The 72,089-nt window shown below is 43.5% G+C and overlaps 1 protein-coding gene across 2 annotated transcripts; it reads left to right on the forward strand.

Moving 5' to 3' along the window:
* Window positions 1-5,816: 5,816 nt before the first annotated feature.
* On the forward strand, window positions 5,817-48,546 carry ABHD5 (abhydrolase domain containing 5, lysophosphatidic acid acyltransferase). 2 transcript variants are annotated; one of them, XM_083188681.1, is made up of 7 exons: window positions 5,817-6,041; window positions 24,197-24,282; window positions 27,757-28,129; window positions 36,415-36,566; window positions 41,100-41,211; window positions 43,369-43,555; window positions 45,510-48,546. In XM_083188681.1, the coding sequence occupies exons 1-7, from the start codon at window positions 5,926-5,928 to the stop codon at window positions 45,597-45,599; spliced, it is 1,116 nt and encodes a 371-aa protein (XP_083044807.1). In that variant the 5' UTR covers window positions 5,817-5,925; the 3' UTR covers window positions 45,600-48,546. The 2 variants fall into 2 exon arrangements, with proteins under 2 accessions (XP_083044807.1, XP_083044808.1); XM_083188682.1 differs by having other exon boundaries at window positions 5,817-6,008.
* Window positions 48,547-72,089: the final 23,543 nt, after the last annotated feature.

The raw sequence follows: 72,089 nt of genomic DNA on the forward strand, positions 1-72,089 counted from the left end.
TTATACTGGACGGCAGTTTTTCTGGAGATGTTGAGCTGGCAATCACAAAACTTGATGCTGGTCAGCTCTTCCGCCCAGCAATAGAGGAACCGGCTCAGGGTCACGAAGCTGAGGTGAGACCCCCGGAACCACTGCGTGGACCTCACACTCACCTTCTTGCGGCAGCTGCAAATGTGGCAGTGCCACATGCACTCTTTGATGCTCAGCCTCATGGGGTGGCCATTGGGGCAGGTCTGGGTCTGCGGCAGGAACTGGCAGGCCTGCAGGAAAGCAACCGCCTCCTCTTCCGTCTGCGGCAGACTAAACAGTGTCAGACGCTCCATCGCCATAGTCAGGTTCGCCACTGCCATTATACACCTCTGTCTCTCACACAGTGCTACTACTATCTGACTACGCTGTCCGCATGGGGCTAAGCAGCAGACTGTGCGCGCGAAGTGCCGGGAGTGTGAATTCAGACGCTAAAAGCGTCTAAAAGCGCCTAAAATGTTAGCGTCTACATTGGGGACACCCCCTTTGGTAGCGGTGTGCCGGGGTGTGTAGTTTAGAAGCCCCGTTTGTGTCCTGTTTACACGCTACATTTCATTACATTACAGCTAGAGTGGCACGCGAGCCTCTGGCAGGCTGCCAAGTTTCAGAGACAGAGTGCACGCGCGGCGGCGCCGTGAAACTACACAAGTACCTCATTTTCATATGTACGTTGAAGCACAGTAGGTGGTTTACAACTGGATGAGGAACAACCAAACTCTGCTATGAAGCTGAGGTTGTGGAAGACAGTTTCATGCTACAGGTGTAGGAGGTTTAAAACTGGATGAGGAACAGTCAAACTTTGCTACAAAGCTGAAGTTGTGGAACATAGTTTCATATTTCAGGTCATACACCATGGCAGGACTAAGCTTAGCAAGGCACGAGGTACAGTAGTTATACTGCATCAGCAAGGTCTTTCCCAGGCAAAGATTTAAAGCAAACTGGGGTTTCAAAATGTGCGATTCAAGCTCTTTTGAAAAAACACACACAAAAAAAGCAATATTGAGGTCCATAGATTCAATGGTCAGCCACGGAAACTAAGTGCATCAGATGAAGACACATGCTTTTTACCCTTTGAAATCGTAAGATGTCCAAAAGTTTTATCTGCTCAGAACTAGCAGAAACCAGTGAGACTCAGGTAAACCCATCTACCATTCGGATAAGTCTGGCCAGAAGCAGTCTTCATAGAAGAACTGCAGCCAAAAAAGCCATACCTTCTACATGGAAATAGGGCCAAATGACTCAACTATGCATGAAAATATAGGAACTGGGGTGCAGGAAAATTGCAGCAGTTGCTCTACTCTAGACTGATGAGTCAACATTTGAATTATTTGGCTGATACAAAAGGCAGCTATTTGCTGAGTGGCTTGAGATCAAAACAATAATGGGTCCTTGCAAGTTAGTTTCTGTATTTCAGCAAATGGAATGGAGGATTTGGTTAGGAATAATGGTATCCTCAATTTAGAGAAATACAGGCTAGTACTTGTCCATTACACCATCAATGAGGTGTCTGACATAATATATATCCATCTGATCGCTCTTTCAGTGTTCACTTCTCTGACTCTACCTCTTCTTCTCTACCACTGTCAGTCATAGTTCCACAAGGCTCAATCTTAGGTCCTCTGCTTTTCTCAATCTATACTTCCTCTCTTGGCAAACTAATCAGCTCTTTCAGATTTCACTATCAATTATATGCGGATGATACTCAAATTTATCTATCAACCCCAGAGTTGTCACCAGTGGGTTTGGGCCTAGTCTTTGAATGTCTCTCTGCCATCTCATCTTGTATGTCTTCTCGCCAAGTCAAACTCAAAATTTCCAAGAACAGTTACCATCCTGATATCTCCATAACTGTTGACAACTCGACAATCTACCCTACCCCACAAGCCCGTTGCCTAGGGGTCATCCTCGACTCTGAACTGCCCTTTCTTCCTCACATTCAATCTGTCTCCAAATCATGTTACGTGCATCTAAAAAACATCCAAAATACGACCCTATCTCACACAAGACACTACTAAATCTCTTATCCATGCACTCATTATATCCCGCTTTGATTATTGCAATAGTCTCCTAACTGGTCTTACCAAGAACAGACTCTCCCCACTGCAATCCATTTAAAATGCTGCTGCTAGGCTGATCTTCCTTGTAAGATGCTCATCGTCTGCTGTTCCGCTCTGCCAGTCCCTCCATTGGTTGCCTGTATCTTACCGTATTTAATATAAAACCTTCTTGCTAGCATATAAAGCTATTAACCATACTGCACCAGCATATATCTCTTTACTTTTCACAAAATATCTCCCATCTCGCTTGCTCCGCTCATTACAAGATCTCCGTCTCTCTTCTGCACGGATCACTAGCTCCCATTCACTATTACAGGACTTTCATCGGGCTGCTCCCATCCTATGGAATGCCCTTCCACGCACAATAAGACTCTCCACTAGCCTTCAAACTTTCAAGCGTTCCCTGAAAACTCACCTCTTCAGGCAAGCCTATCATGTTTAAGTACCACAAGCATAACCCTCTGAGGCACTTATGTATTTTATAGCTTCCCTTCTGGACTTGTAACTTGGTGGGACTGCTATGCTATTATTGGTGCCTGTCCTTGTGTTTCCCTCCTATATCCCTATAGATTGTAAGCTTGCAGCAGGGCCCTCCTACCTCCAAGTCTGTCTGTTGTTACCCAGTTTGTTTTATCACTGTCTACTATTGTAAAGCGCAACGGAATCTGCTGCGCTATATAAGAAACTGTAAATAAATAAATATATATCAGAGTACAAGGATATATAACAGTGCACTGAACAACAGAACCTGTGATAAAAGCAGTTCTCAATAAAAAGTATGTCCAATTCTTTAGAGAACAATGCAGGCCATTTGACCCAGCGGCTCTGTCTCCTAAAACCGTAGTTTTATCCTGTATCCAACAGGTGGGAGATTTTCTAGAAGAATGGAAACGGGCGCTGATAGTGCATGAATCATTTTTAAATCAGATTTCATTTCTGAAACGAGTGGACAGGTAGAGGTATAAATGAACGTACCAACGTTGGCGGTTCTCAATCACCGCAGTCAGACATCATGAATGACGGTGCAATGCACCTGACCGTGGAGCCGGTTACACTCCATCCTCCAAAGCACAGCTGTAGTGGGATTGATCTTGATGCTAGGTCACGCCCCTACGCGTTTCGTATCAACGTCGTCAGAGGGCCCGATGAATATGTACGAAGTGGCAGCATCGCAAGGATCAGTCAGATCTGTGCAATGCTGCCATAAAAAAATATAGAATAAATAATAATTGAAAAACAGCGTGCGGTTCTGTTTGTAGAAATACAGGGGGCAAACAAGTTGGGGTCCCTCCATATTTCTATAACCAGTACCAGCCTCATGGGCCAGTCCTAGTTCCCAAAATACAAGGGACAACATGAGTAGGTGTACCCATACTTGCCTACATTTGAAAACTAGTTTCAGGGAGATTATAGTTGGTAGTAAAATTGGTACTTGTTTCCTAGCACGGCACCACCGATATTAATTGTATGCAATGGCGTTGCAAAAATCGGGTCAATCGCTTGCGATGCAATTGACCCGACCGACCCGATTTTTTACATTGGAACCAATGTTAAATGGTCCCTGAGACCCGATTTTACATTGGCCCCAATGTTAAATGCCCCCCAGACCCCATTTTTCATTGTATGCCCCCCCATTGTTAACGCCATGATCAACGTGAACACGAAGCGTGGCGAGCGCAGCGACCCCGCGAGGGGCGGCGGTACGCATCCTCCGACCTTTTCATACCTCCACTATCCACGTCGGCGCGGAGTTGATCACATAAAGTGTGGCGAGCGTAGCGAGCCACCGAGCCCAAAGCGTGGCGAGCGAGGGGGCACGCATTACTTCAGACGTATTATGCGTCCCCTCGCCACGCTTGCTGCGCTCGCCACACTATAGAAAAACAACTCTACACCGACGTGGATAGTGGGGGTATGAAAAGGTCGGAGGACGCGTACCGCTGCACTCGCCACGCTTCGGGTTGGCGTTCATCGTGGGGTGGCGTTAACAATGGGGGGGGGGGGACATTTGACATAGAAATTACCCATCAGGGTGGGTATACAATCAAAAATTGGGTATGGGGGGCCATTTAACATTGGTTCCTATGTAAAATCGGGTCCATCGCATTGGTCGCATTGTATGCCATTATAATGGCATACAATGGACCAGATTTTACATAGGAATTTAACATTACATACAATGCTTACAATGTAAAATCGGGTCGGTCGCATCGCATACCATTATAATGGCATGCGATGGACCCGATTTTACATTTATCGGGAAACCTCAAAAAAAGTCCAAAAATCGGGTCCGTCGGGTCCCATCGCATACCTTAAGTTAAGGTTTGCGATGGGACCCGATGGGCGCCGTGCTAGGAAACAAGTACCGTAAAATTTTGCTCAGTGCTGCATTTTGGGTGTGTGTCATGCTCCGCCCAAAAGGGCGTGTCTATTTCCATATATGAAGAAATTGTGAACGTGGTACCTAGAAGTGTGGGTTTGTACTGCTACTTCTGAGAGGAATCTTTTAAAATCATTTATATCGAAATGTAGATGAGCCTCAAAGCAGTTAGTAAGAACTACTATACTTGGTAAAGTGCTGGGAAATGGTGCTGCTGATTCAATGTAAATGTATCTATCTCTCATTCCTTTTTTCACCAAAAATGTAACAGTGTAATGTGGGCTAGGTGAAATGAGGGAGATGGCTAACTAATGAGGGAGAGAGGGAGATTGCTATTATTTAAGGGAGTCTCCTTTAGAATGCAGGAGGGTAGGCAACTATTAACCAGGGTTGCCGACCCTCCCGGAATTTCCGGGAGTCTCCCGAAAATCGGGTACCCCCTCCCGGCCCCCGGAAGGGTGGGCAACCCTCCCGGATTCAGGGGAGACCCCCGCTGACCCCCGGATTGCGGCATTAAAATGCCGCAATCCTCGGGTCTCAGAGGAGGGGGCAGAGCTAAAACGGCACAATCGCGTCATTTTAGCCCCGCCCCCTCCACGGAGATCACTGAATTCGCGGCTTTAACAACATGGGGGCGGGGCTTAGTGATGTCACTCGTAACCCCCTGAGCGGCTGCTGAAACTCTCCTCTCCGGGCTTCTCCCGGAGAGGAGAATCTTAAAGTCGGCAACCCTGCTATTAACCCCATATTTTTACAACCAGCACCGGGCCCAAACAACCAGCAGGCTAATGCCACAGCTTGGGGACACTTTTTATACAAGGTCCCCTGGCCAAAGCATCAACCTGTGGCTGTTCATCCCGGGCTGGGACCCTGGGGGAGGAGGGACCTCCAGGCTAGCTACCTCCTGCCCATGCTGAAGCCTGGGGCTTTTGTCTCTCTCCACTTGACTATCTTCCAAGGCTTAGTACATCTTCACCTGGATGTGGAGCTGTGAAGAGATTAGCAGCAGAGCAGAGCCTGGGCTTCTCCATATTACCCATACCCAAACCCAGGGGTTACTAATCATGGCCGAGCCCCAATTGCCAGCAGCTCTCTGCTTGCAATAAATGTTATAATCTTAAATGATTAAAGGTAACATCACGTTATAGTGAAAACAATATACAGATTATAAATCATAATTCGAAATACTGGGGAACTCGCCTATTGTCATCGTATCTCAGCGACAGACATTTCATGTAAACAATCCTGCCCCCAACAAACATGGCGCAGTATGATCCCATGCCGCTTCACGTGACCTGTCGTTGCCGCCCTATGTCGTGTGTCTGTGAAGGGTGACGTAGAAAGGGGCGATTCCCTCACGTTCTCACAACAAATCGCAGCTGAGCCCGAACGGCAGCGGCGTGAAGGCGACAGAGGGGCGACCTGGGCGAGCGGACAGCGGAGCCTGCTGTAGGAAGGAATATGGCGGACGGCGCGGAGCTGTCGGTGTCCGCCTCTGACAAAGGGCTGTTCGGCAGCCTGAGAGCGGCCGCCTGGTCTCTTGTGTACGTACCAGCAGCAAGGCAGCTAGACATAGAGTGAGTGCGCGGCCGGACTCACCGGGTAACGTTACTCAGCCGGCGGGCTGTGCTGTGCAAATAACATGCTTACATAATGACCGCCATTCTGTCACCTGACACAACACATACAGAAGCTGGAAGCTAACTCTGCTAGCACTACAAGTCCCAGCATAGCATTCTGTGACCTATAAGTAACAGAGCGAGAGTTGGTGTCTTCCCATCCCTGTCTGATCTATCTAGCTATCATTCAGATTTCCTGATATGTTATAGAAATATTTTTAATTTCATAAAATGTTGTGTTTTTTTTGGTTGTTTTCTCCCAGATATGTATGTATGTATGTATGTATGTATGTATGTATGTATGTATGACTGATACTAACTTTATACTTTACACATTTGTGTTTGAGTTTTGCACGTTTGATGCTTTGTTCTATGTTTATTAGAGATTAGCAATGCCTGTGACCCACAAGGGGTCTCCTTCCCTGGACATACACCAAAGCCTCAGCTGAAAGCTATTAGTTTGAAGTATTCATTTCTTCTGGGCTGTCACTTGTTCCCAGTCAAGGTGAACAAGTGTCACCAATGGTGTGGTGAGGGCACTTCTAGTCTTGTGCTGTCTTGTAAAGGTCCCTCTTATTTACAGGCATTTCCTATAGATGTCACATGTTTGTAAGGACAAGGGGCTATAAATGCTTGATAGATGTGACGCATATACTCAGACTGTCATATGAGATAGTTGTTATTTGTGTGTGTGTACCGGAGTTGGACTAGTAATTGTATTCAGGAGTGTGATAAACAAGTCCATGTTTATTTTATTCCATAATGGATTTCAGAACTCATTTTATATTTTTATTGTTATTTACTGTAGTTGGATTTTAGATCTTCAGTATAATAACTGCTATAGGTGGAGTAGTAAATATGTTGACAGGAGATATACATGGCATCCTGTCAGTCATAATACCCATCCCAGCATATCCCAGTGGTAAATATGCTGACAGGGGCTCATAAGGCAGCCTGCCCCTAACCCCTACACTGTGCCACCTAACCCTCCTCCATGAGCTCCTGCTAGCTACAGCCCTCAGGATCTTGATGTATTCAGAGTTCTGGTACCAGTCTTTTGAGGGCAATTGAGATGCCAGCGTCGTTGTAGTGAATGCCGGGATGTTAACCTCATCCATTGACGGGACATTTAGATGTATTTGTAATGATGTTTACAGTATTTTAAGCTTGTCTTCTTTAAAAGTTTAAACATTATGCTCAAAATTAAGTTACAATACATTGCATAACTTATTGTTTATTTTTGTTGCATACATAACCAACAGCTGTCTGTAAATGCTGGGGTAAGAAACATAAGGAAGGCAAAAAATTAAAGCAGTGTATATTCTAAAAATGTCTGGAGAATATGCACAAACCTTAAGTCATCTGTAAGATTCTTGTAATTATTTTCCGGTGTGGTATGGGGCTTGACAGGGGGGCCACCGCAGAGATGCCCCTTGTGGGTTCGCTGCAGGCCCGGTGGCTCGCTACGCTCGCCACAGGTTCTATTCTCCCTCTATGGGGGTCGTGGACCCCAAGAAGGGAGAATAGCCCCTATGAGTCGGGATCCCCCCTGTGTGAGCACTGGCAGTCGGGATCCTGATGTCTGGATACTGACTGTCGGGATCCCCACTGTCGGAGGTCATCCGGCACACTCATTGGCATATATTCAATGCCGTGGGCAAGCGGTGACTGCGAGCAGGACTTTTTGCTCGCAGTCACCGCTCACCCTGTCAGTATTCAACTGACCCCCCTCCTTCGCAAATTCCCCCTCGCTCCGTTTTTTGAGCGAGGGGGAATTTGCGAATGTGCCTCCAAAAGCTGCGAAAGCCGAGGCTAATTACAGCGAGTTTGCTGCACTAGCCGCGGCTCTCGCAGTTTAGGGGAATCCTCGCCGTTCTGTGACTGCGAGGATTCCCCCGGAACGTTACATAGTGCGAGTGGCCGGCATTGAATACCTGACATTTTCTTGAAGGTCTGTTTATACTGATTGATAACATGAAACCTATTTTGTTTGTAATTTAGGTATTTAAAATAGCTTTGTTCTATCCTGTACCTATTGTTAAACATCTGAGGGATAATGAATGTTCTTCCGTTGCTATATTTTAGACATAGCTGGCTAAATTGCTTATTCTCGTCGAGGTCTGTCATAATTCTTCTACCTGTTATGTGCTGAGTAAGCGGTGTACATACGTTCCTCTGGTCAGCTTGTGACAGATAAAAAGCATTCCTGGAATACTTGGGCGATTTAACAAAGTGCCCATTGTGTGCAGTCACTGAGTTGTATAATTTTCAGCGTGTTTGAAGCCGGCGGTGTATATTGTACAGGGTGAAGTGATCACATTAGGAACACTCGGGTGAGTAAATGGAGCAGGCATGAACACAAGTGCAGACGAATGCAGGGTGTTTGGAACCATTAAGTTTCAGCCACATACATGTTTCCATGCATTTGCCAGTGGTGTAAAGGGTGAATGTTTGAAGCCAGTGGGGTCACTCCACTGTAGTACTGTTTTACAAAAAATATATGAAAAACTCATGTTGACCTTGTGCCTGTCAACCTCTAGGTTGACATGCATTTTTTAATGTCAATTTGTACTTGACCCCATTTTAGCATACCGCGTTGTTCACTCTGCTACAGCTGCTATCGGTACACTTTACCATTCCCAATCAGAGTATATGTATGACAAAGTCGTCGCCCCCCCCATCCCCTTTCTGCATCCCTCCACCGCTTACGTGAGCAGTTGTCTGTACCTCCCCATATTTGTCCCCTTGGTATTTCGTATGATCCATGCCCTCATGCCCTATTTAAATTATCACTTTTATATTTTATTTTTAATTTCAAAGGTACTTTATTCTCAGAACTCTGGACAGTTATTATGACCCTGTGTATATGAAATTATGTAAAGGAAAAGTCTCAATTGGAATATCTAATCAAAGGACATTTAAAAAATGTATAGATTTGTTTTTATTTTTAGAACCGCTTCACAGTCCATAAAACATGTGGCCTATATACATTTATTTACATGTTCAAGCCTTGAAAATGCAGAGTGAAGGCTACAAAAACATTTAAGCGTAATGTTAACAATGTGCCAAAATATGTATGTAGGTCACAAGCTGTGTCTATGGTTCTTTATCACTTTTAAGATGTTTAGGTGAAGTTCATTGCCACACTAGTAATATTGCAACATATACTTTCATCACCTGAGCTCCTTTATGCGTTTCCTTTTTTTTTTTTTAGTTTCGACTGAAGTTTTTAACCTGCTCATTCCAGGAGGCCCGTATTTGGGGAACACTGTTTATTTTGCAGCAAATTTTGCAGAGTAACCTTCTCTGGGGTCCTCCCATGCAATGCCTGAAACAGCTATGATTTATGGCATGTTGAGTACAGACGTACCTTTGCCACTGTAATACATGTGTAAGCTTTTTATTGCTAATCCGTTTTGCAAAGCTGTTCTGGCTAGAAAGCGAGTTATCAGTACGACTAAAATTAGCAGATCTTGCTTAAGTAAACTACAGTATGATGGGGCCTACACATGGGGCGATGCTAGAACCAGGGCCGTTTCTAGACAATTTAGCTCCCAGGGCAAAGGAATAAAATTGCGCCCCCCCCCCCCAAAAAAAAATTAACATGACATAGAATAAATTGCACGCGCCAGAGGCGCGTGCGCCGAAATAGGGGCATGGTTTATTTTTAGAAGGGGTGTGGCTTAATACAAGGGCGTGGTCTAGCAGGAAAACAATTACCTTACATCTCACCTTTGCAACCTGCATGTCCAGACATTGGTTACCGCAGGAATTGTCATTGTCCTCCCGCACTTTAGTTGGCCGGCTGAAGGCCACACAGTGACATAAAAATATAAAGGCCACACAGTGACCTAGTACGCCTCACAGATCAAGGCCAAACAATGACAGGCTACTTAAATCATTATACACTATTTATCCGTGATGCCAATTACACATGATGCCGCACACAGTGATGACAATTACACATTGTCGCACACCGTGATTATAATTACACATTATGTCGCACACCGTGATGACAATTACACATTATGTCGCACACCGTGATGACAATTACACAATACTCTACACACCGTAATGCCTATTACACATTATGCCCCACACGCCGCTGCCGCACAACTCATGCCGTTTACTAATATGCCCCCACAGTGCCACACATATGCCCCCACAGTGCCACACATATATGCCCCCACAGTGACAGCTATGCCCCCACAGTGCCACATATATATGCCCCCACAGTGCCACATATATATGCCCCCACAGTGCCACATATATATATGCCCCCATAGTGCCACCACAGTGCCACACATATGCCCCCACAGTGACAGCTATGCCCCCACAGTGCCACAGATATGTCCCCAGTGCCAGATATGCCCCCACAGTGACACACATATGCCCCCAGTGACACACATATGCCCCCATAGTGACACACATATGCCCATACAGTGCCAGATATGCCCCCACAATGCCACATATATATGCCCCCACAGTGCCAAATATGCCCCTAGTGCCATAGATATGTCCCCAGTGCCACAGATATGCCCCCACAGTGCCAAATATGCCCCCACAGTGCCACACATTCCCCCAAAGTGCCAGCAGCACAACTCACTATCCAGGGGCGTAACTAGCAACTTCTGGGCCCCATAGCAAAATCTTAACTGCCCCCCCCCCCCCCCCCCTTCCCAATCGTCACTACAATACCCCTCAGACAGGAGAAAGAGAGTGATTAGACGCAGGGGAAGGGGATGGAAGTGTGTGTGGAGGGGAAGAGCAGGAGAGAAAGAGGGATGGAGATAGAAAAAGGTGAGGTGAGAGGCAGGTGGGAAGGGAGCAGGAGAGAGACAGTCAGAGAGAAGATACATGGTGAGGTGGGGGAGAAAAAGAGAGAAGGTGGAGGGAGGAGTGAGAAAGGGTCTGGGGAGGAAGGAAAGGAGACAGAGAGCAGGGCAGATATAATTATGTACAGTACCTCCAGCATATGGGGAGGTCCACCTCATCAGTGCCGGGTCTCCAACTGCTCCTCTCATGTTGTGCCGCTGGCCATTAATGCTGTCACTATGTGGGAGACCGAGCTGTGTGCAAAAGACCATCTCTGGTTGACAGGCTCCTCTCCGACTGTTCCTCTGAGTGAGTCACAGCAGCGGCAGCCTGGCTCCCGGAGATGGTCTTTTGCATGCAGCTCAGACTCCCAAACACCAGCAGCACAGGGATAGCGACTTTCGCGCCGGGGCTGGTCACTAGCTGGAATGTGACGTCTAGCCCTGGCAGCATCAGATAGATGAGAGGCAGTGTAGTGATGATCATCAGGAACTGGCTTCCTGATTGGTGAACCTTGCCGCTGATGAGGGGTGGGTGCGCGCCGCACGGGACAGCGTCACTGATACAGACTGTTCTTCCCCAACACAGTCGGGCGCCCCGGCTGTGTAACAGGTGGACAAGCCGTGCGGCGCCCCGGGCTGCTGCACGGCTTGTCCGCCTGTAGAAACGGCCCTGGCTAGAACACTCAGATTGCTCAGCGATGTGTGCTAAACGATCTGTCAGGGCCTGTGTTCTCCGGTAAGAACACTGGCACTGACTGGCGATCTGAATACATTTATCCTTCATGCAGGGAATTGCAAGGGTCATTTTCTAAGCAATCTTGTCAGATCCCTTACAAAATGGGCTGAAATGGCATGTGTAGGCCCCATGAGAACTGGAATTCAAATAGGAATGGCAATTTTTGTTGTTTTTGCATCACAAATAATTCAAATGCTTTTAGAAAAATTTAATATTTGTTTGAAAATTACTGGTTCTAGGATGGGTTGCAGTAAGTTTTCAGGTCTGCAATAAGCAGAAAGTGTTATGCTTACAAAGTAAACATTACATTTATGCAAAGTATTCTATAGACGAGTATATGCAACTTTGCAGCAAACCACTTGGAGAAGCAGCTGGACCAGTCCGAATAAGGTCTGTCTTCTACACGCTGAAGATCTGAAATGCAGCTTTTGAGTTACTAAATAAAAAATCTTGTGCTTAATTTGTGGGAACACAGATAAGCTGCAGGGGGCCAGGTCTGGCACTGACCAAGCTCCTGGATGTGTTCACGGGCCAGAAAACTTAAGTGTCCTGGACTTGTGGGCAAGGTGCAGTGTTGCAATGCAGAAGAGCACCACAGGTGCAAGTTCTTGGAAGGTGCCTAAAAATTATTGTCGGCATTGTGAGGGTACGAGGTTCCTCAATCACTCAGACACCGAGCAGATGAAACCAGAAGAATGGTTTATTTTCCACAGCACGCACAAATAGACAATAAACAGTGGCAAAGGTAAATTGCAGAGTAGAAAGATATTCAGGTAGCAGGCCCAAACAGACAGTCCTTGTATAGTCACAGTCCCAGATCAGTTCCACAGGGCAAACTATCACTTAATCCCCACAGCAGTGATAGCATATAAGTCCACACAATACCTAGACAGAGCATAACCTCTTAGTCCAGGACAGTCCATCAATTTCTCCCCCTGGCTTGTGTGCCAGTCATTTTAAAAACTTCCTATTTCCCACGCTTCTCCATACCATCAGTGGGCTTGCACTCAATCCCTATTGGTGGATTCAAGTCAGGTTTATCCCCCCTCCCAGGTACTGCTGCTGCCCATCTGCTTCTGCCCCCTGCTGGGGTCGGTTCCAGAAAGTCTGGAAGTGGCCAAGATATGCATAGCAGAGTCAACACAATATACAAAACACAGTCTGATTACATTATGTGGTGGTCACCCCCTGTGGACAACCTTCCTGTTGATAGTAGGGGAATTTGATCACCCCCTGTGGTGATTGTCCTTCAGCTATCCCCCTCATGTAAACAGCAGGAACAATAATCGGCTGATTACATTATGGGCTGATCACCCCCTGTGGTGGCCGGTTCCACAAAGTCTGCTAGAGCCCAGAGGTTTACAAAGAATTGTAAACCCCCCTGTGGAGATTGCCAATGGTACAATGCTTACATGAATAAAGTCCTGGGAAATACAGACATTACATTTGAGGTGGGATTATACAGCCTAATAATATATGATCTGGAACTACACACACATATAGGGGGTATATAGACATATATGGAGAACAAGAGGGTACCGACGGACTAAAATAGTACATTAATTACTACACCTAATAAAATATAGTAATTACAGATTTACAGTGAATCTGATAACCTCACATTCCTTCCCCTACTATTGTAGTCCCGGTACCCAGCTGTTCAGGAACCAATAACAACCTGGAATAGCGGGATGCAGAGCCGAGAATCTGGGGTTTGGATATACCACCTGAGTCCCACAGGGTGACATCATACCAAACCCATCTTGTAAAAGGCGGCTGGTTTGCAGAACCAGCAAGGGCATGATTACAGTCTAAGTCATACATTGGAACTAACAAGGGATGTAGCGATTCCTCTTCTTCGGATTCTGGGTACCCCCCCTCTGCAACATTGTAACCTACTAATACTTTTGCCTCGGGCACAATGGGGCAGGGACCACTTTCCACCTCCCCCTCTTGCCCAAGGACCAGGGGCCAAACAGCAGGCCAATATAGGGGCTCTGGCCCTGGCACTTCCACCACCCCGTCATGTCCTTCCTCCCCCACACCCAAACTAGGGGCATGGCAAATTTCAGTCCAGCATTTGGTCTCAATGTCCAGGGCTGAGGAGGGACCCTCCATCACAAACAATTCCGCTGGTGGCTGCAGGACAGGCTGTGTCAGCTCTGTCCCCTTAAAAGCCAGATGCTCACCTGCAGCTACTTCTGCGCACAGCTCCTTCTCCGCGATAGCCTCCTTCCCCAGCTGAGTATGCTGGGCAGCCCGAAACACGACGTCATCTGGGACTGGTGGGCTGGTGGCCTGGATGTTGTCGGATACTCCTCTAACCACGGTGATCTCCTCCTGGACGCAGTCCTCATAGATCCCCTGGCAGCCGGTTAATAATTCTGCATCTCCCACCTCAGCAAAAGGGAAGCTGTAGCGCAGCTCCTCCTGAATAACCTCCTTCACTTTGGGGATAACCTCCCCCTGCAGAGAACACTGAGCAGCTTCCTCCCTAGGATGGGGGAGAAGCAATTGCAAACGGTGCCTTTCATCACGCCCCCTGCGACACTGATCTTGCCATGCTGGGGTATCCAGGAGCCCCCGATCAATCGCCTCTTCCTCTGCCACCACGAAGCACTCCTCCAGACACTGCAATTGTTCCCACACACTCAACTGTGCACCGAAATGGAGGATCCATGCTCGATAATCAGCAAAGGCATTTGTAGGATCTCCCTGATCGTGAAGGATCTGCTGAAGGAGTTCCCCGCGAGTGCAGGATCGGATGGGTATACCTCGCAGCTGACCTTCTGCTATCAGCTCCTCCATACTCATTTCTTCAAGGGCAGTTAGGGGCCCCCCTGACAACGACCCTTCTCTTGCAGTAACAATTAATTCTGTGGCAGACCCCTCGGTTGTCTGCCCAGATTGCAGTAGCCCCCTTCTAGACCTTTCCTCTGGTTCTATCTGGGGCATCAATGTATTCTGGACTTGTCCTTCAGCCTCAGAATATTGTCCTCTTTGTAGCATCTGGGTAACTGTAGCAATCACTTCCTCTGTAAATTCTACAAACTCTGGCTCTCCCAACAGATTCCAAGAGGTGGCCTCACCTTTACAGTGCAGGAATGCATCCCCCAGGTAACACAACTTGTCCTGTATGCTGGATACTCTCCACCCGCTGACCATCTGCTGAGCGTCTTCCCAGTACTTCCAGATATAATGCATTTTCCTGACAATAAATAACAGATCCGGCTTCCCAGCCTGCCGATACACTGAAGAACCTCCATCCCTGAGCTCCTCTGCTACAGGGGTCTTGAGGCATCGATTTTCTTTCCTTGGAAACATTTTCCCTTTCCACAGGAATGACACCTGCTCACTTGCAGAATTTCACCTTATTGCATTTTCCGTTTCCTTACATATGGTCTGATCCTCTGTTCTCTGCGCTTTCTGTGCTCGATGGTTGGTGTCTGAATGATCCCACTGTCGCTGCCGCCAAATGTGAGGGTACGAGGTTCCTCAATCACTCAGACACCGAGCAGATGAAACCAGAAGAATGGTTTATTTTCCACAGCACGCACAAATAGACAATAAACAGTGGCAAAGGTAAATTGCAGAGTAGAAAGATATTCAGGTAGCAGGCCCAAACAGACAGTCCTTGTATAGTCACAGTCCCAGATCAGTTCCACAGGGCAAACTATCACTTAATCCCCACAGCAGTGATAGCATATAAGTCCACACAATACCTAGACAGAGCATAACCTCTTAGTCCAGGACAGTCCATCAATTTCTCCCCCTGGCTTGTGTGCCAGTCATTTTAAAAACTTCCTATTTCCCACGCTTCTCCATACCATCAGTGGGCTTGCACTCAATCCCTATTGGTGGATTCAAGTCAGGTTTATCCCCCCTCCCAGGTACTGCTGCTGCCCATCTGCTTCTGCCCCCTGCTGGGGTCGGTTCCAGAAAGTCTGGAAGTGGCCAAGATATGCATAGCAGAGTCAACACAATATACAAAACACAGTCTGATTACATTATGTGGTGGTCACCCCCTGTGGACAACCTTCCTGTTGATAGTAGGGGAATTTGATCACCCCCTGTGGTGATTGTCCTTCAGCTATCCCCCTCATGTAAACAGCAGGAACAATAATCGGCTGATTACATTATGGGCTGATCACCCCCTGTGGTGGCCGGTTCCACAAAGTCTGCTAGAGCCCAGAGGTTTACAAAGAATTGTAAACCCCCCTGTGGAGATTGCCAATGGTACAATGCTTACATGAATAAAGTCCTGGGAAATACAGACATTACATTTGAGGTGGGATTATACAGCCTAATAATATATGATCTGGAACTACACACACATATAGGGGGTATATAGACATATATGGAGAACAAGAGGGTACCGACGGACTAAAATAGTACATTAATTACTACACCTAATAAAATATAGTAATTACAGATTTACAGTGAATCTGATAACCTCACAGGCATCTTGTAGAAGGCATTGGTTGGCATACAAGGTACCAGTGTTAGTTTACTGCTGCACAAGTGGTACGTTAACTACATGACCAGTCTTGGCCACAAAAAGAAAATATTTGCTTGGCAGTACTACACTCATGCCAGAATGTCTGTGGTGTCGCACCTATGACTGGGGTCCACTGGGCTGACTGTTGTTTTCTATCAGAGTGGAAATCCAAGATTTAATGCCACTGATTATCTCATAAACAGAGTTTGAGTGACTGCCATCAAAGCTGGCCAGAATGTTTCGGCACCAAGTCACCCAAGCTTCCTTTTGCTCTTAAGTCAACAGATGGAATACTCGGCGAGTAGAAACCTTGTTCAGGCCAAGCTTTTTGTGGTGTATCAAACAGCTAGATACTAATGAGATCCCTATCTGGTTTTCTTTCTTTAAAAAAATAAATATATACGTATTTATTGACAATAAAAATAGAAAAAAAAAACTAATTTCTTCATTGTATTCAGGTAATAACATACAAAAAGAAATGACTAGCGTAAAATAATAGTTTTTTAAATACACCAGTTATTCTCACATATAAAACAAAAATTGCTGTATGATTATCTAATACATAGTAAAAGCAACATAGACAGAAAGGTACAATAAAATATAATATATGCAATAAAGGTTATGGGATCTAAAATGTTATCCAAAAAATAGAGGGCCATTGCTAACCTCTCCAGATTATAACGGGACGTATTCATCAGCGCCTCTTTTAGAACTACAGACATATGTTGAAGATATGGGAGACCGATATCAAACCACTTTCCTGTTCGTTTCTCTTTACTTCTGGAAGCCTCTGCCCAAGCCATAGAAAACAGGAATGTGACTCTAGAATGCACCAAGGACAATGGAATTGGGTCAGGAGTTATCCACTGTGACAATATTGTCTTTTTTTGTGGCTGCTGCCCTATCTGCTTTTCTAACTTGTCCACAGTCACCCTGGCGTTCATTTAATATGGCTTGCATAGCAGCAACGTTGTCCTCGGTGGACACAGGTTGGCTGCAGTGCTTCTAGTCTTATAGGGAACGTCTCATGCGGACATTCTGAAAACCATTCAAACGCAGTATTTTGGTGCTTCATCCCCAAAAGCAACTTGCAGTCAGTCAAAATCCTCCTGCTGTCACAGACCGTAGTAGCAGCAGCAGAGCATGGATCTCCAGCAGCCTCTGCTGAGCACCATAATTGGTTTTTGAAGGAAGTGAACATTCTGGCCTCTTTTGGTGTGCAGTGCTACTTATATATGATTCAACACCATTCACGACCCCCCCACCCCCCCCCACCCCACTCAATTGGATAGGCAGAAGCTTTTGCTAAACTGCACTGTGGCCACAGGACATATGCAGGATGGGTCCTGCTCTTGGCAATCTGCAGGTTGGATCACATAAGAGATCCGGTCTGAACACTGATGAAAAATGTCATATATCGTATGCTTTTGCAATAACATTACACTTATTCTTTACCCAAGGGCCGGCTGTTCTTGGAACCACTGACACCATAGGAACAAAAAGTACTACACATTTCCTTTTATATGATGCAATAAGCAATACTGTTAGAATAATTTCAGACAACATTGACACATCTGAAATTTAAAGATCTATGAGATACACATGAAAATGAAGAACAGAGTGGGTCCTACTCAAGAGCTATACAGTGTATTCCAGGCATGTCCAAAGTCAGGCCCGGGGGCCAATTGCGGCCCGTGCTGTCATTTCAAGTGGCCCGCAGCCTCCAGCTGGAAGCGGGCAGAGCATCAGATGTGGCAAGCACAGGACACTAAAGGTGGGGCCCCGGCGAGCGCACCTTTACCTTGCTGTCTGCTGCAGTGAGGAGGTGCCGGCCGCCACAGTCAGATGTGTTTGGCGTCATACCCCTGCTGCTGCAATCGTATATCACCCTACTCCACAATTACAGTGACAGCAGTGTTTGGGGAGGGGGGCAGCAAGGGGGAAGCTTGCTCCCGTAACATGCAGAGCGGAGGAGGGCAGCAGTGGGGGCCCAAGCATCTCCTATCCTTGTAGTGCCTGTTTTGCCTCTCCTTCCTCTGGCTCACACAAGGGGCTGGGAAACATACAGAGAAGGGAGGGGGCAGAGTGGGTGACCATTCTGATGTGATTAATGATTCAAAGAATGACAGGCTGAATGGTCGGCCCCCACACATTTACCCTTCACCAAATCTGTCCCTCGTCGCAAAAAGTTTGGACACCCCTGGTGTATTCCCTTGAAAAGCACCTCTTTACACTGACTCGTGGGCATATGATCTGGGTACCACTATTGTAGAAAATAGAAACCAACTGCTAAAATTGCTGTGTGAATGGTCATGTGACCAGTTTTGTGTTCCACAAAGAAGCTTCTAGTATCTACTGAATCAAGTTTGATAGAGGGCATTGAAAGCTGGTTTAAAGACAAATTAACATATTTTATTTTTATTTAAACGAGTAGTTTAATGGAAAAGGTTTTCCTTAAAGCGTGTTCTTATTTTCCTGTACAACACGGACTAACATTGGTAAGGATTATTACGCATGTCAATCACATGGGAGCACTTTTGGCAAATATGAAATTCCAAATGAATGTGGAATTAAAATGTTTAACAGAGTGAAAACTCCATTTAACCACATCCATTTATTAGCTATATACCACTTACAGTCAAGGTAAATGGTTTAACCAAACGGACCATTTTAGATCCCTACTTATACTACTTTCACATCGCAATTGCTAGGTCGGACCCGGGACTCGGACAAGTACTTTCACACTAAACCCAGGTTGCCCATTATACATTGGGCGACCCAATTTCACACTTTTATAACCTCTGTTGACCAAGCAGCAACCTGGCAATAAACCAGGATAGGGTTCCAATTTGAAAGGGGTATTAGTCCAATGTGCTTCTGAAGCACAGCATATAGGACCACCTGGGAGCCACCAGCAGACTTCTTCAGCTATCCATTAGGCAAATTAGCAAGTCTCCTGGCAATTAACTCTGTGAGGAAGGTTATTTGCTTAATATTGAGGCTATTATGGGCGTTTATGGTAATGAGGCCGTGACGGACATGTGGTGGACGGGAAGCTGACATCACCGGATGTCAGCTGCCCAACCTTTCCTTGCACAGAGCGCCCGCAGTTTAGAGTGACTATATAGGTCTCCCTGAACTACGTGCGCAGGAGAAATCGACGACCATCGAATAATTTCTCCCCGCGTGCGAATGGATGATTATGTAAATCATGCATTCCCAGACGGGTGGGGGCGCCAACACTGCGGGCGGAGGGCGGCGTCTGATGGACTCGCAAATTTTCACAGCCTTGTCTGAGTCAATCACAATAAGGTGCAATGTTTCATGGTCTCTCCAAAGTGGATAATTCCCTTTTCATAACTAATATAATATTTAATTTATTTAAAATCTAAAAAAAAAATTCTTTCTTAATGTATCCAGATCCCATTTAGCCTTTCACACGTAAAGCTCACTAGGAAAATCTGGTGCATAGGTTTTTGGCAAGACAAATAAACTCCGTACTGACCATTCATAGTTGCAATTCTGGGAAATACTTCACTGCCAAAAGTTCTTCGAAAGAATATCTGGGAATATGACCTTGTACAGACTGTTCTGCGGTTCCTAATAATCATGTTGTGTGTGTTGAAATCTGCTGATTTTATGTAAACATGAACACATTGGGAAAAGCCTTTTAGTTTTATTAATCTAAAGCAAAGGTTCTGTTATCCCCAAGACCTGAGAGCCAGCAAAACTGTATTGTGTTCAGGGTTCGCAAATACTCGCTATAGCGAGTATTTTACCCACTTTGGAGCACCAGGGACTCATTTTTTATGAATGGCTGGGTCCCCTGGGACCCAGCCATTTTGGCGTGCACGCCGTGTTAATGTGTGACAAGGGCAGAGGGATCTGTTTCCCCCTCAGTTGTGATGCGACCGTGGAGTAGACACAGCGTGACGGCCGCTTCACACATCTGCTGGGTGCGAAAATGAAAGGGTCCCTGTCACCGCAGAGTCTTAGGCAGCAGTGCATGGAAGCCGCGTAAGCTGGCTCCTGCACTGTGCCTAAACAACAGCCGGCTGGAGCCAACACCAGAAGCAGCTGCTCAGCAGGGGAACAGCGCTGCGGCTGGTGCGAGGACGGAGCATGAGGAACTGACACCAGCATTGGGGGCCAGAACCAGGGAGGTGTGACAGTGAGGACGGAGCAGACCCAGGCAGGAAGTAGAGGTAAGAGGGGTGCGTGGTCCATTTAGCAGGCTGCTTGGCTGTGTCATGTAAGGGGATTTATTGCTAGCAGGACTCGGGCTGCAGACTTCCCTCCTCCTCTCCTACCTTGCGGTGCTGCTCACTTGTGTGTCCTTGTCCCCTCCTCCAGGCTCTGAAGTTGCCCATACACGTTACAGTTATTGTATACAATATTGTATACAATATCGCTTCTCATCCGATCTTGGTTTTGCGATGACATCAGATGAGATGAGATCTAGTACAAAAAGTACATGCTGCACATACTTTTTGTACTAGATCTCATCTCATCTGATGTCATCGCAAAACCGAGATCGGATGAGATGCGATATTGTATACAATAATTGTAATGTGTATGGGCACCTTGAGTGCTGGCTGTTAATGTCCCCTCCTCCCCTCACTGCACGGCTGGCAGAGAGGCTGCAGCTCACCAATTAACTCTTAACAGGCAGCTCACCAATTAACTCTTATCTTGCCACAATAGCCACAGTTTTGGGGTGCCCAAATCTATGTTTGCTTACCCCCAAAAAATAGGCTCAGGCTGGACCTTGGCTCAGGGTATATGCCATATGGAAGAGATGAGGAGGCTTCTGTATGTGCCATGCTGGGGAAGGGGAGAGGAGGCTATATTCCATAGGGACCCAGAAAAGGTCAAGTAGGACCCCGATTTTTGTAAGTGAGGGGTCCCAGGGACCCATAATTTTGGGGGGGTTTTCGCGATCACTGGTGTTCAAAGTTTGTTTTTGTCTTCTATATATGCCTTTTGTGCCAATGTTATATAACGGTAGCACTGTTCAGTTGTGTTAAGCTGGTTACACACCAGACTGGCAAACGATGCAATTTTGTCAATGATTTCCCTTGAACTCCCAGACAAACTCTATAGTATATACACACTGTGCAGACAAATGACCAAACGATATATTGTGCATTATTTGGTCTTTATCGATATACAGTAACTGGTATAAATATGGGTACACACTAGATGATTTTATTTCTTTTTTTTGTACGGTTTGTTGTCAACATCGTCAAGTGTGTACACACTATTGCAAGTTCCCATGAGTCATTTGCCGTGTCTATTGCATGTGTGCTACTTAATCTGGTGGTGATGATATTTAGCACACAGGGCCTGATTCTGGTTTCATTCGGACCCTTTTCTGATGGTGCAGGTCTGCCTGTGGGTGCATATATAACGTGCAGAGTAAAATTTGGGTGAGTTATTTTGTTTCTGTGCAGGGTATATATTGTCTGCTTAATTCTTACCCTGCAATTTAGATTTCAGTTTTATCACACCCCACCTAAATCTATCTCTGCACATGTTACATTTGCCTCATCTACAGTGAAGCATGGTTGTGCCCATCTGCAAAAAAAAATTGCAGCCTTGCTAACCGGTCTGAATTAGGCCCTTAGTAACTGCCCTCATTGGAGGGGGGGTTGTGGTTCAACTGTATTTGTTGCAGCCCCCAGTGCAGCAATTCAATTGTTATGCGGTTCAGGTGCCCAGCCGCCACAGAGGTCACACTTTTTTACCGCACAGCCTCCTGAGGTGCGTAAAAAAATGTACAAGCCTGACAGCCACCCGCTATTTTCCCTCGTGGGGGTCCACGACCCCCATAGAGGGAGAATAGAATAGGTGGCTCGCTACGGGAGCCACTGTGCCCGGAAGGGGCTTTTATGCGCTCGCCATGCTGTCTGAGTCCGGTTGGGCTAATGACTGCTGGTATCCCGACTGTCTGAACCCATACCACACCCGATTGAACAAGCTCCTCTTGCCTTGCGTAAGACCTACAACTTTGTGTGTATGCAATTGTCAGGGAAGCTACATGATATTTTATTGGCATGTGCAATCTACAGTGAATAAAGGAATTGTCCTTGACCTGTTGTGAAACAAAAGCAGTGGCTGTTATTTATGAAGTTGCACGTACTCCACAGCTCGCTCAACACTTCACTGCAAAATAACCGCATGGAATGAAGGTATATGGCCAAAGGTCTCATTGCGTTTTGAATCTATTAGAAATTACAGTAAATGTGTCATCGTAAATTAAATAAGTTAAATACCTGGCCTTGCGAATGTGTTAATATATTTTACATGTCTGTGTTGTCACTGTTTGCAGATCCATTTTTAAATATTTTCTTTAAAAATTGCAATTTTGGTGAATTTTCAGGATGGCTGGAGGCCACTAGATGGGAGGGCTGCTCTTCTCCAAGTAGATAAACTTGCTCTGCGGGGTTACAAGGGTTAACCTCTCGTGTAAAAGGGCACCCAAAACAGCACCATTGAATATACTATATGGATCATAACTTGGACAGTCAATGTAACGACCACGATTGGTTGACACATGACAAGTTTGACATTGACAAAAGGTCAACACAGATAAAAGTTGCCTGAGTCAGAATCTGCTGACTTGGACACCGTATAAGTACCGCATCCCCTTGCATGGCTTGTGTACTTGCCATGTCTAGGAACACTATTAAAATCTAAAGGGGCGTACACACGGAGGGATTTTGTACTTTTTATTTTTTTAAGCGATCTGACTAGATTGCGCCGTGTGTATGCCCCGAATGTTGGCGAAGCACAGTCCTGTATGTCGGACAGTGCATGCCGTCAAAATCTAGTGAAATTGCTAGACTGCATATCGCTCTGTGTTTATAAAATGAGCGATCTACATAATCCTCAACCACTACCCGGCTTTTTTGTTTTTTTTTGAGTAAAATTGCTTAGCACACATCACTGCAATTGTATGGGGTCTTTATGGGCGATCTAGACACTGGGAAGTCGCCTACCCTAAATAGCTTAGCAAAAAGGCTTAGCACACATCTCAACATGTGTATGCCCCTTTACTCGATGCCCACTTGGATCCAAAGTAAGAACAAGTCCATTTTTTTTTTTTTAAAGAAAAGAAGAAATTGTGAAACTCATGTTGACCTTTTTCCTGTGTCAGTCAGATCCCCATTGAATCTCCACCCCAGTATGCTGTATGTTTTTTTTTTTTTTTTATACTTTTGTTGTTTTCTTAATGTACTCTTTGTGAATAGCCCATTGTAGCCTTCACACTAAACCATATCTCATAGTGCAGTGCATGCTTTCTGCAAGTGTTGTGGCATTAATTTTCTGTATGAAATTATTTAAATAAGATGAGGCCGGAGAAGGTACTGTTATGAAGGAGGTATAGTATTCTGGTACTAGCACATTATTTTCTCCCAACTAAAGGATTCATACCTCCTTTCAGACCTACGACCCGCCATTTAGCGTGCAGTCCGGGTCATTTTGTTGGGAGCAACCTGACCCCTTTTCACACTGAACAGCAAATTACCGGGTTAAAAATGTCAACTTGGTAATTTGCTGAACAACATGGGTCCTTTTTCTGTGTGACCGGGTCCTTGACCCTGGTAAATTCCAGGGTCAGAGACCCTGGATTTACAACCTGGGGTGACCCTCTCACACAGAAAAAGACCCATGTTATTCAGCAAGTTACCGGGTAGAACTGCTTCGCCCGGTAATTTTGGTTTTGTGTGACAAGCGTATAATAGGAGAATTCGATTAGCCAGGGGCTGACTAAAGCAGCGTGACTGTGTTAACTCATAGCTGCAAGAACTTATCTTGGTTAATATCCATTAACACACTATCAGGCATTTATACAACCTTATACTACTAATGTTGTGGACAGGTGTGTTTCCAGGTATTCTCTACTATATCTGGTCTCTGCCCAATGGAGGGACAAATAGAATTTTGGAGGTCCCGTCATTCCTTATTATGTTAATGCATTTTGAAAACTTAATTACTTTTTGTAATGGTGGAAGTTCTGTACTGCAAATAACATGCTCCATTTGTCTCTGTGTTCTAGATCATGCTGGCTTTACAACTGGCTCCCTGCCTGGTGTCCCACATCTGAAGCTCATCTCAAGGAGGCTGAAGAGAAAATGCTGAAATGTAAGTTAAGAGGAGTCTCTCTCTCTCTCTCTCTCTCTCTCTCTCTCTCTCTCTCTCTCTCTCTCTCTCTCTCTCTCTCTCTCTCTCTCTCTCTCTCTCTCTCTCTCTCTCTCTCTCTCTCTCTCTCTCGATAAACAGCATTTTGTTTCTGATTTTATTATTATTTATGACTCTACAAAGTCTCAAGGTTTTCCCTTACCTCTAATTCTAGGTACATACACCACCGTTCTCTTTGCAAATGAGAGAAATGCTCCAATCCTTGGAGAGATTATACGATCAGCGTGCTCCCCGTACTCACTGAGCTATTTTTTTAATGGATCGGGCAGCTGCTCATAAGATGAGGCCTCCATTTTGGAGGAGCATTTTAAGATGCCTATGAGCTAATTTTCCTGCATACGCACCTATGTACACCTAACAGACCAATTAGCAGATATCAGGCAATGTGGACATGCTGTCCGTCATCTGTCTCATACAGTTCCTTGTAACTTATTTGTCACGCCAGATAAACCCTTCAGAAGGCTGCAATCAGCGTCACAGTTTATTCAAAGTTAACACTGAATAAATATTAATGGGAAGTATATTTTTCCCTCCCTCTTGAGGAATGTTTTGGCCCAAATGCAGACTTTCATCAAGTCTCTTCCTCTTGCTAAACTTTCCAGCATGAATAAAGCCTCTACTTTATTTTATTTGTCAGATAATTAATTTTTTCATGTGGTTTTTGTTTTTATCGGAGCAGCCGGAAAGAAGAACAGCAAATAACCAAAAGATTGCATTTAAGACAAAAATAAGCTGCTAAGATGACCTCTTTAATACCAAAATCCCTGGAGTTTCCAGGGTCGATCCCAGCTTCATACCCCATTTACACAGCACTTCAACCTGGGTCTGCACCATTTACACTGAACCTGGGTCAGCCCTGCTTTTTTTTGTGGATGTCATTTAAAAATGGCTAGTAACACAGACACCAATGCAGGGAGGCAGGGACCCATGCATGCAATAACTCCTCATCCTCATGTAGAATGTATGACAATATATATTATCCTTAACCTATTGGAACGGAACAGAAACCTCTTCGCACATGTCAAAGTGGATATTCTGTGCAGTCAGCTGTATCGATCATGGGATAGTTGCAGGCAGATAGACCACCAGCTTACATTTAGGAGTCTAGGGTACCTCTGTCAACCTTAAGCTAGCAGTCATTTTCCTATAATAGGCAAGGTAAGGTGGAAACTGGTTAATAAAACATACTTTACAGCGATGTTACAGCTACTGGTTGCATCTGGTCATAGGTCCCAAACTAGGACACCACATCCGTGCTTTCAAGCCAATTAAACTAGAATGAGTTGTATAAGTGGATGTACCGTGTATGCTGCTGCAGTGCATTTTAAAGGATTAATTGACAAGCGCCACATATAACTGCACCCTGCTCTGTGCATTAGGTTTTTTTTTTTCATTGCGGCGCCACACAGCACTGATTAGACAGGAAGAGCAGAGGATCTGCCAGGCAGCCAGCAGTGGGTTGAGGCAGCGCCACAGCTGGGTCCGTGCGGCGGTGTCCCTGCGGCGGATAGGCAGTCAGTAGTAGGGTCCCTGCAGCAGATAAGCGCTACTAGTTCTCATATACTGCAGGGACCCCGCCGCTGACTGCCCATCTGCCGCAGGGACCCCGCTGCCTCCGCAGCGATGTATGGACCCCGCTGCGGCACTGCCTTAACCTGTGCTGGCACAATTTACATCGGCCTCTACCCATGTCCTAGCCGTGTCAGGACCTGTGTAGAAGTCCCGTGTAAATGGACATGGGTTGACCGATTTACATTGCCTCTGCCCCGGGTTTTTGCGGCAGTGTAAAAGGAGTATAAAGGTGCACACACACACACACTAAAACGATTTTTTGTCCGATTTCCAATAAATCGCCCAATATATCATCCGAGGTTTACCGAGAATCGTCCGATATCGGTCCGATGCGCGCTCCCGTGGATCTTTTCCTAATCTTCTGATCTTACATGCTGCACGAAAGATCAGAGTTAACAAAAGATCCATAGGAACGCACATGGGATGTTAAGAAAAATCTTTAAAAATGACACAAAAAACTTGTCAATCCTTTGACCTTGTCAACATATTATATGGAGGCAGTGGAGATCTTTCATCCCACAACTCTCAAAAAGAATAGCTTAACCCTTTTCAGGCCAAATTTTTGTTTTTTATAATTCAAACATTCTGGTTTACGTTAATTGTCTTTTTTTTTTTTTTGAACATTGTTAATGTTTTTTTTTTCAAAGTGGCTCACCATCTACTAGCGCTAGGGCTCTTGAGCCTGACTAGACGTTGAACCTGAAAGGGTGAAACAGTCAGCCATCAAGCTGTACCTTTTTTAAAGTGACCTCTGCTTCATGCACTTGTGAATAATTGCTTTCATATTTAGTGATGCATGCTACATTAAAACTGATGTAACTGAGAGATATGTAATCACAGTAACCGTGACTCTGCTCCACATCTTCACTGGTTGCTTGGGACGATCATAGACTGCAGAGTGCAATCTGATTTACAAACTGCTCCCTCTCCCAGTATTTGCAGTGCTGGGATTTTCAACAAGTTTGTTCCACAGTCGTACATTCAGCTGTACATTATTTGATTTGACCAGATTGGAGTATACTGTTGCCTCAAGAAAATAAGAGTAAGCTATTTGGAAACTGCTAATAACCGTAACTGGTATAACTAATCTAATGTACAGTAACCTCTGTAGTGTATGATTCACATCTGTTGTTGTTTCTTTTCATTAAATATTCATTAAATATTGAGAGGTATTTATTAAGCTTGCAGAGATAAATTGGCAGCCAATAAGCTTCTTCCTTACATTTTACTGGAACTGTTTAAAAATTACAGGATTTGATTGGCTGTTACTTTCTCTCTTATAATTTCTGTAAGCTTTGATTAATACCCCCTTACTTTTGTAAGCAGCAGACCTGCTTTATAACCGTTACACTGGAAATCCAGGCTGAAGCTATTGCAGTTAAGTTTGTTATCCTTTTAAATTAGCTTATTATATGGTTTCCCTAAACCAGCAGCTCTCAAACTGTGGGTCCAGATCTTCTCAGCATGGGGTCGCTACTTCATTTTTCTGACCATCAGGCTGATGACTTTTCTAATCTGTCAGTGATTCGGAGTCTAAAAAATTTGTTGAATTGTCTGTTATTTTAGACTCCTCCCATCACTTTGTGCCTCCACAAGGCTGCCATGTATGTTCTGTCTGGTGACTACACATGTGATGTGATGACCTTCTGCAGTAACTTGCTGGAGTCCTTTCATTATTTTTATTGTCTGATGGGGTCACAGAGCTAAATAGTTTTAAGACCCCTGGTCTAAACCTTTTGCTCTTCACTAAGAGATCATATTTGAATGTATTGGTCTAATGATGTAAGCTGCTAATAAGTAATTTACTAGACTGACGTCTGTATTCATTGTTTCCTCCATATGCAGGCATTACTAGCACATACAGCAAAGAACACATAATAATAGGTGGTGGAAACAAAATCTGGACCCTGTCATTCGTGCAGCCACTCTTGCACAAAACTCCACTGGTGTTGCTGCATGGTTTTGGAGGAGGCGTTGCATTGTGGGCTCTCAACTTTGAAAATCTTTGTCAAAATAGAACGGTTTATGCCTTTGACATCCTGGGATTTGGACGCAGCAGTAGGCCGCACTTTGAAGGCGATTCCGAGAAGGCAGAAATGCAGTTTGTGGACTCAATAGAAGAGTGGAGGACTTCTGTAGGCCTGGATCATATGATTTTACTAGGGCATAACCTGGGAGCATTTTTAGCTTCTGCTTACTCTTTGAAACATCCATCAAGGTAAGTGATAATAGTGTTATTTCATACTGCTTTATCTTATAATGATGCATTATATACAGAACTAGCTAAGTCTTAATACACATACTTCTATAGAACAACCACAACACAAAGTAAAGTAATTCTATATGACCGTACTAGTAATACAGAACCTGATTATATTCTCCATGTGTAGCTCTCCCAGTAGGTTACACTATAGATGATAGACATAGGCCGTATTCAATGTGGCGGGCAAGTTGGTTAAACGGCGAGGATTGCACAAGCGACGCTCACTGTTTAACCCCGACGCAGGCCGCTCACCCTATTCAACGTTCTGGGGAAATCCTTGCTGTCAGAGGACGGCGGAGGATTGCCACAAATGGGGAGGTTCGCAGCTAATGCAGGGAGCCTGTTGCATTTAGCCATGAGCCTCGCTATTTTGGCGGCCGCTGTAAAAACTTAGCGAGGTGGAAATGGCGTGTGCAGGGGGTCAGTTGAATACTGACCTGCGAGCTGTGACAGTGAGTAGTCAGCACTGCTCAGTCATAGCTCGCAAAAAGACATTAAATATACCCCAATGTCTAGGTCGACAGTCACTAGATCGACCACTAAGGGTTGACAGTGACTAGGTCGGCACTGAATAAAGGGTAGACATTCCTACCTACCCAAGTTTATGGTGGACATGCAGTGTCTTTTTACATATTTTGTTACATTACAACCTGTGATTTCATTTTGTTTTTTAATCTGAATTTTACGTTATGGATCTGTCTAAGATGGATTAGTCTAACTTGGTGAATTGAAATGAGAAAAATATATATGAAAATTGGCATGTGCATATGTATTCACCCCCTTTGCTATGAAGCTCTTGTTCTGGTGCAACCAATTAACTTCAGAAGTCACATAATTAGTGAAATAAAGTCCACTTAGGTGCAATCTAAGGGGGTATTCAATCCCGGGACGTCCCGTCAGTTGTGACCCTGGCTCGTTCTTGGCCTGCTCTGCTCAAATAAAATTTAGACGGGATCTGGCAGACAAAGTGCCATCTGCCAAGCGCCGAAAAGAGGGCATGTCCAAGAGAAGAGGCCATGGATTGTCGAGATATATGCATGAAGACCAAGGAGCTTTCCAAACAAGTCAGGGACAAAGTTGTTGAGAAGTACGAGTCAGGGTTTGGTTATTTAAAAAAAAAAAAAAAATCTTGGATGATCCCTGGAGCATCATCAACTCCATCATCTTCAAATGCGAAGAACATAATACCACAAACAAACACATCAAGAAAGGGCCACCCACCAAAAGTCACAGACCGGACAAGGAGGGCATTAATCAGAGTCGGCACAGACACCAAAGGTAACCCTGAAGGAGCTGCAGCAGAGACTGCACATGGGAAGAGTGACCAGAAAAAAAAACATTACTTAGGGGTTTATTCTAGTTCATTCTTCCTGACAAAATCCTTCTTAGATGGACAAAACCATGTGCACTGCAGGGGGGCAGATGTAACATGTGCAGAGAGAATTAGATTTGGGTGAGTTATTTTGTTTCTGTGCAGGGAAAATACTGACTGCATGATTTTACACTTCAATATAGATCTCACTTTGAAGAAAAACCCCACCCAAATCTAATTCTCTCTGCACAAGTTACATCTGCCCCACCCGCAGTGCACATGGTTTTGTCCATCTAAGAAGGATTTTGTCAGAAAGAATGGACTAGAATAACCCCCTTAGTGTTAAAAAATAAGAAGGCACATTTTGAGTTTGCCAAAAGGCATGTGGGCGACTCCCCAATTGTATGGAGGAAGGTGGTCTGGTCAGATGAGACTAAAATGTAACTTTTCTCTTTCAATGGTCCTGGTGACACAGCTCAACACTGGGATGTAGGAGGGTCCGAAGGAGCCAGGCACCTATCCTAAAGCTTTTAGAGGGTAGGCTCCTCCCCTACTGCATCCCGGACTCTCCAGTTCGTGTTAGGTGCCCACTGGAGTGGGTGCTATTCTAAAGGGCTGCAGGAGCAGCTGAAGAAATAGAGTAGTTAGGGGAATTTTATTATTTTATTAATTTTACTCTAGCTAGGTAGGCACAGTGTGAGGATTCTCATAGTGAATCCTCACACTGCTAGCGCAGCAGGAGCTGACAGAAGCGCGTCCTGTCTGCTCACTGTGCACAAGGGAGACGCTGTCTGGCCTCCCTGTGCAGCGCTTACAGCTTTTGTTAAGAAGCTGCCTGGGCTCCGGGGCGTCCTGAAACCGGCTTCACGCTTAGGTGGGGATCATGGGGGACAGGCGCTCCGTGATGGCGGCGGCCATTTTCTGCGGAGCTTACACACTGAGCTCCTGTATGAGAGGACAGCAGTGTTGTTACAGGCATGTTCCAAGTGGTCCCCAGTCGAGGGGGAGATACTGGAACTAGGAAATCCTACCAAGGGAGCTGCTGACTGGGGGTGGTTGGCGCCAAAAGTCACGGACCCCGCAGCAGCAGGGACTTTGGTCTCTTCCCTCACTCTGCTTTTGGCGCCTTGCAGTACGCTTGCAGCGGAGCTGAGCTGGCTTACAGATCCTGGCAGAGTGTTTGGATTTCCTGGGCATCGTTTCCCCGCATCTGAAACCGACAGACAGCTAAGTGACTGAGTGCATTAAACCTGTATAATCGCTTTTGTACATTGTATGCACTGTGTAGTTCACTTTTCATCATGTCTGAGCAACATGCTGTGGTTTTGGGGGAGGGAGCCCTTATTGCACTGAGCGCTTGTAATGTGTGTACACAAAAATGTGTTCCTGAGCAGATGGCCAAGGGGGGCTTATGTAATACTTGCGCTGCTGTGAGACCCATGGGGAGTGAACCTCAGAGGGCAGAGCAGATTGAACCCGCGTGGGCTAGTGCCCTGGGCAGGTCAGTGAACGCTTTGGTGCAGTTACTGGACAGACAGTGATGTCTTGGTAGAATCCCAGAGACCTATGCCATCATCTCAGCAGTTCTCTGGCTCCTTGCCTCTTACCCAGGCAGATCCTGCCTTTATTCAGGTGATGCAGGATACTGCAAGGGGGATCAACAGGTTTAGTGAAATACTAGACAAGATTGATGTTGATGTTGCAGGGACCACTAAAAGGTCTTATGCTATGCCTGTAATGGTAGATGAAGAGGAGGGAGCGTATACTGACGTCCCCTGGGATCAGGGTGTTGATTTGGAAGATGCCTCTTCTGCAGGGGTAGAGGATCTTATTATAGCTGTGAAACAGGCTTTAAAACTTTCAGTGGAGGATAAGACTCCTGCTAAAGGTGTGTTTAAGCGACAGCGTAAGGAGGCTGTTACTTTTCCTTCAGATGAAGGTTTACAGGAATTGTTGGAAGGGGCTTGGAAAACCCCTGATAAGAGGCTGCAGATGCCTAAGAGATTCCTTAGTCTGTACCCCATGCCAGAGTCTCATGCGGAGCTCTGGGAGAAAGTGCCAGTTGTGGATGCCTCAGTGGCACGTTTGTCTAAGGCTACTGTATTACCAGTACAAGGCGGTGCAGCTTTCAAAGATCCGGTGGACAAAAAGCTGGAGGGAAACCTCAAGGCTATATTTGAAGGGGTGGGATTCACCCTACGTCCTCTTATTGCTTCAGCCTGGGTCTCTAAGGCCATGATTGAGTGGGCTAATGATTTATGCACCATGCTACAGGCTGACCCTGGTGTATTGCTGCTGGCGGAGAAGCTTAAGGCTGCTGCAGAATATGTATTGGAAGCAGAGGAGGAGGCACTCAGAATGGCGACTAGAGTGTCCACAGTTTCTATTAATGCCAGGAGAGTGCTCTGGCTTAAGGCCTGGGAAGCAGACAATGAGTCTAAGAAGGCCTTAGAAACTTTAGCTTTCAAAGGAAAGTTATTATTTGGATCTGAATTAGAGGAGATCATTAAACAGGCCACGGGCGGCAAAAGTACATTTCTGCCGGCTCCCACGGCTAAGCAGACATCCAGATTTTCTGCCTTTAGGCCGTCCTTTCGGCCCTCCCCTAGAGGTGGTGCGTCCTTTCGAGGACAGTCTTTCAGGGGAAAGTTTCAGTCTTCCAGGGGCAAGGCCCCGAAGTCTAAGTTTGGCTCCTTTCACAAGAAGCCTGCCCCCAAAGGAGAGGACAAACCCTCCGCATGACTGTCAGGGGATTTGCCTGGCAGTGATAAAGGTGGGGGGGCGTCTATCACAGTTCAGGGACGCATGGGCTTCTCTAGACCAGGATGCCTGGGTGTTAGATATTATAGGCCAGGGCTACAAAATCCCTTTCAGAGGTCTTCCGCCGAGAAGATTTATCCCCACGTCTTTGCCAAAGGAAGCTCGGCTCCGTACGGCTCTTGTGAGTGCAGCTCACTCTCTATTAGAGAAGGGGGTGGTAACTCCGGTTCCCAGGGCAGAGTGGAAGAAAGGCTTTTATTCCACTCTGTTTCTAGTGCACAAACCAGATGGGTCTTTCAGACCAATACTAAATTTGAAGTCGCTAAATGTCCATTTATGGGTAGACCATTTCAAAATGGAGTCTCTACGGTCAGTGCTCCTAAGCCTGGACCAGGGAGAATTTTTGGCGTCCATGGATGTCCAGGACGCAAATCTTCATGTTCCTATACACCCAGAACATCCGGCTCTGTTGAGATTTGCAATAGGAGAACTGCAATTACAGTTCCAAGCGTTGCCCTTTGGTCTGGCCACTGCGCCAAGGGTATTCACAAAAATAATGTCGGTGATGGCGGCTGTGCTGCGGCTCAGGGGAATCACAGTGATACCTTATTTGGACGACCTGCTGTTCAAAGCAGAGTCAGCAGCCATGTTACAAAGTCATTTGGCAGAAGCCATCAGTTTTTTGCAGGCTTACGGCTGGATTTTAAATTTACAAAAATCTCAGTTGATACCGTCACAGAGGCTCCAATTCTTGGGAGTCATTCTGGATACCCATCTCCATCGGGTATTTCTCCCGGAGGCAAAGGCCAGGGATCTGGTCGCCTTAGTCCAGGAGATTCTCAGCGCTCAGAGCATTTCAGTATGGAGGTGCCTCAAGCTGCTGGGGAAAATGGTGGCGTTGTTCGAGACGCTGCAGTTTGCCAGGTTCCACTCTCGGGTGTTCCAATGGAACATCTTGATGGCTTGGTCAGAAAACACACAGACCATGAAGTCGGAGCTGATAGTGCTGTCTTCGGACACTCGAGACTCTTTGAAATGGTGGACAGAAGTGGATTCCCTTCAGTGGGGTCGGTCATTGCAGACCTGGAACTGGCTGGTGGTGACTACCGACGCCAGCCTCAGGGGCTGGGGGGCAGTAGTCTTAGACCTCAGGCTGCAGGGCTTGTGGACTGCAGAGGAGTCGGCTCTACCGATCAACATCTTGGAGCTGAGGGCTGTCTGGAAAGTGATTTCCTTGGCTGGAGACAGGTTACAGAACCTCCCTTTAAGGATTCAGACTGACAATGCCACAGCTGTGGCGTATCTGAATCACCAGGGAGGTACACGCAGCAAATTGGCCATGTGGGAGGTGTCCAGAATCTTCCTGTGGGCGGAACAGAATGTTCCAGCTGTATCAGCTATATTCATACCAGGAGTGGAGAATATAGAGGCCGACTTCCTGAGCAGGGAGGAGCTCAAGGAAGGGGAATGGAGCTTAAACCCTCAAGTGTTTCAGCAGATCACCTTGAAGTGGGGAACTCCGGATGTGGACCTGATGGCATCCAGGTTCAACCATCAGGTGCCCAGGTTCTATGCCAGAACGAGGGATCCACTAGCGGAGGCGGTGGATGCCATGACTATCCCCTGGGAGGGGAATCTCCTTTATGCCTTTCCACCAGTACCAATGCTGGCGAGACTTTTAAAGAAAATACAGGCTCAGGCGGTTCCGGTGATCTTAGTGGCCCCAGATTGGCCAAGGAGGTCCTGGTACTCGAGGCTTCAGAAGTTGTCGGTGGACTCGTGGCGTCTACCTCTGAGGCCAGACCTTCTAAGACCAGGCCCATTCAATCACCTGGATTCAGCTCGATTAATTTTGACGGCCTGGCTATTGAGACCGCCATTTTTAGAAGTAAAGGTTTTTCTGATGCAGTGGTTCACACTATGATTAAAGCCAGGAAGTCTGTATCCTCTGCAAATGATTATAGAGTCTGGAAAACTTACATTCGATGGTGTGAGAGACGGAAGTCACACACATCTCGTTTTAAGTTATCAAAAATGATGGAATTTTTACAAGATGGTTTCTCATCGGGACTAAGCCTTCAGTCATTAAAAGTACAGATCTCGGCCTTGTCCATCTATTTCCAGAAGAGGATAGCCATTTTACCGGAAATTCAAACTTTTTACAGGGGGTTTCTAGGTTGAAACCTCCATACAAACAACCAGTAGCGCCTTGGGATTTGTCGCTGGTTTTTGGAATGCCTTCAGAAGGCACCTTTTGAACCTTTGAGGTCGGCGGACCTTACGTTTCTCACATGGAAGCTGGTGTTCTTGTTGGCAGTGGCATCAGCTAAGAGGGTGTCAGAGTTAGGAGCTTTGTCATGCAAATCTCCTTTCTTAATTTTTCATGACGATAGGGCAGTTCTTCGGACAGTGCCTCAGTTTTTGCCGAAAGTCTCTGCCTTCCATCTAAATCAGGAGATAATTCTACCTGTGTTTCAACCCCCAGAGGGTTCTAGAAAAAGGGACAAATTGAGGAATTTGGATGTTGTGCGTGCTTTACGCATTTATGCGGACAGAGTTAAGAGTGTCAGAAAGACTGACACCTTGTTGGTGTTGTATGACATACACAAAATTGGTTGGCCTGCATCTAAGCAGACTATTGCTAGGTGGTTGCGATCTGTGATAGCATTTGCGTACACCAAAGTGGGAAGGCCTGTGCCGGCCAGAATAAATGCGCATACCACCAGGTCAGTTGCCACCTCTTGGGCGGTTCGACATGGGGCAACAGCTGAGCAGGTTTGCAGGGCTGCCACTTGGTCATCTGTTCATACCTTTGCCAAATTCTATAGATTCCATGAGTTCGCGTCGGAGGACGCATCATTCGGGCGAGCAGTGCTGAGAGCTGCAGACCTGAGCGTACCCACCCAAAGGACTGGCTCTGGAACGTCCCAATGTGAAGCTGTGTCACCAGGACCATTGAAAGAGAAAAAGGGAAAAAGGGACTTACCGTTCGAATCTCTTTCTCTGATATGGTCCTGGTGACACAGCGATCCCTCCCTTACGCTCAGTAAGTATGCCAGAGTTCATGATGTTCATGTTAAAATGGTTAAAGTTAACAGTTATTGTTAAAAAATGTGCATATAATATGTGCAGGCGTTTGTACTGAGTTAATGTATTCCAGTGGCTTTGAAAGATTGAACTGAAGAGTCGGGGATGCAGTAGGGGAGGAGCCTACCCTCTAAAAGCTTTAGGATAGGTGCCTGGCTCCTTCGGACCCTCCTACATCCCAGTGTTGAGCTGTGTCTCCAGGACCATACCAGAGAAAGGGATTCGAACGGTAAGTTCTTACAAAAATCCCTTTTTCGGCCACCAAGGAAAACGGTCTGGCGCAAACTCAACACATCCCATAACCCCAAAAACACCATCCCCACAGTGGAACATGGTGGTGGCAGCTGCAGCATAATGCTGTGAGGATGTTTTTCAGCAGCTTGGACTGGGATTTGAGTCGAGGGACAGCTTGATGGTGCTAAATGCAGGGATATTCTTGAGAAAACCCTGTTTCAGTCTGCCTGTGATTTAAGACTGGGACGGAGGTTCACCTTCCCGCAGGACAATGACCCGAAGCATACTGCTAAAGCAACACTCTATACATGGGTCCTCAAACTGCGGCCCTCCAGATGTTGTGAAACTACAATTCCCAGCATGCCTTGCCACAGTTTTAACACTACCTTATAGGAAAACTGTGGCAAAGCATGCTGGAATTTGTAGTTTCACCACATCTGGAGGGCCGCAGTTTGAGGACCCATGCGAGTCTAGTAGTTTAAGGGGAAAACTTTTAAATGTGTCGGAATGGCATAGTCAAAGCCTAGATCTCAATCCAATTGATAAGACTTGAAGAAACCAGCCAACATGTAGGAGCTGGAGTAGTTTTGCCTTGAGGAATAGGCAAAAATCCCAGTGGCAAGAAATGCCAAGCTCATAGACTTATCCAAAGTGACTTGCAGCTGTAGTTGCCGCAAAAGTTGGCTCTACAAAGTACTGACTTTACAAAGTTACGTCCCACGATTTCCACCATTTCTTACAATTGTTTTTTTTTTAAAATATGCACTAATGTATAAACTGACTGCTAATGGAAGATATAGATGTATAATATTTATATAATCTTTTTCTTTTGGCAATGTTAACATAGGGTGAAAAGTCTAATTTTGGTAGAGCCATGGGGGTTTCCAGATAGACCTGACAACGCAGATGAAAGACCAATTCCAATCTGGATTAAAGCAGTTGGAGCTGTATTAAGTCCATTTAATCCTTTAGCAGGACTTCGTTTAGCAGGACCGCTGGGTGAGTAAATGAATGCTGATATTAAATAATTAGCATTGAAGTTAATTGTTTTTAACCTGTGCAATTTGTTTATTGATTCTACTTTCTTGCATGCACTATGGATCTTCGGCTCACTTTGACCTCCAGTCAATGTTAGACCTACTCCCACTGACTGATGTAGGACTAGGGGAGGGAGATCTGTTAATGTATGTTATTTCTCAGGGGCCCCTGCTCTGATATCAGTAGAGCAAAGTGGGCGGCCTCTTCTGATTATGCAACGCGGAAGCCCAGTCTTCAAGCCAAAATAAAACTGTTTTAGTGAACATAGAGGAAGCTTGGGCGGTCGGAGAAACTTTTGGCTTCTTTGTTTTGGGTCTCATGTAACTAACTGTATTACTCCTTGATAAGTTATAGTCATGTTTGCAAAATGCTTCAGAAAATGCATTCTAAGGATTATTTTTTACAGTGCTTTGTTATTTCTAAGTATGTTATAACAATTTTTAACTGTATATCATGTCACACAATGCTAGCTTAGGGGGATTTTCAATCCTCCCGCAGCCATTCCCGATGGGGGAGATGACTACGAGGCCCTTTTCAATGCTGTCTTACCTGACGGCATTGAACATGGGATCTTGGCAGAACGAGCCCAACTTCACAAGCAGTCGGGCTCGTTTTGCTGGGAATTGACGAGCTCACGACCACGCCCCTTTCTCATCCCACGGTAGGCAGGACATTGAATCCCGTCTGCAAATTCTCGGTCGAGCAGACCGAGAACAGGACAGGGTCACGGCTGTCAGGCTAACCCAACATTGAATACCCCCCTTAATGTTTCAAATCTGTATAAATTATTTGTATTGCAGTATGTATAACCTTGTCATACATATTGCACACTGTTTCAGGTTTTAATATTCCTTTTTTTTCTTCCATACAAATATATAAAAAAAAAAAATATATATATATATATATATATATATATATATATATATATATATATATATATATATATATATATATATATATATATATATATATATATATATATTCATTCATTTTGTATTTTTTTTTTTTTTTTTCACAATGCTGCAGTGTCATACTGTTTGGCAGCCACTACTATGGCTTTTTACACACTTTAATAATGTAATGACTTTCAGTTGGATGGTTAAGCAAGTTTATTATGGCTTTTACAACTTCATTATGCACCTACTGTAAATGTCCTGTTTGCATTGAATGTTACTTTAGTCTCCATCTTAACCCTTTGTGTGCCAAGTGAATTTGTCAAAATAGGTGTGAAAATTGTCACGCAAACATTTTTTTTTCATTATGATGACCTGTAATGTTTACCTTGTTTTTTATATAGGAAATATATTTTTTTTATTTTGCTTTATATAACAAATGTGAGGGACACTGGCATTTTTAGCCAATATTTTGCACATCTCACAGATGTTGGCAGTCAAAGGGTTAAGAACTTATTTCCATGTTATTTCACTTGCCAAGGAAACAATCTGCAATTTGTGGATTTAAGTTTGATAATATTACCAGGAAACCTCTGATTAAATGTAATGTGCCTTTTCATGGTAAGTCCTAAGTGTAGGTTGTTTTGCAGTTTGCGCTTCCAAGTAAATCACTACTGAGATTACAAAGTTCAGCGTTTGGGAATAACCTTATTTCTGAAAATTAGGTATTTGCCTACAAGGTGATCAGTGCTAAATTTTATGAGGAGACTTTGACCTAATTAAATTACCATTATGTTCTCTTCCAGCAAATGAGTCCTTTGCTATCTTTCCCTCGGCACACTTGTCATTGCAGACTTTTCACTACATTGACCTGTTTTATGAAATTTTATAAATGGTGTAACCAGCCTCCTTGTTACTTTTATTCAGTAGATCATGCATGTGTTTAACATTCACATATAATTGATTTAGTTTGAGATCTGGGGCCATTGTTTTACACTTAATTATTATTTTCTATGACTGTACATTGTGTCTGTGTCTGATATTGTTTTGTCACTGCTGGTCGGAATGCCTCCCCCTACTGATGACATAATCCATTCTGCTCAAAGTAACATATGTAGGACTTATTCAGAACATGTGAAGTCCTAGTGATAACATCCATGTATACATTTTGACAAGCATACAGTGGTGAACCAGAGATACATTTGATTGAAGGGAGGAAAAGCGAAGAAGTATAATTCATGCTATAATAGCTACAACCTTCTGTGTTTCAGATTAACCATGTTTGAACAAGTGGCTGGCACTAATCGAGTGTCAGACACCCCCTGTCACTCAACTTAAACAACGAAGATGGCTTGTTTTCGGCGATCCTAGACGAAAACTGACCATCCTTGTTCTAAAAACCCCCTCACCGGCCACATAGAATACACCCCATAGAGGTAGGAGGTACAATCTATGGAGATGATACATAGGTGCAGAGTGACCCACTAGGAATTATTTTCCAGCTTGTCAGTACCCAGAGAGAGAGAGTCTCTCTCCCTCCCCTGTTTCCAGTCCTGTGAAGTTTCCTATCTTCTTCCCCATGTCTCCCCAAGTTTGTGAACAGTTCACAATTTTCTATAATTCTTTTTAAGTCCTAACAATAGATAGAGAGAGCCAAATCAAACAACTGAGACAAAAAAAATGAATGTGCTAATTTTTTCATGTTGAGGAAAATCATCCAATGTCACATATCTGTGATTGGCAAAAGTATGTGAACCTTGGCAAAAGTATGTGAACCTTTGCTTTCAGTATCTCGTATGACCCACCCTTGTGCAGCAATAAATGCATCTTCCAGTAATTGTTGATTAGTCCTGAACATCGCTTGAGGAACAGGCCACTATAGTTCTGGATAAATAGTCAAGTTCAAGATAGACCTGACATAAATATGTGGGACCAGTAACAGTATAAAGCCCTAAAGTATACCTACTTTAAATAATTTTTCATTGGTATTGCTACTTATGACTGCCATATATATTTTTTTTAATTATCCCTGTTCCGCTATCTAACACTAATACATACATACATACACATACACACACACACACACACACACACCTTTTTTGATTGAAAATACATTGGTCCCGCTATAAGACACAAACCTGTACATTTTCGTGCCACTTATAGTGGGTCTGAGGGCTATTTATCAGGGATTATGCATGTGGTTAATTGCCACAACTAACTGAATACTGTCCGTAAGCCCCATACACACAGGGTGACGAGAGCACCGTGCTGAGCTATGCGCTGAAGCACAGATCGCTCAGCACTTGCCTCTGACACACATTCTATACCAGCGATGTGTGCTGAGCAATCTGTGCTGACCATTGTTAAGTGATTAGATTTTGACTGCATGCAGTTAATATCTAGTCAGGCAATAGCGACGTGCTGGAACGCGCGTTAGTCACCTGGGATTATACACATGGAGCGGTCCATGCTTAATTACTAAAAGATCCAATCACCCCATGTGTATGGGCCTTTAGAGTTTCCGGTACTTGTTTCCTATCTGGGCGCCCGCTAAGTTAATTGCGCACCATGCTATTCTCCGTAGAGAAATCGGATCGCATCGCATCGTACACATACACGATATTGAACGATGCGATGCGATCCGATTCGATTTCCCATAGGAAACAATGTTAAATGGCTCAATTTAGCCAAATTATCATAGGAACAATAGTAAATGGGCCAAAAACACCCCTGAACATTGAAATGTCCCCCCAAAAGTAGTTGACGCCACCCCGCCATCAACGTGAACCCGAAGCGTGGCGAGCCCGCGAGGGGCGGCGGTACGCGTCCTCCGACCTTTTCATGCCCTACTATCCACGTCGGCGTGGAGTGAGAATAGAATAGTGTGGCGAGCGCAGCGAGCCACCGAGCCCGAAGCGTGGCGAGCGGACGCGGATACCTTCACAGGTAAACGCGTCCCTTCGCGGGCTTCCCAGGTGTCCGCGTCGCCATGGACACCTGGGAAGCCCGCGAGGGGACGCGTATAACTGTGAAGGTATCCGCGTCCCCTCGCGGGGCTCGCTGCGCTCGCCACGCTTCGGGCTCGGTGGCTCGCTGCGCTCGCCACACTATTCTATTCTCACTCCACGCCGACGTGGATAGTAGGGCATGAAAAGGTCGGAGGACGCGTACCGCCGCCCCTCGCGGGCTCGCTGCGCTCGCCACGCTTCGGGTTCACGTTGATGGCGGGGTGGCGTCAACTACTTTTGGGGGGACATTTCAATGTCCAGGGGTGTTTTTGGCCCATTTACTATTGTTCCTATGAGAATTTGGCTAAATTGAGCCATTTCACATTGTTTCCTATGGGGAATCGAATCGGATCGCATCGCATCGCATCGTTCAATATCGTGTATGTGTACGATGCGATGCGATCCGATTTCATTACGGTGCCGTACGTAGAAAACCTGGGCGCCCAGATAGGAAACAAGTACCGAGTTTCCCTTCAGTATGGTGACTCTGAAACCAATTAATCAGGTTCTACTCTGGCTATGAAAATTTATATTACATGTTCTAAAATGATATTTACAGCTGTTATATGTAATTTTTTCCCCCTTCAAAATAGGTCTAAGTCTTGTTCAGCGGTTGAGGCCAGATTTCAAGAAAAAGTATGCTTCCATGTTTGAGGATGATACTGTAACAGAATATATTTACCATTGCAATGCACAATCCCCAAGGTGTGTTTCTTTCTTTCTTTCTTTAAACATATCTGTGTTTTTGGATAACAATTAACTCTTCTTCACAGTGCTTGTCTCATTTATGTCTTGCTACATCATTTAAATATGGGACATGCTCTATTGTCTTTACTTTCAATCATATTATCTACAAATGCATTTGTACAATACTTAGATCCAATCTTTAATTACCATAAAATGGTAAAGGAGTATCCTGCATCCCCATGTTTTTTAAAGGCTGTATAAAGATTTCAAAATATTTAAATATCTTTTATCTACTATATGTGGTTTCTCCTTTTTTTTTCCTCCATCTGTTTTCTGAAGTATGGGCAGTAGAGGCTACAGAATATGTCCTACAACCTGTTAAACTAATTACCTGTCATTAACTGAGTGGTAGTTTGGCTACATGCCATTCCCAGAGGTGCCTGGGTGACAGCTCTTGACACTATTTCAAATAGGATTCATTTTTCATATACACGTAATGGGGCTTAATAGACTGGGTTCTGTCCATTAAACTGAAGCTGTGTGCTCAGCAATATATTGCTCAGTGTCCCGTTTTCAAAAAGAGACTCTGCCTGGGAAGCCACAGGGAGAAATAGCTGGTCGCAGGAGCATGCTGGACACAGGAGCGCGCATCGTTTGTTTTTTTTTTTTGTTTTTTTTATTGCCCACAGCACATACAAATCACAGGCAAGATGGTTGCTCAGTGACATGTTGCCAGCAAAATTTGTTTAAAAATTGCTCTGTGTGTACACAGCTTGAGACTTATTGTAACTTTGCAGCTTTACAGGTGTTTTTCTTTTTCTCCTGTAGACCTTAAAAAAGAAAAAGAAAAGGTGTACACTGTCAGGTGCTCTGAGAGTTCCAAACAATATCCAAAAATTGAAATGGCAACGTACAGAATTATTTCATTACAGCAGTACTAAGATAATTCTGGACTTTGTTTTTACTTAAAAATTGTACATGGAATTTGTTGACAGATAAGCACAACTTGGCCCATTTAGTCTGCCCCTATAGATATATAGCCGTTGGGCTAAGAGAGAGAGAGAAATGTGAGCAGACTGCAGAAATGAAATTAATATAGACAACCCATACTTTGTAATCAATATAAAAGATCTGGTCTCACAACTAAGAATGTCCCAAGACATTTGCTAGAAGATTGGATATTGATGTTAATTTGTGCCATTCAACTTTTGCGAAGTCATTTGCGCTTTCTTTGCGATTTTGACTTTCTGTCCTTTCGATCCCGATGTGATTTTGACTATTCAATTTTGACTATACTGTACATCACATCAGGATCACATCGCATATTAATCGCAAGGAAAAAAAATAGCATTTGATTCATACAATCTACATTCGATATGCACTATATATATATATATATATATATATATATATATATATATATATATATATATATATATATATATATATATATATATATATATTCTTTGCTGTCCTGTCTATTTCGCTATTTGATTTCTGCTGAACGGGAGTATTCAGTATCGAATCAGGATCTCCATTCGATGAGTATGCGATCCTGATCCGATTTTTGACTATATAGTCCAAAATCAAATGTCAACTTGTACCGTGTGTACACACCATAAGATAGGCTTTTGTGACACATGATTATACATTTAAAATGTACAATCCCAAAATTATACAATACATATGATAAAAATATAATGCAAAAACACTAGCATTATCATTAATACAATACCTGTATAACATTTTTTTGTGAATATTACGCAGGCAAAAAGTGTTTTTTTAATCGTGACACAATTGCTAGCACTAAATGTTATAAATAAAAGTGCAATTTATCCCATTTAACTGCACTTGGCACAAATGGCTAAGTACTAAAATTTTAACTTAAATCTTAACCCTTTGAGTGCTTAAGAGTTGCTTTGAGAGATGTGCAAAATAGCCACTAAAAATGCCAGGACTGTAGTCGAGGAATATAAATCACGTTCGTTATTACTGGCAAACTATCTAAAATCCATACTTTTTTGAAATTTAGTTAAAAATTGCTCCCCAAAAAAACAAACCTTATAGCAGATATATTGCACATCTCTTACAGCAATGTTGGCACTCAAAGGGTTGTATACAAAGAAAGATTTAATTATCAAGATTGAAACTCTGGCACTTTCTTTTTGTCTGCAGTGGAGAGACAGCATTCAGAAATATGACTGTCCCATACGGTTGGGCTCGGAGACCGATGTTACAACGTATTGATAAAATGCATCCAGACATTCCAATCACTGTGATCTATGGCGCACGTTCTTGTATTGATGGGAATTCTGGAAGCACCATTCAGTCACTGCGGCCAAACTCGCACGTCACAACAATTGTAAGTCTTTAGCAGTTGCTGGTTTAAGAGAAACCTAAGTTTTTTTTTTTTAAGTCTTGCCTGAACTTTTAATATTGACATATTAAATATTTCTTCATCCACCTAATAATATGCAAGATAAGGTTTATAGAGACGCGGGGGGAGGGGGGTGGGGTGTGTGCTGATATTTCTGGCTGTGGTAAATAAAAGTACATATCTATTCAATGCGACTGTTTTTTCGACCGAGTTGAAGCCTGTCCGATTCGGCTTTCCAAAAAGTGATATATGCATGGTAGAAACCGGCTGCTGGAGATTGTCAATCCACATAAATTCTGACTGAACGCTTCTGACAGTTGGAACATTGAAAACTGACGGTCGAATTGGCCGTGAGTCTGACTGTTGCGAGCGTTTCAACCCGTCTGAATCAAACATTGAATACCCCCCCAACAAGGCTGTAAATGACCTAATTGGTTGTGGGGTATAACCTGGTTTAGGCAAGACCCAGTATGTCAGTAGGCAAAGAAGCAGCAGATAAAGTCCTCAGAAGTATACTCCTAGCCTGCGTAGAGGGATTGTTAAAAACTCCTTAAGGTGGCCACACAATAGACTATAATCGTTACGATTTTGCCACTTCAGATGGGACGCAACAACAAAATCTAAGTCTTGTCCAGTGTGTACACTTGATGTAGTAAGTTATCAACTGCTTAATAATCTAAGGGTTTCTAATGGTATAGATAGAAATCAATGCCTGTAATGTGGACAATGGCAAATTCAGCAGGCGTTCTCTAGTTAGAATGGAAAGGTTCAACTGGGCAGCACTGACTGTAATGGTTAGCGTTACTGCCTCACAGCACTGAAGTCATGGGTTCTATTCCCACCATGGCCTTAACTGTGTGGAGTTTGTATGTTTGCGTGGGTGCTCCGGTTTCCTCCCACAGTGCAAAAATATACTGGTAGATCAATTGGCTCCCAACAAAAATTAACCCTAGAATGAGTGTGCGCGTACATGTGGTAGGGAATATAGATTGTATGCTCCACTGGGGCAGGGACAGTGAATGTTTTAATATTCTCTGTAAAGCCTTCGGAATGTATTTGCGCTATATAAATAACTGCTAATCTATATAATAAATTGAAGTGGGTGTCTGACACACCGTGGAACTTGGAGCCACCAAATTCGGCAACAAGGTACCTCTGGACCCGGTGGTGTGCACCTCAAAGCCGTTTACCTGCGATCATTGGTACTTATTGCTTTTTTTTTATTATTATTATTATTATTTCATTTTGCTATATTTGTGACTGAAAATAAATATTGATTACACAAAAAAATGTATGGAGGAGAATAATGTTAGATGTTCATGACTAACTGTATTTTACTTTGATGCACTTTTGCTTTTAAAGTTAATAATGAACCATTCAACACACATAGTATTGTAAGTCTGCTAAAAATAGCAATTCCATGTATTAATTTCACTGATAGTAGCAGAACATAGATATTGCTGTGGCTAACCTTTAGCCTTGCTGCAGTCGTTCAAAGTCTTCTTTAACACTTGACTATCTTATAGGATGAGAGTTATTTTATGTTTAAAACCCATATACAGTAGTTTAATTTCCTTATGACTTATCTGTTTGTCCAAGAAGATCATGTTGGGTACTTTCTGTGGAACAGGCAAGGCCTTGCAGTATTCCTCTGAGAATTATTGTTGGACACCAATTGTCTCATGTACTGCCTCATACTAATAATACTGGAGGGGGATGAACTTGAACTTTATACGCCTTTACCTAGGGAGCGAGGCTTATAAGACTTTCTATAAGGGGTAGAAACCTAGACAATAAATATTATTGTCTACTTGAGATCATATGGCTGTTAAGTCATGTTGTACCTAAATTTCTCCACAATGCTTTATTCTAATGTCTGTCTGTGTGTTGTACATTAAACCTAAGTTTGATAAAGTTGTTTTTGGTCTCCTTTCTTTAGGCAATTCGAGGTGCCGGCCATTATGTGTTTGCAGACCAGCCAGAGGATTTCAACCAAAAAGTATCAGAAATATGTGATTCTGTGGATTGAGAGCTGCTTTGCAAATTTCTCGGCAGACTTGTCTCATTAACTTCCAGAGGAATCTAAACTTATTAATGCAAAATGCAGAGATTTCTTCATTCATTGGTGCTTTATCTTTTAAAGACACTTGAACCAGAATTGTGCCTTTTTTTGTAGGAACTAATTTTAGATTAACAGTGTACAGCTTTTACAAGTTTCCAGAGTGTTTATATTTATATTGCTAAGTTTCAAAGGAGCTATATCTAATTTTGTGATTATGCATAGTTATATATTTACAAAACATTATATTAGTCATTTATATATATATATATATATATTTTTTAAGCTGCAAAATAGGCCTTGTGCCAATCTACTCCAAGGACATACTTATTTTAATGTTCGTTTTGACTCCTTGCATGTTGTGACAGTGTTGACTGTGTGTACTTTTCTTGTTCTATTTATTTTTGTGTTGTTAAATATTCTTTTTGTGTCTGCCAAGTACTGCATAAGAGAGGTATGTCTGGGTGTCTAGATAAATTGATAGTTGTCTGTTTTAAGACTTTAAAGCTTGTGAGCATGAAAATACTAGCAGCATTGTACGTGGTAGTTATTAACATAACTCTCACTTCCATAATCACTGCAATAACTAGACAAAGGGGGTAGTCAATCCCCTATGCTATTTCTGATGGGGGAAATAGTGGTGGTCACCTATTCAATGCTGTCTTTCCCGATAATATTGAACAGGCATCTCGGTAGAATGGATTCAACTTTAAAAGCAGTTGAGCCTGTCGGACGTGGATTTTTTAGATCACGGCCGTGTCTCGGCGATCCATGGCCGTTTCTCGCTATCACGCCCCCTTTTCTCAGTCGAGTGGGCCAAGGTCATGTCTGTCAGACATCCCGACAGCCGTGAACGGGGATTGAATACCCTCGCAAGCTATTAAATATCAAATCTCTTTAAGGTAAAATACAAGATCTGGCTTTAAATATTAGGAATCTGGAATTTGTATATCAACACTTTTTATGCACAACATCCACTGTATGGCGACAATATTCACTGAACATTCAATGAGGTATTTGTTAAAAATACTTCTGTACTGATTAGCTGCGAATGTGTATGTGATTGAATACTGTATACGTGTGTGTGTAAATATATCGTTTATATGTTTATTTACACACACACACTCCCTGGTACTGTACATCATATAAAATGTAAATATAATGTAAACCTACAGTATTCATTGAACTTTGTAAATGATTTCCGTACATCAGGGTTAAACAGAAGGTAAGGTTTTGTAATGGTATGAGCATGGTCACAAACCATTTACAACGATGTTGTAGACATTATGATAAAAGGCTTGTTTAGAGGAAAGTGAAAAATTGTTTTTGTTCCACTCCGTTTAAATAAGTTGTGATCCAGTGCTGATCAAGCAGAGTGTAGAGTGCAAAGCCATGAGTCTGCTGTTGCCTTCTTGCATGGTTAAAAGGCTGTAGATTTTCACTCTTCTCTTCTATCTACTGCACTGCAATGCACTATAGGTAATAATGTTACTTATCACTATAACTGGATGAAAACTACAGCGATTTATAGTTACTAGTGGGTGGAAAAGCTGTATGCAAATGTGGATATACAGACCACCAAATCTGGTTCTATGCAAGCTGGAAAAAACCTTATTACAAGGTATATACAGAACTTCATCATTTCAATTTGTAAAAAAAAACAACTCACAACCGGGAGTTGATTTAAGCACTGCGATAGCACATCATGTTGACAAAGTGTTTTCCAAGTTGCACTGTTTTAATCTGCTGAAACTGGTTCTAAGGGGGCAATTCAATCAGTACCGGGGTGGAGTTTTAGGGGTCGATCCTATTAACCCCGAACGGTGCGGATGATTCACGACACTGGTCGCACTTTACGGTGGCCCGAATGCGAAACGTGCTTGCACCTCCATAGGGGTGCAAGTTGGGTTTAATTCGGGGTTAAAACGGCAACTCGCACCCTTCGGGGTTAATAGGATAGACCCCTTAATGTGTGACTGCGCATATCACCACTTATTTCAGTATCCTGACATCACAGATTTTCCTGAAGAAATGGTGACCTTGAAGCACTGGACACAGCTGTGTAGACGGAAGCAGCTGGATAATTGTACTGTCACCTATTGTGTACTGTTTTTGTGGTCTCCAACCACTATTTAAATAGTAATATTTAAATTTAATAGTAGTTTTGTTTTAGATTTGTATATAGCTAACTGTTTTGGATGAATATTATAAAAACGGAGTTCATTTTCTATTAATTTTTAACCAAAATTATATAAAAATTATTTTAGGAATGTACAGTACTACAGACAAGTATTGCCATAGAAACCTATATTGAGGTGTTCGAATTGTAGTTTTTTTCTTTTAATTATTACTTTTTATTGTTGAAACAGAGACACTTTGCAGCAAAAGTGTAGAAATGGCACTTTGCAGTTTAAAACTGCAATGCGTGGACATTGAAGCCTAGGTATGAGCCAAATAAATGCAAGCACGTTTATGTAAATGTTGGATATATTTTATTTAACTAGAGAATGTAGATTATGCACCCTTTGTGTTAAAAACCTGCACATTTATATTTTTTGTTTTTTATTCCTATTAAACAGAATAAATATGTACATATATTTGTTTTTCTTCACTGTGAATCCTCAAATGTCATGATCAGTATAACAAATGTGTAATTTAATAATAAATGCATATAAAGTATGGAAAAACATACTTCAGCTTTAAAAATATTTCTCAGTTAATGGCACTGGAATGCAATAAAATGTTTGATTAGCCCTGTATCCTGATTAATGATCAGCTGAGTCCAGTGGATACAATTAACGTTACTACTGAAATGCTGTTGATCTCCTAACCATATTTCTGTATGTCCCATAATCCTTTCGTACCTCATTCAAAAACCTCCTGACTGATTATCTGTCAATAAAACACCATGAGCGTGTAGTCTAGTGGTGTGTAATATTTCAATATGAACAGCTCTGATTGTTTGTATGTATGTATTATGTATGTATGTAGAGTGTGAATATGAGAAGTATGTGGCTGTATCTTTGCCATAGCTGTGTCTGTGTTTTTATGCTAATGCTGCAGCCGATTCTGTTTGAATGAGACCTCCTCTTGCAGCAGTGCAAATCTATATTTGTAAGACCGCTAGTGCACTTATGTTTCATATAAAGATGCACCGTTAAATCGCTGACAAGCCATATAGCAGCTGCAGTTTCTTCTCATGATTGACCCAGTCTGTTACTTCCAAGAAATGACCACTCAAAATCCATCTCCTTGCGTCCAAGTAGTCCATTTGCTTATCCATTGGGACATATTCCCATTGTGTGCACACACTCAAAATAATGGCCTCTCCTTGTGACAACACAAGGGCAAATGTATTAAGGGCAAATGTATTAAGGGCAAATGTATTAAGGGGAGAGCCGGAATGCCAATTCTGTTTTTTTTTTTTTTTTTTCAATCTGGGATTTATGATTGAAAAATGCTCAATAACGGGATTGGAATTCCTAATTTTAGAAAAAAACTCCCACGACTCCCCAAACGACTGCTGTGCACATTTACTTACATACGTGGTGCATTGGGGCGGGCTAGATGGAGCAGCTGATAAGCAGGGTGGTGCTGGGATGTGGCACTGAGTGGCTGGGCCAGCGGCAGAGGAGCAAGCGTGGCAGGTGGTGTGGGGGTGCGGCCTGCGCAGCGTGACCTTAAGCATCTTGTCACGTGCAGAGCTGCGCGTCGGGTAGGGACAGCTGTGCAGCGTTTGAGCGAGTACGTGCGCAGTCTAATCCAGAAATCCTGGGATTGAAGACCGAAATCCCGGTGATTTTGGGGCTAAATCCCAGGATTGGCCACACTAGTAGAGAGTAATAAAGAGAGATAAACTGCCATGTTACAGACTGTGTTTGAGAAATGACAGGAGCTGATTGGCTGGTACTTTATCAGTCTCCACATTATCGCTTGTTAAGGCTTGAAACATTGGCTCATAATGTCAAATGGAAATAGAGGTAAAAGGTTGAATGATTTTGAGAATGATCTGACATTTTTAAGGAGGCAATAGCAAAGTTATTGAGATATGCTATATTGGTGAGCTGAATAGGTTGCTCTCTATTATTAAGGTGACATAGTCCATGATGTAGGAAGGGTATGACTTTTTGGTGTTATGAAGATGTACAAATGATACAGTATTTGAGGAGAAGATTATTTATTTCCGGAGTTTACGTAATGTGTAAAAGGTGGACATTCTGTTTGCACAAGTTGCTGAAGGACTCCAAGAAGGATGGATACTTACTGTACATAGAGGCTACAGACTGAGAAAGCAGGCTTATAGCAATACGGCTTAGTGCTCCCTAAAAGTGCTCCGGGACTCTGACCCTCTCAGCCAGCTTCCCTGCTGCTGCGGCCATCTTGGTTGGGGCAGGCTCACCAACGCCAGCCCAATATAACCTGCAGCGGTGAAGGGGAGCTCCCCAAACCTCTGCTGGAACACCACCCTCCCATAGACCATAATTGCTGGACCTTAAGAAGGAAGCCGCACATCCCTGCACCTGCTGGGCGCTGAGGGTCGGCGTAAGGAGAACGCCTACCCGGCAAACAAGCACAATAACATCACGCCCGCCCCTCCTGGGTTCTCGACAAACAACATTTTACCCAACTTGAAGTGGTTATCCCCCCTGCATTCTCTGCCCTTGCAAATTCATCCTTTCACCTGCCTGACTAACAAACATGATGCCAACCTGAAAACCACCCATCACATCCCCTGGGTGCAACGAAGTAGCCTCTTCCTACCACTGGAAACATTAGTCTCCATCTCACTCTACCATACACAAGCCAAACCCTGCCCTCCATAAGGGCCTCCCGCAAAAGAACGGTTTAAAATCCTCACATTGACTCAGGTCCCCTTCACATGCGGAAATCGGCTGCCAAAACACCTAAAAAAGGAGGCTCAGATATCTCTCAGCACTTCACCAGAGCCAATAAAAATAATCCCCAGGGGGACTCCTCCTCCCCTCCCATAAAAACCATGGATAAGAGATGCCTGTCATCCCGTTCCCTCTACCAAAGAAGACATCCTGGCTCTCCGATCCCTCATCACCGACTTCAAAGACTCACTTGAAACCAAACTGGATAAAGCAGTTGCCTCCATTAAATCCGATATATCGTCTCTAGCTGCAAGAACCACCAAGCTAGAATCCCATCAAGATGGTCTCCAGAAGTCTTTGAATGACATGGGCAGGGATATGGACCACTTCATCTCCGAACTAAATGACCTCCGCACCAAAAATTAGGATCTAGAGCACAGGGATCGTAGAAACAACATCCGCATAAGAAATATCCCCGAATCTGTCACTCAAGAAGCCTTAGAACCCTATCTCCACAGATTCTTCTCCTTCCTGACCCCCGACATCGGATCCCGAAAGCTACCTTTGGAAAGAGCACATCGTGCGCTTCGACCAAAACCACAAGACAACGACCCGCCCCGTGATGTAGTCATCCGCTTCTTGAGCTTCAAAGACAAGGAACTTGTCCTATCGGCAACCAGAGGGAAAACATCCATTATCTTCGAATCTTCTAAACTCCAATTCAACCAAGATCTTGCTCCACTCACACTAGCCAAAAGGAGAGATTTCCGAGACCTCACTATGGCTCTCCGCGAAAAAGGCATCCGGTACCGCTGGGGATTCCCATTTAAACTCATTGTGGACCTCAACGGTAAGACTGTTCTCATTAGAGATATGCGAGAATGCAAAGACTTACTCTCACACTTGGAGGAATCCACTCCCTCCCCTGAGATCGCCTCTGCACCATGTTAAGAATAGATCTCCCTCATAATTTAGTTTTGCTCCGCCTTTTAAGGCTCTAATCTTGCTTAGAATTAATCATAAGTATTTGGTTTACTATAGCATGTTTATGTAGTATGTTCAGATTTATGTTTATTACACCCAACATGGGTACACATTATCTAGGATGTTTATGCTATATCTTGACAATGAGGTGATCCACGAGATGACTGGTGCGGGCTGGGCGCCGGCGCACTCGGTAGCTGGAGTGCTTTGACTTCACCTTGTTTCACTCAGCGGATGGCCCCGATGTGCGCCGCGTCCTGCCGCTGCTTCTCGCCAGTCGCCTTAAACTCCTTGTACCCTTTATTGTCCTCAATGCTAGTTGTTTCACTGTTTACTGTTTTTGCACTTCATACCCCCCTTCTGCACCCAGGGGCTGTGGCCACCCACCAAACTCCTTCGTACCCCCCCCCCCTTTTACTTACACTTCCCTTTCTCCTCCTATCCCTCCCCAGAGGTGACCCCACTTCACAAAGTCCTCACCTCTCTGGACATCCCTGTCCTAACTGCTGAGTACCCCCTCCCTTTGTGGAGGATACGTACCCAGTCCTAACCTCCTCCCATCCCTACGTACCTAGTCTTACCTCTTAAACAACGCTGTCCCACTCCCTGCTACTTAATTCACCTATTCCTCCTGGCTCATCAAGACCCCCCCACACACACACACTCACGCTACCCCTTATCTTCTTCTCCCTCCGCAAATCTTTTTTTTTCTCTTTCATTTAATTTTCTTTAACTCTACTTTTCCATTGTTCCCTCTCCCCCCTCTTCCCCTATCTAAGCACAGATGCCACTAACCATTGCCTCCATGAATGTGAGGGGCCTAAACACTCCTCAAAAACGTTCTCTTCTATTCCGTACTATTCAAACAGTGAAGGCGGATGTAGTCTTAGTCAGGGGCGGATTGGGTTGGAAAACCAGCCCGGGAAATTATTGGAAGCAGCCCTAATAGGGGCGGGGTCTGCTGAGAGGTGGGGTCTGCTGAGAGGGTGTCTGTTGACAGGGAAGGATACTCTCTTCTCAGAGCTTTATCAAAAGGGAAACTTTGTTTTCCTAAAATTTGACAGTGTATATATATATATATATATATATATATATATATATATATATATATATCACCATGTAGGTTGAATAAGTGTAGCAAGCTGTATACAATAAACCTCTTATCCACAGTATATTTTTTTTAAATATATATTGACGAGACATGGATATGATATATACTACTTTATTTGTATGCATGTTAAATATAATGCGTTCTTGAATGTACAGAATAAATAACAATTGGTAATTATTATGAAACGTAATAAAATTCAAACCTCAAAAGAGCAATATTATAATTATAAAGTGCATAAAAATGTAAACACTGTGCATAGTAATTAAATTAACAAAAACTATTTTAACCTTCAAAACAGCTATATTTTAATAAGAAAAAGTGCAGCAATTTAGTAGTGAAATAAATAAATAAACAAGTCTTACTACCTAGGAGTATATTTGCTAAGCATTAGATGTTTTACCACTGGAGAATAGAATTAGAACTCTATATACTAGCGCAACGTAGAACAGCTAATAAATATAAATATATATAATACCCCTGGCCTCCTTTTAGCTCAATCCAAAAACAATTGTTTTCGTAATAAGGCACTCTGTGTAGCCAATTTGTCTATGACAGTGTCACTGTTCACATTGTTCATCAAAACATCTCTCTCAACAGCCATCAGCATAAATGCTTCCAAGTGTGTTGCTCCAAGACTGGATCGCAGCCTATTTTTCACAACTTTTAATGTTGAAAATGATCTCTCACAAGCTACTTGTGTTGTCGAGAGTGTTAGCAAGTACTTATAAGCTAGACCTATATTCTTGTAAGCTAATGAATATAAACGGTAGCGTTTCAGAGTGGTGTATACACAAATAGTGCAGTTTAGGCATCGCTTGCAATATCCTTGTTGCGCATCAGAAGTCTCTCCAGAGGTGTGTGTGGACTGCAAATCTTCAATTTCATCTACATCCTCCTCATCATCAACCCTGTTAAGACGATACTCTTCAGGAAGTTTAAGTTTTAATCGATCCCAGTTTTTGGCTAAACTGACCAATTCTAACTGCAGGTTGGCTGTAGTTGCCTCCTCATCATACTGCGTCAGAATATCGGCAAGTTTTTCCAAGGCATCTTCTGGCAAATGCACTTTCACCTCATCAAATTGTGTAGGAGATAAACAAGCTAGATCCCTGTAAACTGCACTATTCTTCGCAAACCTTCTTTTCATGCTTTCAATTGCTGCATCTAGGACCCTGTTGTAAATACCAACCTCAAAATCTTTCAGAGAATCAATAATGACATAATCAGCAACCTGTTCTCCAGGCATCATGGTTTTTTTTCGGATTCTCTTCTCAGGGAAATCCACCTGGACTTCTATTCATTTTTCAGGTGATCGTCTATATAGTTCTTCTTTTATATGTGTAATAAATTTGTCCACTTCAAGCTTTACACTTGCAAGGTCTCGCTGAATCTCCACCAGTTGCTGTAGAGAAGATTAAACCATTTGCTGAGCCTTTAATAAATCGAGGCCACTTGTTTGCAAATACTATGATAATGGAGTGGTTATCTGGAATATTCGCAAATACATTAAGGCAGTCATGATGGTTTCATACTTCAGCAGGTCTTCCTTTTGTGTTCGGGCTTTGGCACGTAAATCAGGTCCAAATTTCTCTGACTCCACAACATTGGTCAAGGCAAGTATTACATCGACAAATAGTGCTTTTTTCGCTTTTTTTATAGGACCCAAACATTTTGGATAGAGCTGCATCTTTAGCCCACCAACGTGTCTGGCCTATTGTCTGTAATCGCATTTGGTTTCCACTATGATCCATTGTGAAGATTTCCAAGATGTCCATACGGAGATATGATTCCCTAAAAAAGGCAGCCACTGCATTAAGCAAAAAGAAGAATGATGCTGCAGCTAAAGGGGAATGAGTTGCATCAGAAATGACTAGATTTAATATGTGACTGTAACACCAAACATGGACTTGGTTTGGTGACTCTTTGCCCAGCCAGGCTGAAAACACCTTGTATGTGCCCTGCATATTCGCTGCACCATCGCATTTGCCACACACTTTCTAATATCTAAACCGTTTTCTCCCAGGACTTTTTTGAACAATTCCAGAAATCCCTTACCTGAAGAGTCTGTGCAGGGGACTAGTGATAGAAGTCGCTCGTGTACTTGATCCGTGATGTAACGAATAATCACAGAGCCCTGGTCCTTCACAGAAATGTCCTGGGTAGTGTCTAACTGTACGGAATACATTCCAGCTTCTTGGACTTCATTAGAGATAATGTTTTTTATTAAAGCTGAAACAGCAACTATGATCTGGTTCACAGTGGTCTTCGATAGAAATGTTACAAGATTTCCTCTGCCTTTGCTGCCTGCATTATGAGCTTTTTGACTGCTTTTAATAACCTTATGTAGATGATTTTTTAGCAGTGGGTCATGCTTGCTAAGCAAAATGATTAGCTCGAGAAAGTTACCATGATCTAAAACAGGATCATCCAGGGTATACGCAGCCTCTGCCGTCTTGCCTCGGTAGCTCAGACCTCGTTTACCTATAAGCTTTATAACATCAATTACACTTTCCAAAACTTGCCTGTTAGCTATGACCTCTTCTCTATGTTTTTGTTTCTGTACAGAGAATACCAGGTGTCCAACATCTTTGTGCATCACATTATGCATATGGGAGTCAGCACAGTTATTGTGATACTTCGACTTTTCATGTTCATCAGTTCTTTGATAAACATCAGACCATGCTTTCATGCCTAAAATGAATGCATTGCTTTCTGTAGCTTTGCTATACGCTAAACATACTGAACAATATAGAGCACTTGAAACTTTGTCATAAGTAACCCAAAAACGTTGTGAGCCATCTTGTCTCTTAAACACTTTCTTAGGTACAAATGGCAAATCGGGGATGTCAAATGGTTGAATAGGGTGTTTTTGAAAAAAGAATGCCCGCTCAGCTACCAGTGGTCTTGCAAAAAGATTACTGACAGTCTCAACATCATCCACACTACACACATATTCTACTGCTCTGGTGGAACTTTCAACATTCTCCCCAATCCCCATTTCAGGCACATCAGAGCATACAGATAACATCACATCACTTGGATCTGTTGATTGCCCAGGTTCATCAGGAATCACATAGATATCCAGAGATGGTGGGTTAGTTGGAGTTTCAGAATGTTCAAACAATGAAGCAGCAACAGGAGCAGTTGATGGCTGTTGCTCCCCTTGCTGGACACATGCCACTTCTACTGATGGAACAGACTGAGAAGTGCTTGGTTGCTTTACAGTAAAACAATCCAACTTAGCACACTGACTAGCAGCTTCTAGCAACTTCCTTCTTTTCCTTTCTCTTTCTGCTCCCCCTTTAGCTTTCCTTGATTCCTTTAAAGAAGTGTCTTTTTGTATGATATAATAAAATTCTATGTATCTATATTATACTGTTAAATGTATTTTGTCCTTTAAAGGCCCCATAAACTATGGCAATTTTGCATGATTTATTGGCCTGACAAATCAGGCCACTAAATCGGATAAAAAGTGGCAAAGAGCCAGAGATCGTATGGGCTGTACTACAGAGTTATTGGATCTGCAGCCCTTGATCAGATATATGCAATATATTGAATGCAAAAGGACTACATACAATACTGTATATATCATATATGATCCAGCTGCCATAGAGCTGCAGAGTCACTTGACAGGGAATGACATGGGATGCTAGCATGAAATACCTTGCACAAATATATGGGGTCTTAAGTGTGCTTCAATGAAGCAGCAGATTCATTTTGGCTAAATGATATGGTATCTACCTATAAGCAACCTAAAATGCTGTAATTGTAAAGCTGTATACACACTTTTAGATACTTATTAAAGACATGCAGGTTAATGATATTATCATGCAAATTGTTTATTGTGTAGTATGCACTATATAGTACACGATGTGTGCTCCCATGGGTTGTTAACGATCCCCCATTATCTGAATACGCAAACATATTTGACTATATTGTGAAGGAATGCATGTTCAGTCGGGGCTCAGGGTGATATCACTGAGGTACGTTAACAATATCATTCAGTATGTATATCCTATATCTTTTGTCCTGGAGCTCCCTGGGAAACACTAACAATATCATTCATCATGAAGAATATTGTATAATGTGTACTTAGCTTAACAGATTGTCTCTATTTGGAAAGAAAGATGTTTTTTATCTTAAAAAGTATAAAATAAGACTAGCTGTAATCTGCTGCTATATTCAAATGCCAATACAGGTTGAGTATCCCTTATACAAAATGCTCGGGACCAGAAGAATTTTGAATAATGGATTATTCCGTATTTCTGAATTTTTTTTTTATTTCCATGATGTATCTTGAGGTAGCTTGCATTTATGTTGTACAAACACATTAAACACATGAAATACACACAAATATATTTTATTTGTGCATAAAACAAGTTTTCAAAACATGAAACAAAGTATGTGTCCTGTCTCAGGTACTATCTTGAATGCCAAGCAATCATTTTCTTGCACATATTTAGTCCCAGTTATCCCCACTAGTGCTTTTAGGGGGAAAAAATGACATTTTGGATACTATGGTTTTTGGAATAATTTGGATAATGGATATTTGGATAAGGGCTACTCAACCTGTATAACATGCAAAGCATGAACCTAATATAAAATATAAAAAATTTTAGGTCTGAAGGGCCTTTTAACTAGCAAGTTAAAAAAAATAATTTGATGACAAAGTTTGTGTTAAGTGACAACTTTCCAAAAATAAAAAATAGTGCTGTACCACTGGTGCAGTGAGGAGTGACCTCCATATGCACTGGGCATGGATTGGATTTAACATATAGGGCTCAATTATATTCGCCGCAATGTGAATATCGCCAAGAGGGAGCTCCCAGCGCTAATCAAATCGACGTGCTGCTTAGTCAGAGAATGCCGGTACTCACAGGTGTTTAGTCGCGAGTACAGTATAGGCATTTTGTGACTAAAGTGCCCTGCAGCGCTGATGTGTGTGCTCTGCTAGGTTCACAAAACAGCATTGCTGCCCTACTTTGGTTGGATTTCTGCTTCCACCCCAGGAGAGGTGTGAGCAGAAATCAAATAGTCTGCATTTGCAGGGCGTTGTTTTGAATAGGGCCGGGAGCTCTCTCCTGGCACTATTCACAGCACAAGGATTACAATTGACCCCATAGTTTTGTAAATAATAGTACATGCTGAATTGAATTATGATATTCTCTTAAACAGGAGGAGGATGTCAATACACTAATAATCATTAAAGATTGTGCACACGGCTGCCTTCACATAGTGGATAGACAGAATAAATCTGGATGTAAAAGAGGTGTAATTTTCAAACAACTATGGCAGTGATAAGCTGGGTACACAGTAGACGACATTTCAAGAGAATTTGCAGATAACAATCAATCGTTATGAAAAACTTGATTTATCATCCAGTGTGTACCTACTAGACCAGGCATGTCCAAACTATGGCCCTCCAGCTGTTGTGAAACTACAAGTCCCATCATGCCTTGCCACAGTTTTGCTATTAGGGAATGCTAAAACTACTGCGAGGCATGCTGGGATGTGTAGTTTCACCACAGCTGGAGGGCCACAGTTTGGACATGCCTGTACTAGACTGTTACCGATATGTACCTCAATCTCCAGATGTCAGAATGGTCATGCTCCTTCACCCTCCTTCCCTTGCCGTCAGCAAGTGTTACCACTGGGTCTCGTCATTAACGAGCTCACCAGGTACACGCATCATTTAGTAGGTAGTACCCAGATTTACTTCTACACAACATTGTGCACAGGACAGAACTATGTTTAAAAGTTCAGTAGTCTCACCATTGCCACTGAATTGCTGACACCTCACGGTCAGTTTAGTTGCCAACTGTATATAGGGAAAAAAGGCAACACTGAATTCTAAAACAAGGCAAAGGTAGTATTCATTATCCAGCTGTATCCGTAATTAGGGCCCGATTCAGAGGTGATTTCAAATGTTTCAGAATCACAGATCATTATTTCAGACACCTGAACATCTGTACACACAGGTGTACGTGAGCAAACACTTAAACTGTGATCGCGCCGGGGGGGGGGGAGCAGCAGCATGCGCCTGACTTCACAGCTTGGTTGTGCAGCCAGGGAGCTGCTGGTCATACACAAGTACAGAATGGGGCACCCATGCTCTGTGCTGGGCGGCACGACCCCTCCCTTTCCGCCTTCCCTTAGACTACTCAACGAGGTTGTAGCTTTGCAAGATTTCACAAAACTGCAACCAACTATGAATCGGGCCCTTAATTAATTTACATCATAGCCATACATTTCACCATACAGTAGTATTACATTTGGTAATACCTTTAGTGGTTGAAAAGCAGGGCAATATTATAATAAGCCTTGTATTCCAGCAACAGGTTTGTTTGTTGTCCTCCTGGTCTGTGACTTGCGTCTGTGCTTCCAGTCTACACAATTAACAGTAGTTTCCTCCTGCACGCCCAAAAAAATTTTGGTATGTAAATTTGACATTAACTATATTGGACATGTATATGGGAATTAACTTTAACTTGATAACACTGGACATGTATATGGGAATTAACTTTAACTTGATAACACATCATAAAATCTGATGTTACTTTTGCAGAAAGTAAGAATTAAATATCCACATTAGACTTTAGCTCCGTACACTCGTGGCAACCTGACCGTGCCAGGAGTGAGACACCCACATTCAGTGTGTACAGATGTTGCTATACATTTTTTGGCACAACCATCAACCAAATTATGGAAGCTTTCACCAGCCCTATGCTAAATCACCCTTATAAGCAATACCTGCATTTAGAGCCGGATCAAGGGGGAGGGGGGAGTCTGGGGGTCAGTACCACTAGGTCCCCTCTCTGAAGGTGTCCTAGGGGTACTGATCGGATCTGTGTTAATGATCTGATCTGCGGCACTGCTTTATAGTGTGCAGAGCCAGGCTATGATTGTGAATGTTGAGCTCCACTTAAGGAGGTGGGGAAACTGCTGCGGCAGGTACCATAAGAGAGAGAGAAGGATGTGCATCCTATTTTCCTTCCCTTGTCTGCCCACCACACTGCCTGCCACCCACTGCAATGCCCAGTCAGCCTCCTGATGCCTGCTGCCACCCGGCTGATTGATGCCTGCTGTCCACTGTCCACCTGGCTATCTGATGCCTTCTGCCCACCCGCAGATTAGTCCATTATCAACAATAAAAGTATTTTATTCGCAAGTAGTTGTCCACGATATAAAAGCAATGGGTCACGTACCCTTGGCGGCGGTTAGCACAACCGCAATGATTTTCAGCATAAATCACTGTGAACCTCACAGAAAGACGGAGCAGTGACGCTCCTACAGCAAGACGACGCTAGGCCACATTCCTTACGCGATTCGTCATCAAGGACTTCGTCAAAGGGTTGGCCTAGCGTCGGTCGGATTCCTCTCTAAATCCCCAGCTGGTTCATTCATTAGGCAAACGCTGTGCTAATTAAATACTGCTTTGGTGCTCATACGACGAACTGTCAGTTTAAAACAGAGTGAGCCAGGCAAGATATTACTAGAGATGTGCGGCGGCCACTTTTTCGGGTTTTGGTTTTGGATCTGGATCTCCCTTCGTGTTTTGGATCTGGATTGGTTTTGGCAAAACCACCCTTGCGGGTTTTGGTTTTGGTTTTGGATCTGGATTTATTTGGAAAAATGCTAAAAATTGCTAAAATAATAGTTTTCGGGCCTGTTTTTGCCCCATAAGTGTTATTAAGCTCAATAACATTAGTTTCCACTCATTTCTAGACAATTTTGATCACTTCACAGCTCACAAAATTGTTTTCATATACTGTAGTAGGGCCATAAGGTTATCCCGAGGTAGCTGGATGACTAAGCTAGGCGACAGCAGTGGGCATCACATACATGTGGACCTTACACTTCCAACCTGGCACATGTTGGAAGCAGAGCAGCACTACAGGGGCAGACAGGGTGGCAGTTTAATAACCCCCCCCCCCCCTTGTAGCTGCGCTCCTCTGTTAGAACCTCCACACAAGTACCAAGAGCCCAATGTGGATTGATTTTGCCGTTTGGCATGTGCAGCCAAGGAGCAGTGGGTGTTTGGTGCAGCATTGACTGTGTCTGCAAGGTAGAATCTGATTGGATCAGTTTAATATCTAACAAGACCCCTATCTGGCGTGAGGTCACATGGTTTGTGAAGTTACCACCTCCTTATCAAACTTGATCAGACAGGCTAGGCGTGCGTTCCATTTCCTCCCTCACCACTTCACCACATTACATGTGTTCCTCCCAAAGCCACGCACTTGGTCTAGTACGCTGACCATCAGCAGCTGTTGGGACTACTTCTTCCCAAACATTTATCAATCCATTCATACTATCCCAAAAGGAGGATAAATACTCTGGATGTCACTGATGACATATATTCTTCCCCAATAGAGAAGGACCGATCTTCGTTCAAAGCTATACTAGTAGCTGCGCTCCTCTGGTAGAAGATCCAATCAAGTACCAAAACCCCTGTTTGGCTTGATTGTGCACTCTTCCTCATGTTCAGCCAAGGAGCAGTGGGCGTTTCGTGCAGCACTTATTTAGTCTGAAAGGTAGTATCTGATTAGATCAGTTTAATATCTAACAAGACCCCTATCTGGCGTGAGGTCATGTAGTTTCTGAACGCTGGGAGCATTACCAGTTGCCTCCTCATCCATCACCTAATGGGTGGAGGGGGTGGGGTAATTGGTGTCCTCCACCTCTCTAGGACCCCAGGTTAGGAGATCCCTATATAGTCTACCCTTATAGACCGCTATCTATGTAGTAGGGTCAATTAGTCTGCGACATCTGTCACCCAATTCACCGCTAAGGTTAATTTGTTTGAGCTGGCTGGCTAGGTGTGTTTTCCCTTACCTCCTTCACCAAATCACGTGTGTTCCTCCCGAAGTCACGCACTCGGTCTAGGAATGAATAAGACCATGGATGTCCCTGAGGACATGTTTTCATCCATTATGGATGGGGTGGAGAGCGAATCACCCATCTCCCCACCATTCATCCATCAAGGATTTAAAAATTGATGTCGCTACAAAGAGCCAACAAATGACGCAGAAAGAGGTGCAAGTAAAAGAATTGCTGGGGCCTTGCCACCCAGCCATCCATCCGGGACATCCCATCCAAAAAAGAAGTACGATAGGAATGGATGAGACCATGGATGTCCATGAGGACATATTTTTCATCCATAATGGATGATGTAGAGAAAGATACAGGATATATGTCGTCACACTGGACACAGGATATATGTCGTCACACTGGACACTGGATATATGTCGTCACAGTGGACACAGGGTATATGTCGTCACACTGGACAATGGATATATGTCACGCTGGACACAGGATATATGCCGGCACACATTACATGTCACACTGGACACAGGATATATGTTGTGACTTGTGACACTGGACACAGGATATATTGTCGTCACACTGGACACAGGATATATGTCGTCACACTGGACACAGGATATATGTCGTCACACTGGACAATGGATATATGTCACGCTGGACACAGGATATATGTCGTCACACTGGACACAGGATATATGTCGTCACACTGGACACAGGATATATGTCGTCACACTGGACACAGGATATATGTCGTCACACTGGAGACTGGATACTGTATATGTCGTCACACTGGACACAGGATATATGTCGTCACACTGGACACAGGATATATGTCGTCACACTGGACACTGGATATATGTCGTCACAGTGGACACAAGATATATGTCGTCACACTGGACAATGGATATATGTCACGCTGGACACAGGATATATGTCGTCACACTGGACACAGGATATATGTCGTCACACTGGACACAGGATATGTCGTCAGTCGTCACACAGGACAGGACACAGGATATATGTCGTGAGTGACTCGTGACACTGGACAATGGAAAAGATATAGGCCGTCACACTGGACACAGCCCCTTGTATTACTGCAGCCCCTGTACACAGTGTACTACTAAGCAGCACTGCAGCCCCTGCGTGTGAGCACTGCAGCACTGAGTTAGTTAGTTAAATCACAAAAAACACAGGGTTCAGGGCTAAATAAATCACAACACAGGGCTTAGGGCTAAATAAATCACAACAGGGCACGGGCCACAGGACCGCCCCTGGACAGTGGACACTGCAGCCCCTGCGTGCGAGCACTGCAGCACCTAGTTAGTTTAATCACACTACAGGGCTCAGGCTTATAAACAGTCACTGACTCTCAAGTCTACAACACAGGGCAGTGAGGGCAGGTCACGGAGCACTGCACAGCACGGAGCACATGGCACGGAGCACAGCACAGGGCAGTGAGGGCAGGTCACGGATCACAGCACGGAGCACATGGCACGGAGCACAGCACAGGGCAGTGAGGGCACAGGTCAGGTCACGGAGCACATGGCACAGAGCACAGCACGGAGCACACAGAGCTTCCCAACCACCCTCTTCCCTTTCCAAGATTGGAGTGAAGATGGCGGGGCGCGCGTGTGTCTTTTATAAGATCCCGCGAGAATCCGACAGCGCGATGATGACGTTCGGCCTCGTTATTGGTCCGGAATTCAGGCGGGAACTCCAGAGCCGGCTCGGATCTGGCCCGGATCCCCGATATTCGGATCTGTTGGATCTCGGGAATCCAGACCCGCTCATCTCTAGATATTACCAATGAATACAATAGTCCACAATCAACTTATATAAAAAAAAAATGGACAACGGCTATGTCCTCACAATTCTTATTAAAACATATATGTATAAATATAAATATATATACAATTATGTGCAATACATAACATTACATATTTGCAAAATAAATTCTATGGAACGTTTTTTGACACAAAAACTAATCTAAAATCTGGATATACACATACTAAACAAAATAGTTGTGAATGCCTAAGCTTTCTAAACACTTCGCTGAAAATTAAGTAATATATACAAAAATATATATTGCATATATCACTCTCCTCTTGCATTTAAAAATCAAGGGTGAGATTTAATAGGATGAGAGATTCAGAAAGTGAGAGATTTGGTAAGAAATCTCCAGGTTTTTTTAAAGCGGCAATCAATTTTCACTGCAAAACCAGTTTGATTTTGCAGTGTAAATGATTGCTGCTTTAAAAAAAACTGGAGATTTCTTACCAAATCTCTCACTTTCTGAATCTTTCATCCCATTAAATCTCACCTCAAGTATCAACATATATATATATACATACACACAAGAGTATGTATGAACCGGCTCTCCACAAATTGAAAAAAACTTTTGCTGGGTGCCCTTCCAGATAAGCCTTTCCAGGCCTCCCTCAATGCACCTTGTTGCTGGCGGCACTCACAGAAATGAATCACACACACACACGGAGGTGTTGTGTTAGCTCAACGTTTCAATTGTATTAAGCACAATTTTCGTCAGGAGTAAAACAAAGTAATACAGAAAATTACCCAACCTAAATAGACAAACAGACAGTGAAGCGGTCCACAAACTCCCCTCCTGCTTCCGGAATCGGCGCGGTGACCCGGCCAGGGAACGGGGGATTACGCGGTTGCTGTGGCAAAAAAAAATAATAATAACAGATAAGTATAATCTTGAAAAACAAAGATCATTGTTACTTATGTTTGTTTTCAAGATTTTACCTTCTTCCAATCCTTCATGCTACTCAGCCTCGGAACTGATGCTCTGCCTCATAGTTCCTAACTAGAAAAAAGGACTTCCAAAAAACTATCTTTCTTTTATTGAGCTAAGTACTAACTGTGGTTTTTATTTTTATGCCTAATAGCTGATACCCCTTTCACATTACAGCTAAAACACGGTATATTGCCAATTTTAAATGGGTTTAAAACATTTCTAGCTGTAATGTGAAAGGTCCAGAGAGAATTTACCGTTTTTAAAATACCTGTAATTCAAAACGGGTTAAAAGCAGTGTCCTACCCATTTTAGAGCCAATCCATTTGTAGTGTAAATGGCTCTGAAACATATTTACAAGTCATGAACAGGTCACAGAGGGTGATAGGCTATCTCCTGTAATGTGATCTCACTAGGCACAGGCAGGAAGCAAACAGCAGAGAGACTTTTTTAACCCAATGCATACTGTGCAGGTGTTGAGATCATTTGGTCAACAGTCCTTAGGTCGACACTGTTGGGTCAACATGCTGGAAGGTCGACAGGTGTCTAGGTCAACATGGCAGAAGGTCGACATGAATCTTGGTCAACATGGCAGAAGGTCGACAGGGGACAAGGTCGACAGCTGTCTAAGTCGACGTGGGCAAGGTCTACATGGGGTTTTTCAGGATTTTTTTTACCCAAATGTCAACACAGTCGACATGGACACTGTTTTCAGTGCACAGCGTCCACTCAAATGGCTCGCTGTGCTCCCCATGCTTTTATTCTCCCACCACGCCCTGGTGGATGGTAGGGCATGAAATACCGCGTGTCGGCACATGTCAGCTCAAAAAACAGTGAAAAACCCCATGTAGATCTAACCCATGTCGACCTAACGCATGTCAACCTAGACAGCTGTCGACTTTGTCCTCTGTTGACCTAGACTCATGAAGACCTTCTGCCATGTTGACCTAGACACCTGTCGACCTTCCAGCATGTCGACCCAATAGTGTCGACCTAATGACTGTCGACCATCTTATGATCGACCGTATCCTCTGTGCAGAGAGGAGACTTTATTTTTACCTTATTTATTTATTTATTTCTACTTATTTATTTGACCTTACTTTATTTTTATTTGTACCCACCCCTCCTTTTTATGCTATAAAAACCTCATATGTAAGCCTGTGTCCCAGAAATGTCCATTTAAAATGACATACGCTGTTTTCTATGGGTGAAATGGGTTGAATGTGAATGGTACAAAAACGGTATGTATTGAAATGGTAATATACCAGTTACAACATGCAATGTGAAAGGGGTTTAACTGGCTTTAGACCCATTTAAAGAAACGCTCAGAAAACAGTGAAAAACCCCATATTTTCCCACCCTAGTGCCATGCTTTGATACACCCAGTCTGAGTCTTCATACCAGCAATCTATCTAGTGCCGGCTGCCGGCTCGCTGCCACTTTATATATATAAATATAAATAAACAAGTATTCCACGGATGGTAGAAGGGTCGGCACTCCACAGTCTGATCCAACTGGTGTATTTAAATATACAGAAAATACATTACATGCGGTACCGTGACATCAATGTTTTATGGTCCACATCTCTGCACTTGCACTTTATCCACATGCAGCACCACATCCTGACGAAATGGTCAGGGGGCCATGAAACGTTGATGTCACTGTACTGCATGTAATGTATTTTCTGTATATTTAAATACACCAGTTGGATCAGACTGTGGAGTGCCGACCCTTCTACCATCCGTGGAATACTTGTTTATTTTATATGATCTTTATTACCAGTATGGCACCCCAGCAATTGCCTTTATTTTTCAGAGTGCCAAAGAATATTGCCAGTATATATATATATATACACATATATATTTGTAGCAGGTCCGGCACTCCAAATGATTATTGATTATATGGAATAACTGCATCCGGTGCCCGCACTTAGGAACAGGAATGATAAGGTTGCTTGGCAGCGTTTCAGTCTTATTAACTGTTATCAAGCTTTTTTATAGATGCATAAAAAAGTGACATACCTTTACCTGTGCAATATATATATATCTATATGTATAGATATATATATATCTATATATATATAGATATATATATATATCTATATGTATAGATAGAGACCAGTTCGGTACCTGCACTCACGGGACTTAATCAAGAAGAGATGACAGACACAGTGGTCCGTGAAGCGACGTTTCGGTTTATTATAACCTTTTTCAAGCTCATCTAAACAGTGCATACAAACGAATATATATACATGATGAATCCATTACCTTAACCAACCCCCGTGCGGCAGCCGCCAGCCTCCGTCCGTGCCACCGGATCATACGACGTCATCAGATCGAGACGCGCACCAGCCGGTGCGTCCGGAGCTCCGGGCCGGTTGCTAGGCAACTACCTGGAAGAGTGACAGAATGCAAATGAGACCCGTGAACAAGTGAACATACAATTAAAAATACACAGTAACATCAACATCTGCAAATACATGTAGGAAGTATAATACATAACGTAGTAAGCAACGGGATATGATAATGATAAGACTGGCTACCATGTCTAAGTGTCTGAAGCTGTCAGGAGCAGTCACGGTCATGACGCATTGGTCAGGGCATTAAGGTACGGCAGGAGTTGGAAACACTGAGAGGATTGGGTCAGGGATACTTTACAAAAAACAGTGCATACTGCAGGATTCATTTAAACCAAATGGATGAACCGTATTCAGTCGGTGTATCCATTTGGCTTCCCTTTGGAGCAACAGTCTATCACGATCTCCCCCCCTCTGGCTTAGGGGAATGTGATCGATTATTTGATACCGGAGGGTGGCTAAATTATGTTTCAGTTCCCTAAAATGTCTGGGAACTGGTTGTTCAGTAGGGCCACTTTTACCCTCGAGTGCTGCTTTGATGTGAGATCTATGTCCGGCCATCCGGGTCTTGAACTGGCAAGTCGTTTTTCCTACATAGACTAAATTGCACGGACATCTGATGATATAAATAACGTGTGTCGACGTGCATGTCAACACATGGTTTATCGCTATCTTGGTGCCGGTATGTGGATGTACAAAACTGTCACCAGTCTCCAGATATCCACAGGTCGTGCAGTTAGTGCACCTGTAGCACCCAGGTTTACGTTGTAAAAAACCTCTGGGTATGCTGGGGGAAATGTTGGAAATATCATTGTGCACTAGAATATCTTTTAAGTTTCTCTGGCGTTTGAAGCTAGGTAGTAGACTGTCCTGAGAGAAGGTTTTTAAGTCAGGATCTTTGGTGACCAGGGGCCAGAGATTTCTGGCTGCACTGACAATTGATCGGGAAGAATAGTTGTATGTCTGTACAAATGGAATTTTATTGGACAGCGAAGTTTTCTCTTTTTGTTTGAGAGTTTCCTCTCTGGGGATCTGTAGAGCTTTTTGTTTGGCTTGATTGAGCTCTTGCAGACGGTATCCTCTACAGAGAAATTTGTTGAGCATTTTGTTCATCTATCTATCTATATGTATAGATATATATATATCTATATGTATAGATATCCAATAAACGTTGCTTGGTACAACAAAGCGCACTCACCAGACTTTATCCACTGTTAAAAAAGTATTTCTTTAATCCATTTCAATTAAAATCATCCAGCATAGTCGACGTTTCGAGTCATAAAACGACCCTTTGTCAAGACAGCTTCAAGGTGTCATTACTCCATTTGAGCAGCAGCTAACAAAACTGATCACAGGTGCCCTAAAATACCATTTCACTCCGCCCAAAAGGATGGGACAAATACATTCATAGCCAATCATAAAACAATGTCCCACTTAAAGTGTCAAGTGTCAAAAGTGTCAATAGGGCAGGTGTAATCAATCCAACTTACCCCTCCAGGTTGTGTGGCTCCTGCACGCTGCCGCGATCATCTATCACCAGCGTGCGTTCCACTCGTCTAGGGCACTTCCGGTATGCGCTTCACTAGCGCATCATCACTCAGCCGGAGGGCTAGCAGCGTCATCACCCATGTGATGCGCTGTTCTTCCTGCTATCTGAGCCCAGCGTGCGTTCCACCCGATTAGGGCACTTCCGGTATGCGTCTCACTTGCGCATCATCACTATACCGGAAGATTAGCAGCGTCATCACCCATGTGATGTGCTGAGCTTCTCAATGCGTTCCACCTCATAAAGTATGCTTCCTGGAACCACCATTTTGCGTTCCACGCATACAAACATTATAGCTCTGAACCCTAATGAAATATCAATTAGATTATGGCTTTAACAGGGCACCTGGTCACCGCTCAGTCAGCTGCTGCTCAGCAAAAAACAAACAACCATTTATCACACAATAAAAAATGTCAAAATCAATTCCGACGGTAAGGACAATCGGTCATCATCATCGATGTTGATATCGACATAAATTCTCTCCAGTGTTTGATATTAACCTCTGATCTTTTTAAATAATATGTAATGCAAACTAAGGCAAGGAAAAAATGAACAAGAACCAGAATAATAAAAAAATTGCAAAATAACCATACCACCAATAATAGAAAACTCATTATAGCAACTGTATGTTTATTCACAACATTACTGTTCTTCTAGGAACATTGTCAGAGTGTTTTTTTCATTTAGCCCCTTAGGGGCTACCGTATCAAGATGATGTATCCAAAATGCTTCCTTTTTTAGGAGTGTCAGTCCACGATCCCCTCCTCTTGATGACGGGGGTATCCAGTCCTATCACCATGTAGCGCAGATTTGAGATCTGATGCTTTGCTCTCAAAAAATGCATTGCTACAGGTTTATCTGTGGTGCCAGTGGCCAGAGCGGATCGGATAGTGGATTTGTGCTGACTTATCCTCTCCCGCAGCGTTCTAATCGTCTTTCCCACATATCCCAACCCGCAGGGACAGATCAGGTAATAGACTATGTGGTCTAGTAGGCAATGAAGCCTATGTCGCAAAAAGATCTTTTTCCCACTATGGGGATGGCAAAAGAAAGTCCCCACCATCAGTCCCTGACAGGTCGAACAACCAAGACACTTGTAGCATCCTTTCTTTTTACTCAACCAGTTACTGTCTGGTACATCCAAGTGTTTCATGCTTGTACGATACAGAGTGTCCTTCAAATTTCGACCTCTTGTGATACTTCATAGTGGCTTGGTGTCTTTTAGCTTCTTAAAAGCCGGATCTGTGTTAACCAAATGCCAGTTTTTATGAATTGAGTTCTGTGTTGTGCTCAAATTAGTATCACAATGGATGTTTAGTATCAGGCGTTCTTGCTGGATGTTTTTAGTGGTACTTTGCTTCAGCTGGTGAGTGGCTCTTGCCTTTTTGAGACACCTCTCGATATCCTTTTTGTTGTAGCCTCTGGATAAAAACCTCTCAAAGCACTCCGTCAGTTGCCCCTCTGCAGTATCACCATCAGAGTTGTTACGTAGTACTCGAAGGAATTGAGATACAGGGAGATTTGATTTCAATTTTGGAGGATGGTGACTCGTGGCCCACAACAATGTATTGCGGTCTGTATCCTTCCTGAAGAGTGTATATTGTAGCATTCCATCCTTCTTCGAGATGGTAACATCTAGGAAGTTTATTTCAACAGTACTACAAGTAGCCGTGAATCGTACCGGACTCTCAATGCCATTTAAATATGTCACCATATTGTTAAATGAATCAACATCACCCTGCCAGATAATTATCACGTCATCAATAAACCGTTTAAAGTACAATAGACGATTACTGTATTGTGGTGTTATGTAAGTTCTCTCATACAGGTCCATATACAGGTTTGCGTAGCTAGGGGCCACATTGGACCCCATAGTTCCTAGAAGAACAGTAATGTTGTGAATAAACATACAGTTGCTATAATGAGTTTTCTATTATTGGTGGTATGGTTATTTTGCAATTTTTTTATTATTCTGGTTCTTGTTCATTTTTTCCTTGCCTTATAATTACATATTATTATAAATAATTACATATTATTTAAAAAGATCAGAGGTTAATATCAAACACTGGAGAGAATTTATGTCGATATCAACATCGATGGTGATGACCGATTGTCCTTACCGTCGGAATTGATTTTGACATTTTTTATTGTGTGATAAATGGTTGTTTGTTTTTTGCTGAGCAGCAGCTGACTGAGCGGTGACCAGATGCCCTGTTAAAGCCATAATCTAATTGATATTTCATTAGGGTTCAGAGCTATAATGTTTGTATGCGTGGAACGCAAAATGGCGGTTCCAGGAAGCATACTTTATGAGGTGGAACGCATTGAGAAGCTCAGCACATCACATGGGTGATGACGCTGCTAATCTTCCGGTATAGTGATGATGCGCAAGTGAGACGCATACCGGAAGTGCCCTAATCGGGTGGAACGCACGCTGGGCTCAGATAGCAGGAAGAACAGCGCATCACATGGGTGATGACGCTGCTAGCCCTCCGGCTGAGTGATGATGCGCTAGTGAAGCGCATACCGGAAGTGCCCTAGACGAGTGGAACGCACGCTGGTGATAGATGATCGCGGCAGCGTGCAGGAGCCACACAACCTGGAGGGGTAAGTGGGATTGATTACACCTGCCCTATTGACACTTTAAGTGGGACATTGTTTTATGATTGGCTATGAATGTATTTGTCCCATCCTTTTGGGCGGAGTGAAATGGTATTTTAGGGCACCTGTGATCAGTTTTGTTAGCTGCTGCTCAAATGGAGTAATGACACCTTGAAGCTGTCTTGACAAAGGGTCGTTTTATGACTCGAAACGTCGACTATGCTGGATGATTTTAATTGAAATGGATTAAAGAAATACTTTTTTAACAGTGGATAAAGTCTGGTGAGTGCGCTTTGTTGTACCAAGCAACGTTTATTGGATACATATGGCATGCATTGGAGAACTTTTGCTATGACCTAAAGCTTTATGGACACCCCAGCAGTTGTCACTTATGAGTTTTGCGAGTGCTGCTTGATACACAGGATATATTGGAGGACTTTTTCTGGATTGAGTCCCTCTTAAAGGAGCACCCATTTGAAAAAGAAACGTGATAATTGATATTGCATTTGTGATTTATTTTTTGTGATATTTGGTTTATTTTCTAAATACACTTTTTTTAGGTGTGTTGAACTCCAGATTAAGCAGATTTATTATAGTGTTGGTTTTATAATTGTCTCTCCAGTGTTTGATTAGATAAATTTTTGAAACCTAAGTACTGCATGATGGCTGTGGGCATAGGCATTTTGGATGAATGTATGCTAAGTGATGCCGAAACTGTCCAAATTAGTCTCACAGACGATGAAATTGATAAAATACTCTTTAATGAACTGGAATTTAGCAAACTCCCTACGGAGACCCCGGCAGATAGATATAACAGATTAAATAAACTAAAAAAACGTGAAATTGATCTGCTGCTCCATGGACAGTTTCTTTCGGATTATTACCGAAAGAAACGGATACCTCGGGGATTCCGAATTGCCAATACCCCCACCATCGGCCGCAGGAACCCAGGTTTCTGCGTCAGATGGTGTGGGGTATTGAACAAATGTTCCCTAGACCTGATGGCATTAGTTATTGAAGAGGTGGGTGGTGAACTTGCTAAAATAAAAAGTGAAATTAAGGATTGTGAGAAGGAGTCGCTAAATATCCTTAAAAATGATAAAAATGAGGACTGGCTCGGCAGATTGCAGGAACAGGTGGAGAAATATAAAACAGAATTAGTGGCGTTTAAAAGGAAGAAACTTGAACAGGTTAACCAGGATTACCAATTACACAGCGTATATCGCTGGCTTGCTGGTGAGGGTGACAAAAACACTCAGGGAAGATTCAGAAGGGCGCAGAGAACACCTAGGTGGCAGAGAGGTAATGACTCTGACAGATACAATTCTTATTCATCATCAGACGCGGAGTCTAATGACATCCTTCCTCCTTCAGGTATGGCGACCACCTCCACTGCTTTTTTAGATCTAGGCCTAAGAGATGGCCTGAGAGAAAGAGGAGGCCGCA

This window comes from Crinia signifera, chromosome 5, assembly GCF_055691185.1.
Source record: "Crinia signifera chromosome 5, ASM5569118v1, whole genome shotgun sequence".
NCBI classification, from domain to species: Eukaryota; Metazoa; Chordata; class Amphibia; order Anura; family Myobatrachidae; genus Crinia; species Crinia signifera.

Bases quoted from the DNA above. Each gene is read 5' to 3' on its own strand.
- ABHD5 (XM_083188681.1), top strand. From the start codon at position 5,926: ATGGCGGACGGCGCGGAGCTGTCGGTGTCCGCCTCTGACAAAGGGCTG. The intron at 6,042-24,196 runs GTGAGTGCGCGG...TCTGTGTTCTAG, and splicing joins GCAAGGCAGCTAGACATAGA to ATCATGCTGGCTTTACAACT. The intron at 28,130-36,414 runs GTAAGTGATAAT...ATGTTAACATAG, and splicing joins TCTTTGAAACATCCATCAAG to GGTGAAAAGTCTAATTTTGG.